Source organism: Coturnix japonica, chromosome 5 (assembly GCF_001577835.2).
Source record: "Coturnix japonica isolate 7356 chromosome 5, Coturnix japonica 2.1, whole genome shotgun sequence".
NCBI lineage: Eukaryota > Metazoa > Chordata > Aves > Galliformes > Phasianidae > Coturnix > Coturnix japonica.
The window spans coordinates 26653867-26725955 of NC_029520.1; the positions used below are offsets into that span (position 1 = coordinate 26653867).

General features: G+C 37.3%; 2 long non-coding RNA genes across 4 annotated transcripts in view; one reads left to right on the forward strand and one right to left on the reverse strand.

The window, feature by feature from the left end:
* Positions 1 to 1704: 1704 nt before the first annotated feature.
* On the forward strand, positions 1705 to 54168 carry LOC107314924. The gene is made up of 3 exons (XR_001555676.2): positions 1705 to 2168; positions 48978 to 49105; positions 53918 to 54168. It is a non-coding gene; the product is annotated as an uncharacterized LOC107314924 (long non-coding RNA).
* Positions 54169 to 71332: 17164 nt separating this feature from the next.
* The window catches only part of LOC107314923, a 13573-nt gene continuing 12816 nt past the window's right edge, over positions 71333 to 72089 (reverse strand). For all 3 annotated transcript variants that reach the window (XR_004307417.1, XR_004307418.1, XR_004307416.1), the window contains one exon: positions 71333 to 71503. This is a non-coding gene — a long non-coding RNA (uncharacterized LOC107314923). The remainder of the gene's footprint in view (positions 71504 to 72089) is intronic.

A 72089-nucleotide genomic window follows, 5' to 3' on the forward strand; every position in this document is an offset into this window, starting at 1 on the left:
CAGAGGCTTCAGAGTTACTCACCATAAACTTGCTTCATAATTTGTTTACTGAATTTGCTTCCGCATTTGTCTCTCCTTGAATCACACAGATTAAGTTCCAGGGAATCCTGATAGGAAAGTATTTTACAGTATGTACGTGGAAGATACTTATATTTAAAATGTATTTGTTTTCAAAAGAAGTTCCCTTGTACCATTAAAACACTTCAAAACAGAAGCTTGGGCAAATGATGAACAATGGAGGAAGTGATTTGTGCTGATGACTTTAGGTAAAAGGAAATTTCAGTAAGCTGACATAGTGGGAGTTTGATAAATATACAGGTTATATATACAGATACATCCACAGATGTATGTCAGTGAAGGGAAAATGATGAGATGCTGAAAACTGTTGTGTTTTTAATTTTCTTCCATTCCACCCCAGTGGTTTTGCTTTCTAAAAGTCATGTTTGCACATCTCTCTGGAGGAGAGATTTTAGGCTTAAAGGACACCTCTCTAGCCATGTCTGAGGGAAGAGAAACCAGAATACAATTTCAAAAACATACTGAATAGATTAGCCATATGGTTTCAGTACGTTTCATTTGTTTTCACAGACAGAAAACAAAAATGTTCTTTTATAGGCCAGCATTCAGCTCCAGGGTTTAGAGACCTTAAGTGTCGAAATATCAAGACATGGAGTATGTGAGCTGGGCAGAATCATCATAGCATGCTAGTTCACTGTAACACACCTTGCATTTTTATCTGTTATTCACTTCCGTTCTCTGGTCTTCTTTATGTGGAATAGTTGTTTTCCAAGATAAGGCGCTCTGTCTCTGATTCACAGCATTTCAACATAGTTTTCAATGAATGTCAGAAATACCTGATTTCTAAAATTCACTTTGTTTACTAAATGCAACTTCTTGAAAGGTAAATCTTTCCAGGACCATGAGACCTTCCATGAGTTCAGGGTTTCTGAAAGAAGCACATACTAATCAGGGTGGTACTAGAAGTGTAGCCTGACTTCAGGCTGTGGTTTTCATTTGTGTTCCTGGGCTTTAAGGACATTTTTTTTCTTTAAATGCTAAAAAGGGGGGAAAAAGGGCCTTGCTACATTTCTTCTGTTAGCTAGTAGTGATGTTGCATCCAAGCATTGTAAGACCATTGCATGCATCAGAAGCTTTCTAGGGACCACGATCAAACTTGCTGAAAATTGCAGGCAGAAATCACAGGGTGAAATATTTTACATTATTTTCATTTCAATTGTGTAGCAGCCCTTTAAGAGGTAGGGCAGTTTTCAACTATTTCCTAAGGGACACAGGCTTTCTTATGGTTATTATGAAAACAGCTATTAAAGTTAATATCTAGCAGTCTCAATACAGGCCAATGAAAAAAATGATGATAGAAATATAACTGTAATCCCATCCCTAGATTGTACCTCTTTGAAATCTTAGATTTTTTTTTCAAATTATTTAATATCATGATGGAAATAATTAGTAGATTTGCCTTAATAGTTGTCATTTTATACTGTCTGTGAACAACTTTTTTTTTTTCCTTTTCTTTTTTTTTTTTTTCTTTTTTTTTTTTTTTTATTTTAACAAAGAATATTACCAAATATGTTTCTGGAATGAAACCTGATTTCGGCTTTCTTTCTTATAAAACACTGTGTTTGATATTCAAAATTCAGACCGTCTTAATTGCAAATGCACGATATTTCATATATTTACATTCTCACAGGTGGTAGTAAAATAATGCCCATACCCCCCTTCTAAGCTTCTGAACAGGGCTTGAAAACCAGAAGCAATCACTTCGGACAATTTCAACCCTGCAAAACTAAGACTTACAGAATCTCTTATTTTCCCTCTGAAATTGAGCACTTTATATGTTTTGCTTTGTAAATTCTGACTGGTTTCAGAACTGGTTCAGATAGCTTTAATTTCTGTTTAAATAATGCATAAACTTGTTATTTAAAAGTTGTGAATGGTTTAGTTCGTAAATTTCTTCTAAACAAATATCTGAAATGATCATTCAATCACTGTATACTGCTAGATGTCTCACAATTCAGCACTCCAATAACACTTGATTTATACAGAGCTCTTCTGTGTTCTATAGGTAACAGTGCATGAGGAGATGCATTAAGGGAAATGGAAGGCTCCTCTTCCTCATCTCTAACATCTTTGGCTGCAGACACCACAAGGTAAGATGCTTTAAAATGGTGTTACACAGTGTGGCAGTTGTGTATTTTTGTGTAAGGTTGTTTATTTTTGAAGCCTAAAGGAAAGGAGGTAAAGGTTTCCTGTATTCCATAAATATGGCTAGGTCACTGGATTGTATAACATTGTGGTTGTCAGAGGAAATTCCATGGAACTTTATGTGATTATTAGACTCTGTCTCTCACCTTGTTTTCATCATCTCATGAAAGGCTCTTAGGAGAAAAGTGAAAGGTTAAAAAGAAGTTAGAGCTTAGTCCTGGGGATGTGCTGAATGCTTCACATTTTCCCCCCTTCCTCCAAAGAAGTCAGTGGAAAGTAAAGTTAAGCTTTTCACCACAGCAGGTGCTTTGCACCTTCAAAGATCACTAGTGTCTGCACAAGGAACGTTTCACTCCACTGCTGGTGATCTTCTTGAAATGGTGAAAAGACATTATGAAATATAGTCTAGATCATTGGAGGCATACTAAAAATCAGATGAAAGATTTCCACTGAAAAATGGTGCTGAGAGTGATGGTTTTGTCAATAACAAGTGTTCCCTCTTCTAAAGAACTATAAATCAAAATGCCATCAGAACACATCAGAATATGTATTGTATGTCAGGATATACAAGAAGGGCTACATTTAGATAGAAGCATCCATGAATAATAAAAATAATCGCAAACAAATAAGAATCTGGTGTTAGTCTTTGAAAATGAGTATTATCTCCCTACACACCACCCAAAATCTAATTTAGGAAAAGCTAGTCTGTATTCATAGATACATTCCAGGTGAAACAGGAATAGTCACAATGTTCTTTGTGCCTCTTTCTACCTGTGGTTGGTGCTGCAGTTTTTAATTTGTTAGTTTTATGTTGGGGCAAATGTCGTGATACTCTCTATAGATGTAACATTGTTACTTTAGGGGAAATTTCCATCCTACTGAACTCAGATTAAGTTCTGCCATAAAAATTTAGTCTACGTTTAATTCTAAATGTTCTAAACTTTTTAATATTGCCTTATATTATTGATATAAGAGCGAATGAAAAACCACAAGTCTTTGTAGTGCACTTAGTCTATTTCCAGTACTGCCATAAAATGACTTGGATGAGTATTAAATGAAATATTTTTTTATAGGTGCTCTATATTCTGATGATTTAAAGTCAGTCTGTTCTATTATTTCAAAGTATCTATTATTTATTTATTTTGGGTCTTTAGAGTCATGTTTGAAAATCAAAATAGTAAACAATTTGTTACACAAGACAGGAATTATAAGTGGTGTTTTCCCTTTGGAAAAAATAAAAAAAAAACAACATAACTGATAGAATTGTGTACATATGACGAACTTTATCTGTCCACTGCTGAGATCATACATCCATTCCTCCTGATGCAATCCTTGCAGTCCATTTAGACTCAGAATGTTTCAATAACACTGACCTGACAATATGATTTTCATTGGTTGCTGAAGAATGAAATGGTTTCTGCCTCCCTTGGCCCCTTAAAACTGCCAAAGTAGCATTGCAGATGGATATTCTCTCCTCTCTGATGGAGAACTTAAACTGATACATTATTTCTAACAAATGCAGTAGTGTTAAGTCAGTACAATGGGAACACTGAAATGGCACTATATCTATTGAAATGGATGAGGATACAGAATGTCTCAGCTTCGAGAATAAATTTGAAATTCGATGAAGTACACATAATTGTTTTTTTACCACTAAAGAGTGTAGTCCAAGTGTTGCTTTTAAAGAACCCTGATTTAGTATATGATATGAGAAAACATCAAGATCTATTAGACATTCATTTAGTCCATAAATTTTATATTATTATTGTGTCTCAAGGGAGGAAAAATAGAAATTGCTCAAACTCTCTGAAGACCAGAAAACAGAACAGGTCAACTGAACTCATTATAAGTGTGTTAGCGGGAATATTTAAAATGGAAGTCCAACACAAAACAAAACAACAACAACAACAAAAAAACACCTGTAGAAAATTATATAATCAATATTTTATACTGGATTTTATAAAACTTAGGATCCTTAATTCAGGATTTTTGAGAAATTTAGATTGTTTAAGCATGGAAAGTATCTCTTACTTATCTGTAAAGTTTTGAAACATTAGCCAAGAACACTGTAATAATTTACATTACACAAACAAAATGTAAGACTGTGAAAGCAGACCAACATTGTCTTTCCTTAAAAGGCAAAAATAGTCTTTACTGAAAATACACTTAAATTATACACTATAGGACCTTGTAGCTGAGATTTCACTTCAAAACATGTCTGTACAGAGTACATTATACTTAGTGAAGTGACTTGAAATAAGTATGCTATGGTTACCATTAAATGTTGCCCTTTGCCAACAATGACCACATGAAGCATCTGAGATCACAACTGTTTTCCCTGCAATTACAACAGGACATGCATTTGTGGTAATTTTAAGGTTACCAATGAGAATGTTCCTTGTGTGTGATTTCCATGGTACTTGGACACTTAAATTGTAAACAGCAAAACAGGAATTGTGCTTAAGATGTGAGTGAAATATGTATAGATATAACCAGAAATCCACTTTGTGCACTTAAAAAATCATTAATGAAAAAATAGGGAGATGAAGAAATGTTTACTTTCAGCTATTGTTTAACTCTGTCTAAATTCAAATGGATATATACTAGCAATGGAAATGCAAGAGGCAAATTATGGGAAACACTAGCAGAGAAGCTGCATGTTATGTAGTACCCTTAGGTCTCCTGTGATAAAAGAAAGAATTCCTGCTTTGGTAAAAGTGTGTCAAGACCAGTAGAGGAATACTCAGTATCTGTAGAGTGTTCCCACCTTTATTTCACCAAGAGGGAAGTGACTCTGTTCCCTCGTATTAAACTGATTTTTGTGTGCTGTCAGTAAAGAGTTGTGCTTTTAGTAGCTGTGTTTGTATGAGGAACAGCTCTTCTCCCTGCATGAATTTCTTTGACTGAAAATATTGCTTTAGGCAAAGAGCCACTCTTTCCAGGTTACACTCTCATAAGGAAATGAAAAACAGCTCATGTTGTAATAAGAACAGGTTTCTGATGTTTTCGTCTTTTGGTGTCCCAGAAATACCAAGAAATCAGTCTCTTCAAGGGTAGGTACAGATTTCAAAAACAGGGAAAAAATGTAGTCCAAGGGGGAGTAAAGCTTCATTTAATCTCAGCCAGTTTAACAGTTTCTCAGTCTTTCTTCTTATCTCCCATGATTTACCAGTGGTTTTAGATGATCATCTAAGATTTATTTCCCACCAGCACAAAGTTAACAGATGTGCCATGGCAAATTGTCTGTCCCAGTCATGCCAATTAGAGATGCAATGCAATTTTGTTGACTTGACCTTAAATATCACACGCACAAAATAAAAAGCAAAAAAACCTAACCTATATAAGAACATGAGAAATCACCACATTATGTAAAAAAGGCACAAAGCAAACTGGGGGCTAAATGTATTGAACTTGTGCAGAACAAAAAACTGTGTGACTACCTTATTGCACACCCAGCACTCCCAGTCTAAACATCTTCAACACTATATAAGTCAGTGTTATGATTCCAAATCTTTTTTCTTTTTTTTTTTTTTTTTTTTTAAATAGAAAATTCCTACGACAAAAATAGTTGTTTGGGTAAGTGACTACACAGATCCTCTGTACTTAGTTGGATGCTGTACTGACACTGCTTCTGATGAGACACGAATATACACAGTGGTATAATTAAATATACACAGTAGTGCTTGTTGCACTAGATGTTACTGTTCTATCCACGTATGCTCAATGAGCCAGCACACCTCTGCTGAGACAGAACAAAGCTGGGAGCTGAAGCTGTACAGCAAAGTAGAGTGTCCAGCTCTGCTCTGTGGTTAGGAATGCTGTGTTATACTGAGCCTCCTCATCAGACATTTTTAAGATCTCACTTAAGGATTTTAAAAATACGTGTCACTCTAGGAAGGTTTTATGACTGAAACGACTTTGAAAGAAGTCTGACAATTTTACTAGCTTGCGTTCTGAAATGTTGGCTCTTTCTGAAATTTGGTCATTTCTGGTCGGAGTGTTAGAGCAGATGAACAAATTGTATAGAGGAAAGAGTACGCTCAGCTATGACTCACTTTTGCAGATTTCTTCATTTTATATCCTGGAGGTGTTCACTAGTATCTCATACTCTAGCTGGCCACAGAATTTTATACAAACATAAATGAAAATAGCCTGGAAGCCATATGGGTTAATGATTCATATTAGTTGGCAGATCTCCACTGAATGCAAGACCTCCAGAGAGCTCTTGTTCAAACTAAGAACAGAACTGTAACTCCTGTAAAATATCAGATTTATTGCCACCAATAGATTTATTATTCTTGTATGCTGAAGCTTTCTATTTATCTCCCAGCAGGATAAAATACATAAGAATGAAATAACCACTCCCTTAGCTCTAGTGCCAAGAACTATAATGTGTATGTCCAACCACATGGCACCTTGCCTTCCTACAGCTTCGTTGAATTATTTTACACTGTACGTTGCCTTTACTGAAGATCAGCCACGTGGGTGTCATTAATTTCACATAGCTTTAGATGCAGGAGTACCAGCTGTGTACAGTTCTAATCAGGATTTGTACTGCTCTTAGGAAATTAAACACTGAGGGAAAATCATTGGTTTTAGAGTCCAACTTTTATATTAAGAATGATCTCTGAAAAAAACACTGTATGATGTGGATGTACATTTGGATAGTTTACATGCAGTGTTTTCTCAGTATGTTTGTCAGAATCATCATCCCAACCTGGACTGATCCATTGCTTTATTTCAACTGAAAATATGTTTCTTGTAATAAAAAATGAGTGCACTGTACGTGCTTCTTAGTCAAACAGATTAGAGATGTGAGGAGAATATAAAAGCAAGCTGATTTAAAATAAAGTTTGGACAGACCTGTTAAGTACAAACCATGCCATGGCATCAGTGCAATGATGGATAAATGCTAATGATTAAAGAAATACCGTATGCTCTGTATAAGTATACTCATTATCTCTGTTATTTAAGAAATATATTTCAAGAATTCCTTTAAAAATGTCTTGAATGTAAAAGGTCAAACTTTGGTACTTAGCCCAGCAAAGTAGGCTGTAAAGCTCAAAGTACTTCTGGCCCTTAGTTAGGAGTGTCTGCAAACAGGATGAGCTCCGTCTATGAGCAGCGAATGCTATGAAGGGAGCCTCTCACGTTTGCCAGGAGCTTCTGTGTGGTTCTTGCTGTAAACAGAAACAATTCTTTTTGCAACGCAGTTATCCTAAAACCGAACATTGGGCATCATTTTTGATGTCTGCTGTCCAGCAAAGTTGCTTCTAGAATTGCACCAGAGCACACCAGCCATCTAAGACTGTGTTTTGTATTCTTTGCATTTTGTGGACATCTAATACAGTTTCTTTGCTATCCAGTCATCTTCCATAAATGTCAGTGATGTTTTTATGGCCTTTAGAAAAGTGGTAGTTTGAAAAGAATGCAAATGTACCTTCCAAACATAAAATGTCATAATCAAAAACTTGAGTACATTGGTTTATTGCGTGTTTTGTTTTGCTTTTTTTTTCTTTAAGACCTATTTAAACCATTACTACTGATGTTTGGTCAGAAAAAAAAATAGCTAACTGCAAGGCTACCTTTTTATTTTCAAGGAAGTCTGGTTTTATATAAAGATGATAAACACACATCTGGACCTTCACTTATGAGTAATTTAATGTAACCAGAGTGACTGCTGCCCTGAAAGGCACTCTGAGAAAGATATTGTGTCAAAACCTGTGGTTTGTCTTATGAAGAATACGTTACTTTACCATCTAAATCCAAAGCCACGTTTTGAGTCTTTTTCTATTCATGTGTTCAGTCTGACATTATACATATGTTACTTTACACATCTTAAATCAGAATTGTATGGTTGATGTGAAGCTAAAATTATGGTCCACTGTTCGTGGACTCCACAATATATTCCATACTACCTTACAAATGGAGTTATGTTCTACCTGTTCAAGGAAAATTTCTGGCTTAAGCTATGTCCTTATCTGTTCACTATTATCAGCCACTGAAAGATGCTTCTTCTCAGTATTGCCTGTTAAGTGCTGAATCTGTCTCATATAGCTCTTATGGGCATGCAGTGTTTCCTTTTGAATCCCCTGGGATCTTCATGGTGAGCTAGTGGTAATGTTGTTATCTGGTGTTGACTTCCATGGTCAAAGAATGTCAGTCCGACTGGGTTTGTTCTTGCACTTTTCTTGCTCTCACTAATGCCTGTCTGTGCAGCCCAGAGCAAATTAGGACAGAGATGCACAGTAAAGTACCAGAGCAACATGGTCAATGATTCCACAACTGGCAGTTTGCTGAATGTAATGCTGAAAGGGGGTTTAATTCATTCAACCTATCAGATTAAGAAGTGTTTATACATAGTGCGTATGAAATAGAAATATTTTCAGCGTGTTTCATCTGTGAGTAGTGTTTTTTACTAAGCCCTAGATAGCATGTATCAATAGAATGTAAATAGAGCAAATTGCTTCCAGTTTTCTAATGACTACTCAATTTTTATCTGAACATAAAGTCATAACCAGCTCTTGGCATGAAATTCTCCCAAATTTGGTAGTTTTAATGCCTGACTTTTTGTGAGACTTGTTCTTTTATACCTACACTTTAAACATTAATTAGCTCGACTAGCCTGACCTGTGTCTTGAGAGCTGCTTAACGGGCAGTGCCAGAAAATGCAAACTACAGTGCTCATTTGTTAATGTTCAGAAATGTAAACCTTCAATTAGAGACTAATAAGCTGTTACCTTATATAGGACATCTTTAAATACTTGGTCTTTACAACATAGTACTTGTACATATTTATGTAACTGCAGGTTTACTAGATATATGCATCTTATAGCAGGTACTCTTGTAGGTTAATATGGTAGAAGTATAAAGGAACTGAATAGTGTGTCTTTATTTCAAATGACAACTTGAATTTCAGTTTTCAGGATTATGGACTTAATTCTTAAAAATACTGAGAATCATTCTGAACACACATCTTTCTAATAGATGTGGCGAATGAACACCAATAAGCAAGAAAACAATTTATAGAAGCCAAAATTAGTCCTTTTACTTATGCTCAAGTGAAAAACATAACTGTAACAGAAAGGCTTTGGTGCTGATTTTAGCTTAGGATTTTCATTTTTCACTTCACATTGGCATTCCTGTGAGTACAGTGAGCCACAAAAGACCTAAAATGGGTTGTAGGGGGCTCCACAGAATTTCTGGGTTTTCACAGATACTAGATCTTTGCTTTGTAGCTTGATTTAAATGGAGAAAAACGTGATCTCCTTGGAGTTGGGGAGATGTGCTTTTGATGATGAAACTCCTTTGTTTAATTCAGCCACAAAGAGAATCAAATGAATTTTGCTCAGATGTAAAAATTGTTTAATAATGTGTGCTGTAAAGTAACAGAAAATGCTCATAATATGTATTTTTCTTTCTTGTTCTCACTAATTGCATTTTTGAAGATTTAGTTATGGACTTCACTAATGCAACTCCTGCAACCACATGCACCTGTGGGTATTTTGAGAGCATGAATTTTTTTATTTTCTTTGACAATAACAATTCAAGAATGGTTGGAAAGGTTAGGTTCCTGCAAAAGATTTCATCTTAAAAACAGCCTTGAAGGAAGAAAAAATTATATCACCTCTCAGCAACAATTCCTGTTTTAAAATACAAGCCATTTCTAGTCAATGAATGCAGAAGAAAATTATAACTTTTAACTATTTTAACTAGTCATTCTTTCCTGCCTTCTTTCCTTCCTTTCTCATATTTTGGAAACCAACTAGCATTCTTCCTAAAAAAAAAATTACCTTAAATCTGTTCTTGGCTTGCCATTGTGTGTGCCGAGGTTTTGATACTGAGAGGAAGTTAATGGCCAAATTATAAACCCTTGAGAATTAGAATTCAGAAGACAAACATTAACAGACCCTTAACTGCAGTAGTGCAAACCAAGATGCTATAAATTATGGGGTGGTAGTGTTAAAAGCATTGGCTTTCTGGTATCTGGCACCAAAAACCTGTTCATTGGGGTATGTATCAGGCTGCAGAAAGGATGCCACTTGGCCAGCATTCAGCTGGCATAGTTGTTTGTTTAAATAAAGTTCAGGCCAGTCAATGGCTCAGGCCTGCAACCAAGTATTTTGTTGTTGTGCCATAAGAAATATTTACCCTTCTCTGTTTTCTTTCTCCTTCCTACAGTCAATTATTCTCCTACCTAGGATTTCTATGTGAGACAATACTTGCCAAATTTTGAAGCTGCGTGTACAAACAATTCTGGCACATTATTTTAATGAGCTAATTTCTGTCTTTATAAATGTACATGCAGTCAGGATAGCTTCATCTATTTTCTCATAGATCATAGGCACATACTTGAGGTATGCCTTCCTTTGCAGGAGCACATGCTGTGTTTCTAGCTGGGCTTGAAAACAAGCTTTGAATGTAGACTTTTCAAAAACTTTGCTTTTGCAGCTTTCATTAAGCTGAAACAGTCAGTAGAAAGAATTTTTTATCCCCTCTCTATACTAAGAGCTACAGTGTAACGTAATTCTGTGCCTTGTACAACTGACCTAGTGCAGAAATTTATCATCACTGTTCCCACATTCTGTTTCTGGCTATGAGTAGCAAAGCTTTTGAATAGTCAGCTAAGACAAGCACTCCACTTTTAGAATATGCCTTCTAAAAGAGCAAACTAGTGACCCTCCCTTCTAAGTTTAGCTCTGCTCCGCCAAACTCATGCAAACTCTCAGATACCCTACTTGTACACAGGAGGAAAAATGACTTGCTTCTTTGCATGGGACTATGAAGGCTGAGCTGTCCTTAAAGGATGGGAATTGTGGGGGAAAAAAAAATAATGTCTTCTCCCAGTATAAAGTGTTTGGACAACATCTGCTTTTAATTAATTTCTAGGTAATGGGCAGATGAAACAGGATTGCTAAATGTGTAAGATGATTGCATACTGAATTGAAATGCATGGTCTTGATGCTCTTTTGTTTGCAAGTATGCTGGGCAAAATGGGACAATGGAAGAGCATCTTTTTTTTAAAAAAGAGATTTCTATTAATTGTCTCACTGTATTAGTAAGATACTTGGTTAGCTTCCTTAAAGCTGGACTAGCTCTCAGGTAGGACTGAAGACTACATTTCACAAGATTAGGCTTCAATATGCATTCATCCTGGGCTTCAAGCAGTTGCACATTTGCTCTGGGGAAGGATAAAAATGCCTATTATACAAATAGCACAATAAATATTTAGACAAAGCTAATTAATATTCTTAATGATTATACAGAAAATAAAAATTAAAAATCAAAGAATAACCTTTCGATTAATTTGAAGGGAAACTGCATGTTTTAGTAGATCTAACAAGCCTGGATGCTCAAAAGCATTAATCCTTTCATCGTGCCACATTTAATCCTAGGTTGCAGCTTTCATAAGACAAGTTACTTGTTCCCAAATAATGTTGAGAGAGAATTTGAGTCCACTGTGTGGAAAAATCTTGTTTACTTGTAAAACCACATTGATTTGATGTTCAGTGTAATCAGATGTATTGTCAAATAGCAGAGCTTTATGTAAATGATGCATCAAAACTGGTGGAAAGGTCAGTTACAACAAGTTTCACAGGAGAGCAACACTGAAGAGTTGAGGACAGTAATTCCTTGAACTGTCTGAAAGTTATCTTCTGGAGCACTTGAGGACTTCATCTATAAAAACAGCAGACTGGTGAAAAGCCCCATTCCCAGAATAGCTTGTGTCCTTAATTTGAGGGCTAGGAAAGGCTGGCCACAAAGAATTAAGTGTGATAAGCAGTTGTCCTCCTTACATTCCCATGGGAAACTGTAGAAGTAGTTGGTCAGATCTAATTCCTCATTCTGCCACATAACAGATTGCTTCCTATTGTTTTTACAAAGTTAGTGGGGTGCAGAATTAAATTCTTTGTCTTTCATTAGGAGAAACTTAAAGCTAAATATTTGTATCAGAATAATGTGGGAACATGTAGAATAGCCTCAGTGAAATATTTTTAAATAGGGAAAGTGGCAAAATCTAATAGTGACTATTGTACACAGTTATTTTCATATCTACATTGATAGGGCAGGTAACCAGTGCTACTTGATGAAGTACAGCAAAACAAATTCAGACTGTTTACAAGGAAAACATTACTTAATTGCAAGTATTTATTAGATTATTGAATAGCTTCCCAAGGGGAAAACAGGAAGCTTATTGTCTGAGTCATTGTAAGAGAGCTTTCATAAAGCACTGGAAAATGTAGTGAAGAAACAAGGGTATAGCTTGAGTACCAGGATAAAAAGGATATCAGCCTTCAGTACCAGCTGATTTCTGCTTTTAACCTTTGATTTTGTTGGAAGTCAGCTGGAGGGGATAAAAATATAGATGCACAAGAACTAGAACACAAGTAAAAAGTCCTGATAAGAAAATACCAGATGTATCTATAAAGTGTATGCGAACAGTGCCTTGGTTCCTTCTTACCAGTAATTACAAACACGGTGATTAAAAAATGAAAATGCAGAGAACTAAAACATTAAAAAAAACCTCAAGAAGAGTTCATGAAGTCATGTTAGCTTTGTTATTTTTACTGTCTACATCATTTTTATCTATCCGCCTCCTACTGGTTATGTCAGCAGCAGAAATAACCAAACTTGAACTAAGTAACTGTCATTGATTAAAACACAGAATTTCAGAAATCTCTGAAGGAATTGTCCAAAGAATATCCAGACCAGATTTCAGAAAACTCAGTTTGCCTAATACTTCATAATCACAACAGGACTACAAATCATTCCACAAACTTCAACACTGAGCTAAAATTACAACTTCTTCCAAAGGGTTACAGTCGAAGTTAATATATTAATTGAAGGAAAGACAACAGCAAAATACCAATAGAGAAGAGACAGAAGAAATTCATCAGGAAAATGTTTATCTCTTTCCTTATGATATGCTGAGTACTTAATATGATTTCTTTTTGATTCTTCAAGCATTACATATGCATAACTATAGAGGGTTTTGGGGATGAGTTTTTTGGTTGTTGTTGGTTTTGTTTGTTTTGTTTTGTTTTTCATTGGTGCTTGGCTAAAACTGTAGAAAAACCCAGATAAAAATCTGGAAATGTTTTTCTTTTATTTTAAAGACACAGAATATATTTTTCTCCCTACATCTTTAAACAAGATATTTTGAAAACAATCAATTATTTTTCAGTTTCTTTGATCTTTCCCGCTTTAACACTTGAACCTCAGAACTACCTAAAAGTTAATAATGGTGATAATATCTTCAATAGATTAGAGGTACGTTTAAAGTTACCAAAGTTTTTCTTTATTTTTCCATTTGTTGGTTCACTTTGTCAAGGTACCTAAAATTAAAATAAGCTAATTTGATTATTACGCTTTGCTATAAGGAAGGCACATCTGTCTTTGAACAAGAAAAGCATTTTAGAGTAATAAAGTCAATATATGAAAGGAGTTTCTGTTCAGGGAGATCAAGAAAAATGTAATATGAATTCTGCTGCAGTGCACGTCTTAAGTTTATGCTTGGAAGCAGTGAGCACCATCTCAGAATGGAAGTGTTAACATGTACTTCACATTGTTGATAATTTGTGAGGAACACAGACTAAAATTTCAGGAAATCTCAAGTAAAGAGATTTCCTTTCTGATCTGTAATATTTCTGCCAATTTCTTCATACACGAGAAAAAAGCTATTCAAAATAAACATGAGTGTGAACAATGTGCAAAAAGTAATTATATCTTTGAACAGAAGGCAGGAACATACACAGCTATAGTGATCACACTTAAAAAGCTAAACATAACATGACTGGAATAAGATTGAAAACAAATGTTTTCAGCAACCTTTCCTAGGCAGGGCTGTCTTTTCTCCAGATTTCTTTAATTTCCCTTTTGCAGAGCTGCTTTTTACTGTCCAACAACTTATCTAATAATGAGAAAACAAATACCGTCCCTTAAAAAATAATGACCACATGCTTCCCTCGTGGCTTTATATATAAATTCAGAACAAACAAACAAAACCCTGTCTTTTTCATGCATGGAAGTAAATCATTGCTTTCCTGTACACTATTAATCTAGGAAATTGTGGCCATCAGCTCTGTTTTACTGTATGCAGAGTTCTGGAGTACTCCAGCTAGTCTTGCAGTAGCAGCTGATGATCTAGTAATTAGCTTGATTTTAAATCTGTGATGCTAGAATTAAAATTAAAGACTTCTCCTATTATCAAAAACTTTTTGATAATAGGGCACTTTAATATACAACCTGCTACTACTGTTACATTTTACTGCTGAAGTATGTGGCTGGTAACAGTATTGCACAAGGTTTGTTTTAGGGGTGAGATCTTCCTTCTAGGGGATTATAGAAGCCCAAGGAAACGTACATCAAAAATTTACACTCTATATGAAGCCTGGAAATTCACTAGGGAATAAAACCAGACTTTCATCAGCATCAGAACACTTTGTTTTGTGTGCTTCATCATCTCTTCAAAAGGAACATTTCAAGAAAAGCCCTGTTAATACTTATGTTTCAATTTTAAAAGGAGCGTAAATAGAGGAGAGAGAAACAATTATATAGATTTTCTGAATCCTGGAAGGGGAAGAAAAAAGTAAGTGTATTTGGATTAGATGAAGGTAAAATAAACGCTGTGGTTGTTTGTAATTATGATAATGTTTATTTTAAGAGAGCTAACGATGTTTCAAGTACTTCATAGATTTATAAAGGATGGCATTCCTCTCTTCTGAATAGGTTACAATTTTAGCATGAATTAAAGTCAGCTAGATTGACTGCTCTGTTGCATTAGACATTACTCAGAAAGCAAAGATTTATCTACTTATTTTTTTATTTACTTATTTTAATGTTGAGGTGTGAGCACCAGGCTAGCTTTAAGTGTCCCTTAAAGGTAGCCTGTTAAGTACTTTGCTGAATAATAGTGTCCACGTGCTGAAGCAGACCTTCATATTCAGCCTTTGTTTGGCTTGACTACTCATGTTTATTGAAGAAGAAATGAAAAGTTTGAATTTTTCTTCAGGACCGGATTTTGAACTGATAATTAAAATACTTGAATGGCTTTATGTATTTTCCTAAAACTTAGATTTTAAAGCAACCTATTTAAATTTTCAAATACACTTTATTTAGATATTGATAATAAATTCTCCCAAAAGCTTAGTCTGTATATAGAAATAATATTTCAAATATTATATAGTATATACCTACAGCCAACAGCTGAATCCCTTAGAGCAATCATTTGGTCCACCAGAAATGCTTTGCTGTAAACAGGGCTACTTTGTATCTGTGGGAAGGAAGCAGGCATACTGAAAAATACACAAACACTGAACAGCATCTTCTCTGTATACTTCTGCCAAAACAAGGTAAAAACTCAACAACGTGTACAACAAAGAGGCTGCTATAAACAGTGTAGGATTTAGAAAGATGTGAAAAAAGCCCCATGACATAGTTGTGCTAAAATAACATTGATTTTCTAAAACAGAATGGAGTGTTTTTTGGTGCAGCCATCCAGGCTTGCTGCCAGGTTTCCATAATGTCCTGGGATAAAATGACAATCATTTAAGAGCTGGAGTCCTCAATATCATAACTAATAAGGAGTGACAGGATGCAGGGGGAGAGTAGTTCCACGAAATTCACCTGTGTAGGAAAATGGGGAAGCTTCTGTGCACTCCAGCTCATAGAGTCTAACTAAATTGGCTCTTTATTTGGTTTTGACATGGTGCCTACTAGCATAGCTTGAAGAAATGTTTTTGCTATCACAAGCGTAAAAGCATCCAACCAAAAATATAACGGATGTCTGCAATTTATACATAATCCACACATTTGTATATGTTTGTGGATATATCTTATTTTTGTGACTAAGTCACAGGCATGAATGCACATGTGTGTGCAGAAATATATGTGATTTTGATTTTCCGTTTATGAAAAAGTCACTGTAAGAGAGTTTTATTAACAGATACTGAAATGTGGACCTCTCAGATACTTCATACAAGTGTTTCAGTTCATTTGTACTCAGTGAGACATTCAGAATACAGGAATCTATCACAATGACATAGTGAGCTTTAAGGTTAATATTCTCTTTCTTTATTTAAAAATCTCGTTCTGCCTATGGATTTGCTTATGTTTAGCATCACACCTTAGGACCTACTTTCTAACACCAACACAATGCTTGCTTTTCTCCTGTCATTATCTATAACCAGAAATTAGTTCTATCATGAAAGCAGAAGTAGAAATAGTGGAACTCTTTGTAAGACTTTCTGAATAATTTACTCTGTGATTTGTAGGAATGGTATGAGTAACAGTCAAGAGGCAGAGCCAGCAGAGACAATAGTGGCCTTTATTTCATATTAGAATCATAAGCAATAAGTAATCTTACTTTGTAAATCGTAAGTAATCTTGATAATCTGATCACAGAATTGTTAAGGTTGGAAAAGACCTCTATGATCAACTAGTCCAGTTACTCATCACCATTTTGATAAGTAGACTACATCCCTCAGTGCCCCATCTAAATCTATTTGCAAGAGCTTTAGAGCTGAGAAATGAGAAATCCTTTTATGGCAAATAGAATGAGTAAGTAGCAGAAAACTATGATAAAGCTGAAATCGTGAAGCACATTACCAGAGTGGGTCATTGACAATGTTGCAGAGGAGGCATCCACAAAAACATGCATGCCGAAGGAAAAAATGTTAGCAACTAAAGTGAGAACCAAGCCACTGTCTTTCATAGCTGAAAAAAGTGGGTGTGCCATCAGATCTTTCTAGGTTGATGGGGAAGGAACAAGTTACATCGCTGACTTTGCCCAGTCAGAGGAGATAGAAAACTGACAATCTGTCTCTTGTGGCTTTCAAGGTATCCGAGGAATGTTTTGTAACAGCACAGTATTTAATCCTTGTTTGCCTTTACGAATTTCAGTTCTGCTCATTGCATTTAGCCTACCTAAATGGCTTACATATTTTCAATTGGAAAAAATTATTACTCACTTCCTTCTCTTAATTAAACTAAAGAATTTTCCTATTATGGAAGTCTACTTGGGTTTTTTTTTGTTTTTTTTTTTTTTTTCACGAAGAGTGACGGTGTTTCACATGAAAGTGAGTTACTTCAAAATACTTTAGAATCTTCCTGGATTTTAGCTCCACACAGTCACAGTAAGAATTTAAAAGAAAAAATCCAATATAAAGCACTAATGCTGACTGCAGTTTCAGAGCTTGTAACAGTCACAAATTGACCTGCACTTATTATCTAGCAATTTCTGAAGAACTCATTGCATATTTTATTCTAATATTTGGTTGTTGTTTTTTTTTTTTGTCTTAAGTTCTTTGCTGCTACAGCCTTTGGATCATATACAAAAACCCCAGAATTCTGTTGTAGTCTTCTTTCCTTCCTCTGGTCATTCAGTTTCAGAGCCACGTTTCCATTACTGCCACACCTCAGATATTAATAATAAACTTATCAGTACAACTTTGATAGAATGGCATTTTTAAATTGATGTAATCTGGAAAACGTGTGCACTGATAAAGTATATTGGTAGCACAGACAAAGGCCTTATTTGAATCCCAAGTTGGGCTTATTCAACTAGTGATGAGCAGATGGCTTGGAAAGAATCCAGGACCACCTAAACTGACTGTCTCAGCCTGCTACACTAACATCAGGTATTTTAAAGTCAGTTTTGCCACTAGTTATATTAAAACCCAAATACTTTCATATCACTATGCCAACTTAACCAAAACAGCTTGCTTGATTTTTGTAATGCTACATATATTCTAAAAAATGTATTCTAAAAGTTTTATTGAAAGTGGGCATTGAAACAACTAGAAACCTCTTTACATGGTAACATGTTCAGATCACCATTGGTTACTGTCAAGATAGTTTTTTGCATTCACTAGGTAGAGTTATGCTGCTCTCACTAATTTGGAGTACCTGATTAAAGCACTAGGCTATTATTACATTTGTGCAGTAGTTCTTTAGGTGTGAACTTTACATCTAATTATTGAATGCTGAAATGCATTTATGTTCAACAGCTTTGGATTTCCATCCTTTTTTTTCTTTTCTTTTTTTTTTTTTTTTTTTTTTTTTTGCGGAGAAATATAAACTAACTGAGCCAAACACTTCCTACTACAACATAGCCTGCCCAATTTGTTGTTTGTCAGTCTTGCATTGTCTTTGTCTCATTGTTCCATTTCTTCTACGCTGACTCCATTCTTGTTTCTCATAGTTATTCTTTCCAGTTTCATCCTTCTCATCATTATACATCTTTTTCATTTTGATTCTTCTCTTCCTTGTCATATCTCCCCCATTCTGAACATGAGAAAGGACTTCTTTACTTTGGGGATGACAGAGCACTGGAACAAGCTGCTCAGAGAGGTTGTGGACTGTCCTTTAAAAATCTGTCCAGACAGTTTACTGTGCAACCTACTCTAGGGAATCTGCTTCAGTAGGGGGATTAGGGATCTCCAGAGGACCCTTCCAACCCTTTTGATTCGATGATTTTATGATTCCCTGGTAGACTTGGAAAGCAGAAGAGGCCATCTTCTTTTTCTCTTTGTTTGTCAAGGCTCTGGAGGCACTGAAGGACTTACTTGTCCCTAGGGTTCCCTGACCCTTAACAGTATCAGCCCCAGGACCGTCAGGTTTGCCTAGTGAGGCTGCAGCAAGTCTGGGCTCCAACTCACCACAGCCATAATATACCTGACCACAAGCCCTGCAGAACTGAGCCCACCTGCGGGCCCACAACCTAGCCTCAGCCTGTCCCTGTACCCAGGGAGATGCCTGATGACTCTGGCTTCTCTGTTCCTGGTAAAAGTGATGGAACAGGCCCCTGACTTTACTGGTCCCCTGCTCCAGAGAGCTGCCAGTGTATTTTAGGTAGATATTTGGGAAATATTTACTATTTAGTGAATATTTATTGCAGTTTTCATTTCTGTTTCCTATTTAAAGTTCTGGTGGGTCTTGCAGTTAGGAGAGGGACATCATGCACCAAAGCCTGGGGGCACTTCAGCATCTTAAAGAACAAAGACGTTTATCATTGTGGATGGAAAAAGCTGCTTCTTTCCTGTCCCTCCCTGCTCATTTGCTCTTAGAAATTGCTCAGCTGTTTTGACTGAAAATTCCCCAAATAGTTCAAATAGCAGGTATCTGTATGGAAGGTTTCTAACTAAAAGTAGGAAATAAATCTGAACTGAAAGTTAAAATTTGGCAAAGTTGTAACAAATTACAAACAACTGGAAAGAGTCAAAGCAGCTTTAAGAATATAGGTGGTGCTCCTTGCCACACCTATAATTCATGCAGCTTATTTTTCTTAAGCTAAATTCATCCACTGACAAATTTACGAGCTGCTGAGTTTTGTGTTGTGTCTGGGATTCAGAGTTCTTTGAGTTAACACAGGAGAGGCTCTTTTACACTGAGCATGAGACATATTTGAAATGCTGGCTAGAACGCATTTTCAAAAAAATGGTTTAAAACAATACAGCCCCCTAAACACTGGCGGAAGGTACTCAGGCTCAACTCACTCCCTGTTGTAGGAAGCAAATCAAACATTTTGCTCGTATCATCTTATAGCATGCTTATGATGCCCAGGAGTAAAGAAAATTAGATATTTTTTCTCTGCTTGGAGAAAAACCAAGAACAGGGTGTTGTGTTGAGGTTTGAAACTTTAGATTTTCTGAGAATTATTTATGTTCCAATGATTTGCCCCAGCCACCAGCAGGATGGAAATTAATGCTATGCAGCTTCCTTCGTTTCACCCTCTAATCCTTGGGTAGTATGAATCTGTATTTCCCTTTCTTTCTCAGCCCATGGATCCTTTTCATCTGAATTGCCTATTGTATCATTTCCTTTTCTGAGAACTAGCTTAATTTGAATTTTGGTGGATTGATCTTCCATGTCTCCTGTGAATGTATCTGTAGTGTCTTTGTGGAACGTGTTAGGGAAAAACCCTTTGTCTTGGGCCAATTAGCCCAAATAAATTGTGTCCATGCTTGCTGAAGTGAAGCACGTGTAGACAGACTGGCTGCTGTTATGTTGCATTACTCTTTTGACAGAATGACATATAGCTGTTTAAAACTGACACAGATTCTGCAAGTTCTATCCCACTGGCCTCCAGCTCCTTCAACTCCTTCAAAACCTTGAATATGGCCTGAACAGCTGTTTTCCTGCAGGATCAGGTGTGCATGAGTGGGTAGGTTTTGAAATCTGGTACTTGCCCACAAAGGCAAGAGAATATTCTATGTTAACACAAACCCCTAAAATGTCCATGCTTTTTCTAGGCATTGATGGTGGTCCAGCACTCTAATTTCTTTGAGAAATCTTGTCTGCAAAGCAATTCACACAAATTCTGCAGTTTTTCAGTTGACTAAATTTACTGTTGTCAAAAACACTTTTACTTAGTGGTGTTCAGAATCTGGCCCATTAATCTGGCCACTCTTAACAGTGAAAGGAAAAGTTAAGAAACTGCTGAAGTCTAATGAAAGCAGCGTGAGGGAGCATTATGATCTTCCATAAACACTGAGCAACTGAAGAGGCAATGGAAGGGATTAGTCTGTGTAGCAAAGCAGTTTTGCTTGAGGTATGCCAGATGTCTGAACTGCAGCAGAGGACAAAGAGCAACATTCAGGACTCCTTACTCAGTTACTGAGAATGTCCTTCAGTCTTTGCTTCCTCCCATGCTGGTTTGTACACTGAAGAGTAGATCTGATGCCTTAGGTATGTTCAGAGCCTTCTTCAAGACAATGTCAAATCAAAATGAATTGTTATTGCTACTGTTATCTGAAATTAGAACCCGTCCTCTAAGAAATAATGCACTTGCTTTTTTCTTACGAGGATAAAAGTGTACTAATTTGGTACAGTGATTTGGATACAAAAAAATTTTACATCTGCCATGATCTTGACTTTGGTAGTTTCAGTTTTTTCTCCATGCTCACCAAATGTAACAAATTATATTTTGTCAGCTTTGGTTAGCAATTTGTTACACGGGAATAATACTGCACAAGAGATTCAAGAAAGATCTTCAGAAAACATGATTGAATTGTGTATCTGATATAAATTAGTAAACTGAGAATGCTGGCTGGTGATAACAGCCTGCATTTTCAAATGAATGAAATTTAGCTGAGAATCGCTGATGTGGACTAGTTCCTTTTTTTTTTTTTTTAAAAAAATTCAATAACAGACGTAAGCTCACTGCTGTTTCTTCACAGTAGAAGGTACCTCACCTCACAAAACAAATTCCAAAAAAGGAAATCCAGAAATGAAAAGCATCCTTGGCTTTTTACTCGTTGTTCAAACTGTGCTTTAAAAATAGGCTGTTGAACACTGTTGGGGAAAAAAGTAGATAATTTGTTTTTGTTTGTTACCTAAATCAAAGTGAAGCAGGTGCAGCTCTTAACTGTCTATAAAAGGCCAAAGCTAATTCTGCCTTCATCTGGGAGAATTCATGATGAACAGAGTGACATGCAGAGAATTTCTGTTTGTGTCTGAGAAATGCATAACTGGAAATAATGTGAGCAGTTCCTTGACAGTTCATTTTATACTCAAAAAATATGATAATAATTTCTACAGTCTCTTCAACCTGGCTTTTGTAAAAGCTTCCTGAATGCTTTAAACAGAAACATCTTTAGGAACCAAGTATTTGTTCAGTTGTACTGCTTATGCAAATTGATTTACTATCGTCATCTTACTCATGAATTTCACGTTACCAATTTTTACTTATATTTTTAGTCCAATAATTTCTGAAACATTTTCTTGGACAAAAATAAATAAATAAAATTTTTAAAAGTTTGTAAGTGGGTATTAATTTTTGTTCCCAGCCTGAAAATTGCTTCCGTTTGAGTATTTATTCTCTGGTATTTTTATCCCTGGTGATTTCATAGTGAATAAACTTAAAAGCAACTTGAGATAGCTTACTGTATTTTCATTAATACGAAACATGCGGTTATTCACATACGTGAATTCTGCAGGAATCCAATCTCTTCTAACTGGAAGCTTGTATGATTATGCCTTTGGAAGAATGGAAAGAGAGCAAGTATTCTGACTTCGCTGGAAGTAAGTCTGTCAACACTGAGACAAATTAGAAACCTGTACTGCAGTGCCTGGTATAAATTTCTTGCTGAATTAACCTGAAAATCACTTTCCAGCAGTGATACAACTACTCTAGCTTATGTTCAATGTCAATATCCAACAACAACAACAAAAAGATGTAAATCCGATTGTTCAAATAAATCATACTCAGAGAGATGATACTCCCTGAGCAAATTCCATACACAGTTTTTACATTCGTCCTTAAAATGATTAAATTTTGCTACAATGTGGGATGACATTTCTTTGCCGTATTTTAAAGTGGTTTTAAATGTGGTTTTAGAAGTCCTAGCTTGGTTTAATTTCTCAGGTTTTGGTTGACAAATGCACATGAAGCATCTACAGAATTTTCCCTTCCTGAGAAATGAATTCCTACTCTTTCTTCTTACTGCCCTTTCATAGGAGCCTTGCTATTATCGTTCCTGTCATATTGCAGATATTTTCTCCAGTTGATTACTGAGGATATTTCCAGATAGCTCACCAAGGACTTGCTAATTAGAGATATGTCTTAAAAAACTTCTTCTGTTTCCTGTTAAATGAAAGGCTATTTCTAGAAACACAAGAGCAATAGGTGACTTTTTAGTACTGTGAGGCAGACTGAGGTTATGGATGCTATTTCCCATTAAACAACAGAGATATTTCTGGGAGATGACATGTATCTGGTAAACCCTCTGAGAAGAGTTTGTAAACTGGTTCTGCATTCCAAACTTACATTCAGAGGTGCCTGTCAGGGTCCTGAATCTGAATGCTGTTCAAATTCTGTAGGCTTTCACAGTGCTCTGACTCAGTAAAGTAGATTCCAAGTAAAGGAGTCTGAGTATTTTCTCTTTATATCTAGAGCTTCCTACGGTTAACATCTGTGTAAATCTGTAACCGACCTGATTATAATATGATTTACATTTGCATTTGGACAGAATCACCTTTTGCTGTTTGTTGCTGATAATGCCGGATGCCCATTTTCTTTTGTCTTTTTCTTTTTTGTCTGAAGGCAATTTATGCTCTAATTTTATGCCTAATCATTTCACGCTTGTGTACTTGGTTTTGTTTTGGCTTTTAGTAGGGAAAGCTAGCTTGCTTTTCTAGCATCATCAGAAGTTTGTCTCTAATATAGTGCACTGAAGAGAAGCATTACTACTTAGAAATAGGCTTGTTGGAAAAATTCAGGATAGTTCAAGCTTGTGTTGAACTGTATCAATCTTATATTTCATGGGAGCTGTCCTAGAGTTACTTTCAATCACACCATTATTAAACATTGCCAAAACCTCATTCTAACTGAAGTGTGAAATAAAAAACTTTGTGAAACAAGGACTGTGTGTAGTCCCATATCAGTAATGATACTTATCTGATTTACTCCAAATTTACTCCAAATTTATTTACATGCTTTATTCCACCATGATTCATACAGGTCTAAAGTGTGTTTTTCATTAAACCATTGTAGTTGGGCTGGTAGAAATTTGTATAGTGGATAGTATTTCCTTCCTAGGTTCCATATCAGCTGGCTTTCTAGTAAAGCCAGAATGCAATTATGAAAAATTGTAAAGATAATGCTGGGAAACTCACTTAGGAGAGTATCTCTAGCAACTTACTACAAATCACTTGTTATAGTAACTTTTTCATTAGTAACATACTAATAATATATCAAACTTTCCTCTCATGTTTTAAGATAGCTTATTTTTGGTGTAACTCCTGATTTACAATAAGCTGAATCAAAATCAGATCTAGAATCACATCAATGTCCCCCCTACCCCAGGGGCATTAGTAAGAAATGAAGATCTCCCTCCCTTTAATAAAGAAGGTAAGAGCAATACTGTTTGCAATTCAGAAATATTGATAGATGCTTCAGAAGTTTGTGAGATAAGGCTGTTATCGTCTCTTTTTCCCAAGTGCAAGTAAAATGAGCTGTTTCCTGAACTGTAGCTCATTCAGCTGTGCTTTTTGGATGGAGTTGTTTGAGAGGCCTATTGAAATAATTTACACAGCTCCTTGTGCTGTTTTTACTTCCAGCTTGAAGGCAATAATTTTGTGGTACTCCAGAACTGGGCTTATGGTATAGGTCAGTCAGGTTTAAAATAATTGTCGATTGCCTGAATGAATTAAAAAGACCTGGCCAAACTTGCTGCTGAACCAAAGCAACCTGAGGCTGCTTGCTGATAAAGCACACACACACTTAACTGAAGGGAAAATTTGGTTTATGATTAATAAAAGCTCTGAATGAACTAATATGTATTCTGAACTAAATGGAAATGAAAGACAGCTTTACCCAAAAGTATGTTTCTTCCAGACAAACTCAGGTACAACCTTGCTCATCAAATAAATGAAGAAAAAGCCAGAAGTTCTTTCTGGTTTTCTAGGGTTAGCCTAGATCAGACTCAGAGGGCTGAGTCAGGTAGTGGCTGGGATGCATGCACTGTGTGGGAGGTCAGCATTAAAACTCTGAGAAGATCTGTCACGCACAGGTCTACATCCACTGTTTAATGCACTAAGATATAAAATGGTCCCCAGACAGAGTCAGGCAGAAAACCAGTAGTCATTACCACTTTCCGTGCAGTCAGGAACAGTGGAAGGCTTTGTATATTGCAGGGAATGATCTGGCAGGCGTTGCAGATATGACTCCATCTGTAATGCATCTAGATCTGTTGAGCTCAGCCAAGCTGAACTTTGTCTCTCCCAGTCTCCAGTAGCATTTCAGTAAATAGTATTTTTCAGTATATACTGAGACTTTGCCAACTATTCTGATGCAGATTGACTCATATCCCATGTAAAAGGCACAGTGGTTGGACTCACTCTGGATTTCTACAGCATGGAACAGTGCCACTCGTTACTGGGACTTGACTGTAACTGTCTGGCTCTACAGGAGAATGTGAAACAATCTCATACAGATTATCAAAAGATACATTTTAGGACTCGTGTCTTTAAAGTAGAAGGCTTGTAGAAACAGAATTATATGATGGAGAGAGTCTGGTCTGGCCTCAAAGGAAGGGAAAAAAAAAATGGGGGGAAATTTTTTTTGGAAAATTGCAAGTATCTGAAACTTCTGATAATTTCCATTCCAAGGATGTCTATTTGCACACAGTAAATCTAATGTATCCCTGTGGCTTGATTGATCTTGGTAAAGCAATAACAAATGATAAAGCATGCAATGTTCTAATGTTTGATTAATCGTATCTGTTACATCCAAAGTGTAGGCTGGACATTTGAGCAGTCTGTTTTTTTTTAAGAGGCCATATCAGTCTATATGTTAGCCAGCATATGTAAATAACATGGTGTTTGGGTGCTACTTCAGTACAACCAGTAAAGAAAACAGAAGGTCTGTCTGTGCTCATGATGAAGTGCTGCATTTCATTTATTCTGTTTGACCTGTAATAAGTTAAAACATAGTTCAAATATCTGAAAAAGGGAATTTTCTTCCAGATGTTGCACTATTTTTTTATCACCCAGCTGGATGTAGTGTTTTTGGTTTTTTTTTTTCCCTTCTCTTTCAGTAATATCCAATTACTTATCTGTCTTAGGATCAGCTGAACAAAACTTCTTGTTCTTGATTTCCCAGACACTAGGTAATCCCAGGCATTCCTTAGACTTGCTTGGAAGTGAACATCAACAAACAACAACAACAAAAAAAGATGGTATTGCCAGGAAATAAATGCTTGATGTACTAAATTTGATGCACTAAATCACCATTAGCTATGCATTTTCACAAGTGGTGAGCATGCCATGCTCGTAAAGATCTGTATCAGTGGAGGTGGCCCACTGTTGCCACTGCTGGAACGCAACCCCATCACTTCACTGTGTTCACATCCACTGTTTGGTCTCCAAACAGTTGAACATTTGGTTCAGCAAATATCCGTACATGTTGCTGAGAGCCATTTTTTTCTGCATGGAGGAATTCAGTTTCACAGCTTTGCTTCATATGTGCTTCCATGTCAGATGCCATTTTGTCAGACTGCCCCTCTGCTGCCATCTGTTGTACAGCAACAAAATGCAATGGAATATTGGCAGGAAGGTTCAACTTCTATTGCCATACCACCAACATCCACCTCTGATGTCATGGACCAACATAATAAAACAAGAGGCATTGCTTTCAAAGCAGCACTAGCAAATGCAAACCCTCAAGTTTCTGGCATTTTTTTTCTAGTGAATAGCGTAGTTAGGCACAATCAGAAAGCTGTGCTTCTGTCCTGTCAAGGATTTTGCTTTTCTTTGTTGCTTTCCACAGCTGAATGTTATAAAGTCTCTGAAGTCTTAAAGGTTATGGTTAAGGCTTTGTTATTTGCACTCACATATTTATAGAACAAGTATTGCAACATACCACAACAGAAGAACAAATGCTATGCCTTTTGTGCTGATGACACAAATACCTCAACATGGTGTAGCACCTGGTTTTGAAAACAGTCCCTTGAAGACATTAAGAAAAAATTGATGTTAGATCTACCACAGAAGTTGCTTGATCTTTGGCCTTTTTGTGGTATGTGACAATTATAGAACATGTTCCCAAGTAAGCTCCATGATGGAATCAGCTTCCAAGTTATCTGCTGTGTTTCTGACCTTCAAGCATAGTTCTGCACATGCTTCAGATAAAGACAGTCCCACTTAAGACGATGAAAATACTTGGAGTTAACTATCACTTGAAAGCTGCATAGTGTCATGAAAATCTATTAAGCTTTATTCTATAACATAAGTAGGTGATATGAGCTGACAGATTGCACTGTAGTCTTATCTGAATAATCCATGTAGCTGAGGAAAAAGAAAACAAGACCTATTAAGTCATTGCAATATGAAAACTGTTGGATGCAGCTTTGCCTGACACAGCTGGGAAATGTTCAAGAAGACTATTAGAGCTGCCAAAGGCTGAGTATTCCATTAGTGATAAATCAAGAATGAGTTCTTGTTTTTCAGTTCTTTGTTAAGTCTATTAGACTATAATCTGCTTCCAAATGATTGATCATACAAGGAAAATATTGTGAAGGCATTTAAGTAAGAATAGAAATAAGACGCTTGCTTTCTTCTTTTCAGGAGGGACAAGGAACTTTGCTGTCTGTAAGCACCTCACACAGTCACTTAACTGTTGTTACAATAGCTATCATATCATAACACCTAACAAGACAATAGTAAACATAAGCCACGTATATAAATCTAATCCTAATTAAGCAGCATAATTCTGGAGGTTCCTGTTGTGACTGCTATATACAAAATAAGACAAACTATTTCTTCTATTGCATATCTTGCTAGTTTATTTAAACTTGCTGAAAATAAAGGGCAGAGAATGTGCAAGTCTCATCATCTCTCTGTCTTGTTTCTTAATTGTAAGAGGCAAAGAAATGAAGAACCGAACTGCCCTTATTCAGTTAGCTATTCTTTCTCTTTGCATGCCCATACTTGGGAGAAAGACTTGGAGTAGTTTTGAGCTTCTTTAGGCAAAAGGTTAGTATTTGACACTCCTTGTTGTCCAAAAATAAAAAGGAAAAATAAAAGAAAGATTTATTATGTTTTGAATCTGCTACTGGGTGTATTATTGCTGGATTTTTCTTTCTTTCCAATCAAAGTCCAGGGGATTTTTATTTTTGTGTGGCTCACCACAAAATGTAATATTTTTTATTTTCTTTACAGAACAGGAACACAAAAGTGATTCAATTTTAGAAACTTTTTGGTCAAAAATAGGTATGTCCCAACCCTTTCTCTCTTCACGGTATGTGAAGTCTGGTCAAAGTATAATATTTTTGCCTACTGTTAGTTAGATTAAATTTCCCAGGGCAGACAGAGTGTTGGAAGCCAGAAAACGAGTATCCTCCAGCTGCTTCATAAACAATATCACACCTAGCTGGAGAAGACAGAGCTTTACAGGAATCTTGTTTTTAATGGTGTGTCCTTATTTCCCCTGCTTTATTTCTTTCACTGCTATTAATTCTAAAAAAATTATATGGGCTTTTAGAGTTACCATGTTATGATGCAGATATGGTCAGACTATGCGTAAAAAACTGGTGCAGAAAACATCAGGAGGAGTGATGTCAATTTAAAACAAGGAAAAGGAAAAAAAAAAAAAAAAAGGAATGTTAACCTTGGTAAAAAAACATCAGCTATCCCTAAAAAGCCTTTCCCTGGATTTAGAAAGAAAGAAAGAAAAAAATGTAGGTTTCCTGTCTTTTATTCCTCTTTTTTTAAAATTAGAAAACTGCAGTTTCTGATTTTCAGACCTGTTCTGTGAAGGCTCTGTATAGGACAGCACTCAGTTTGAAAAGGGGAGTACACTAAGTACTCAGGTATCCAAAAGCTGTGGTTAATTCAATGATGGGAAAACAACCTGTCACCTGGAGTAGGCATTTCTTTGTGCGCAGTGACATGATAGATGTGGTAAGAAATGGTATCCTCACATCTCTCTGACATTGACTTGAGCCTGAAAGAAAATAGCCAGCCTGGTACTGTGCAACTGCTAATGCCACTATGTTAATAACTGACATTTGTAGTCCTTGGTTTTCAAGGAAGGGAGGGGAGGGGATTTTTTTTACACAATAGTTGCTATATTGAATGTTTAATATAGTCATATGATCAAATACATGAAGATATCATGAAATGAAGGATGTGATTCATTTCTGAAACAACCATTTTATGAATTTACTGAATGTGAACTATTAATGCCCTTGGTATATGTATTGATGAACCCATAGAGACTGCTGTGAAATGTAAGATTCCACTAACAAAAGAAACAAAAATACTACCCTGACTAGTCCTCATTTGAACAGCACCATTTATTTTGGAAACAAGCACACAAACATTTGCAGATCCTAAACCTGCTCGAGCATTAAGTAATCTCCTAAGTACTTATCCTCATTGCTTTAAGATATTAATCTAAATTTTATAGCACTCTTACAAGTCACTACATCTTTATTATCTACCCTGAAGGACCTCAAAATACAGAAAATCACATTCTCTGACTGTGTGCTTCTTTGATTGGATATCACATCATTGGTCCCAGTTTCCACCTCTGTTCTTCTTTAATTTCTTTATTCTTCCTTAATCCTTCAGTTTTTTTGTAACACTGTTTTGGAGAGGGCTTGATTTTGGTGGCAGAAATATCAGCTATTTATCTAGATTCATTCATGTATATATTCCAGAAATCCATATAGCCTTCTTTAAGGTTTTCTTGAATTGAAAATTTTAAATAGGTAAAAGTATATTGGATCATTCTCCACTTCCTCCTCAGGCAGCCAGCTTATGAAACTATACTAAGTCCAGCAGCAGGAGACCTTAACACTAATTAAGTCAAATTGTGAGACCCTACCTATTTCCATTAGAGCTAAGGAAAGAATTCAGGATCTGCAAGGCAGTCAGTCTTCATAGCTATTCTCAGTTCTTTTCTGTGATTAAGAGATTACAATGTAAAGGCTATAACCAGGGAGCTTGCCTCCTTACTCTGAATAAAACAGTGACATGGAGGGAGAAGTCCCAGGCTTAAGGGACCAATTCAGTTCACATAAACAGAGAAGCAAATATGGATTTCTGCATTCCAGATGAGCAGGCTAATCTCAGAGATATCTGTCTGGTTGATGACGGTGAACAAAACTCCACATAAATGATAGTTAAGCAGGTTTCCAGTATCTCAGACTGGGATCCAGCACATGCTTTTTCAGGTGGTTGACAATATAGCATTTGCTGATTTTGCTAGTGTTGAGGTTTTATGTATTATGTATATTTATGTATTGGTCTCACTTTGCCAACTATTAATGAACATCAGCAGGAATGTAGTTTCATAAATACTAGGTTGTTGGGTTTTTTTTGTTTTTTTTTTTGTGGGTTTTTTTTTTTTTTTTGGATGCAGATGAGGCCTGGCAGAAAAGTAGAATCTGTGGTGCTCGTCATGGCACCTTTTTCAACAAAAGCAAAGGGGTTGATTCAGAGCTTGACTTCACTAGTGTTGCTGTAATGAAAACATATCCCTTACAAGTGTGACCACTTTACAGCAGGAGAACAGATCTCTGAAATTCAAGTGATGCTAGTACTCTAATTAGGACAGAACTTCTGCTATTTTCTGGAAAGGAAAATATTAGGTAGCCTCATTTTGCATAACTCAAAAAAAAAAAAAAAAAAAAAAAAAAAAAAAGAAATAACAACAACAACAAAAAGCCAGGGCACATTCTCCCAAGCCTAATGCCACACTGTTGGGACTCAGCCCATATCTTCTGCTTGTGTTTCTCTTAACCATGCCCTGTTCTTTTCTTCAATGCTTTGCACAAGCATGTTTTTGTGGGTTTTAAAAAAAAAACAGCCTAGCTTCTCTTAGCTGCTGCAGCTGTGCAGCATCACCTTAACTGCAACAGAGTCTTCTGAATCCATGGGAGAAGGTAATTTGCTTCTTGACCAACTGAGAATATGCTGAACTGGCATCAATTTAAGATGTATTCTGCAGCTTCCTCTTGTCCTTCAAATTGCCATCAACCGGACAAGCCCTTTTCGCTAGAAAGCTGTGACACAAATACCATTGTTTAGTGCAGCTCAGGGAGAGCACAGCTGTTCTGCATTTGACTGAAAACTTTTTCCAGCAAGTCACAGAAAGTTTTGTGCTGAACTAAATTCCAGTCTTAATAAACAAGTTAAATAAAACCTCCACGAAGTGCCTTCCTATCTTCATGCATACTCACTTGTATCCAAATATTTTCCCTAGTCACGCTCTGCTCAATGCAAAACAATAACGTAATTATGTTCTTCTTTAGCAGGGCAGCTTGTACTTGAAATTATTCAGATGTCTCTGAAAGTAATGTTAGTTATTATCTTTGAGTTAGTGACACCTGAAAAAAAGGAAAAGAAAAAAAAAAGAAAAAAAAAAAGAATGACAAGGCTATTTGGGTAGTTATTGTTTATGTTGTACATGATAAATTTGTTGCTGGGAAACATTAATATGGATCATCTGTTTTGCTTGTTTGTGTAGTCTTATTGCACAGTAAATGTGAAAATCTTTACCCATCAGTGGAAAAGAAGAACTGCATGTTTATCCTTCAGTGTCACATGGAGGAATCATGTGAAGAGCATTAAAACACTTTATCTGCTCTTATTTGTATTTCAAAGCACCATGATAGGAAGTGTTCCAAAATTCTGGGCAATAAGCTTTTATTTTTGAACATTACATAAATATAATTGCACAACAAAGCTTCTGGTTTCAAACTTCATTTATTTAAGCTCACACAGAATTTTTTGTAAACCAAGTTGCCATTAAGTATCTCTGTGTCAGAAATGATAGCCTCAATAATCCTTGCTTCCTTGAATTAGATATTTGCTTGAAAAGGAACCATTTATTTTCTAGACTTGGTACACATTGTGATGTCCACACAGTAGGAAATTCCAGCATTTGATTCCTTGATTTCACTCCATATTGAACTGAGTAAGTAACCAAATTGCAATTCATTTTTCTGCTTATGATGAGACACTCCAACATGGGTATGCAGAAATAACCACATCTTGTCATTTGTTTAAAAATAAAAATGAATGAAACAACATACTTCAACACTGAAGAATGAAACCATTTTTATTTGGTTGGTTGAAATGATGAGAAAAAGATCTCTCTTATTTTCACATTGAAACGTTGTGTTTTCCTAGAATTGTAAAGTATCTCCTGGGTACACAGATTACCTCCCAAGAATGGATCTTTTTCTTATATGGAGCTTCACATGCATTACTCTGTTCAACCAAATGATTGTACTGTCCAAATGATTGTACTGTGCAAGGACTTGGCTGGAGCGATGTTTCGTACTGTGAACTAGTGGTGTGAACTTGTGGTGCTCAGATATATGATTTAGCAGAGGGTTGTTAAAGTTAGGGTACCATGGTTAGGCTGTGGTTGGACTTGATCTTTGAGGTTTTTTCCAACCTGGGTAATTCTATGATTCTATGATGATACTAGGTATCCAAGCCTGAACTCTCTTTAAACAATGTATCATATGGTGAAGTTAGGCCTTAAGATTCTTAACCTTGATGTTTTTGTTGCTGTTTCTTGTAGTACTTTCTTGTTTTTAAATTCAAAAATGGTCACAAGGGGGTTTGCTTCTTCCTGCCTGCCTGCATGTCTGCCTGCTCCTTTTGTTATTTCTGTATATAACTGAAACTGAAGTATTGTTGGTGAATGTAACTGTTTGGCTTCCTTTGTTACCCACCAGATGTTTCGGCTGTTAAAATTCTCACTGAGACTTGCGTTCTGTCATAATACATCATGACAATTGTTTTAACATTCACTGCAAAAATGGCATTGTCTGCCATGACCTACCAAGATATCTGGTTCCTCCTGTACCACAGCATGCTTCAGTCTCTCAGTGCACTTCAGTGTACTACTGCTTTCAGTGCTGTATCCTTTTAACCTGGGATATGGCAAAAGAAACAGGATGGAGTCTTCCCACAATGTTGTGTCTCCTTTTTGCCTCTGGAGCCCTATGTCTACATTGTCTATAGATTTGTGCCTAGATATCACAACATCCAGTAGTTAATTAACAGATGCAGTCATGATGATCGTGCATAACATGATGCTCACTTTTAGAAAAATATTACCTGTTGCCAAGACTTACAGCCACAGTATTACTGTGCAGTGCTGCAGTAACCATTAGACTTATTAGATTCTGCCATACACATTTGTAATACAGTAACACACCAGCATACTTGGAATTCAGAAACCACACAGATGCAGAACATTTTACAGAGCATATACGAGGCAGTTTAGAATTACTGCAGAAAAGTTCCAGCATGTGGAGAAAGACAGATTGTCTAATTCTGAAGAGCACTTATGAATAAAGTCATACAGAACTTGGGTACATGCACTGAAGAAAATTTTAGCAGTGGTCTCCCAAGGACTAGTTACAACTGAAATGTGATTAACTCAGACAGACACAGGCTCCTATGTGTACTCGAGGTCTAGGCAATTTGTCCATCAATTCAAGAATTAGTTCTATGATAAAATTAAGTTTTTAAAAACTGTGTGCTGTGTTCCATGTTGAAGAAACATTATTGTTTTACTACAGAAAGTTTAAAAGGAAGCCTTACACAGAGCATGCTGCTAGAGGCATGGTGGTCCAAAGGTTAAACAATTTTTGACAGTGCTTCCTCAGCAATTAGTATTATATTAGATTATTCATTTACCTTTCTTTCTTTGATTAAAAAGATCTACTGAATATTTTTATTACCAGTATCATATATTCTGCTTAGTCAGTAAATCTGATGTCTCAACTACATCCTGCTGAAGGAGTATAGAAATGAGCAATTGTAGAAACCACCTGATAAGAAAGCTCTAAAACACAAACAAAACATTATCCAAATACTGAAGCAAAAGAAGAAGTTAAAGAGAGAGCACAATTCAGCTGTCACTAGAGGAGGAAAAGCTCTTTGGGATTGCTGTTATAGCAATCAGATGGCAAGTTTAGCTGGGCTGTGTTTTTCTTATTATTAAATCACAAACCTAAAAATATCAGGTCAGTGTCACAAATAGAGTTGAGCAGGCTATTTTTAAGGAAAATTTATTTAACAAAACCTTTGTACAGTGTGAATGACCCTCTAAGTCCAATGGCTGCTCTATTGACTTTGGCAGGATCCCAGAAAGGGAAGGACTAAGAAGGTGATAGAAAATGTCTGGAGCTCTCAGAAGTACTCTTTTAGATCTAGTGATCAGTAGCAGAGGAAGAGCTGAACAAGGCTATTTTTGAGCTTAGTCAGGCAACATGAGATTGAGAACAAAGAAAAACTGTGATGGAAACAGCAGTGCAAAGGACTTCTGAGGAGGGGAAATGTGTAACAGGAGGCATTAGAGAGAAAACTTGCTACAAAATGGGGTAAATAGCAGAGTAGGTGAAATCTGAGGAACTGAAAGAGGATAGTCAAGTTGTTTAGTGGGTGATGTGAAATAGGCGATGGGCACAGAAGCCTCTTGGGGAAGGCTCCACAGATAATCAGTGTGGCTTTGTACTCCTATACCTGGTGCACATGCTGCAAGGATTGTGTTTGTCCAGGCCTTTCATCTCTTTCCTTGCCAGAGGACTTGTACATTGTACCAAGCCTCCATTCAGAGGTGTCTCAGTTTGTAGCAGATAAATTGGACAAGGATCCTGTCTACAGGCCGCCTTTGAGATTTTCTGCTGTGCACATGCAGGCAATGACCAAAGTCAGAGCAGGGTATGGCCTAACATCCAGGCATGCAAGTGGGTCTGAGCTTTGCGTTCTCATCCCAGCAAATCTACAGCTGCACTGAAGGGCTGTAGGCAGCTGGATGATCTGGAGGCTACCCCAGCTGGAGAGCTTAGAAACATTTGCCCCCTTGCTATCCTTAGCCTTGCAACAGGGTTTGCATAAGCTGAGCTCAGGCTGATTCTAGTTTTATCCATTGCATAATGTTCAAAATGTTTTTGAATGACCAGGAGTCATTTGCTGATGCTCCTCTGTCCACTGAAAGACTGCTCTTTGGAACTGTGTTGTAACTGTACTTATCCAGGCATAGTGTCTGCACCTTGTCTGTGAGAATGGCTGATCAGTAGTGCTTGGTAGATATTGAATGCTTGTGGAAAGCACATGCTTTTCATTAACAGTCTTCTGGATAGAGCTTTTGGTGCAAGCATGTTTGTGACAGGTAAATGAATTCTGTCAGCATTTTTATTAGAGCCACTGCAGAAATGTGTAGCCTTACATTCAAGTACTTTCATGTTCTACACTGTTTGTTAAGTATAATAGTGGAGGTACTGTAAATGGCTGAATATTGGTTGCTCAAGACTTAAGGTATTTGCTAGGCAGACAACTGATAAGCAGATGCTACTTGTAATTAATACAGAAGAGAAATCCTTGCTTCTCATCTGCTTGCTTACATTTTTTAATGCTCACTGGGACCATCTGATTATCTCATCTGCTTATGTTCATGATATAAACCAAGGCATTTCGTACTGCTGTTTTCACAGGGGAGGTATCTTAAATGCTTCAAGCAAATATACGCAGAAAATCAGTAATTTTTCTAAGCTTCTTGGTAACTGTGGATAGGTGGTCACTTTCTCTTCCTGAAGCACACATTGATGGTTTGTGTCATGTTTTATGCTATGCCTTGAGTAGAGATAGACAGGTTTTAAATAAAAATAAAAAAGCAAATCAAAGGAAAACCGAAGCCAGTGGAAAGTGTGTGTATTTAAGTTCTATAGTGTTTATTTCTCTAGAAAAATGTATTTCTCTTACCCAAAGGAGTTTGGGAGGGATATAAAAGATCATCATGGAATTTGAAAGGCTGCCCCAGAGTAGATGTTAATTCTCAAGAATAGTAGAGTTGTCATAGTGCTGTAACATTCTTCCATAATTTGAATGTGATGATGTTTTAGACCACAGACTTAATAGTCTGAGAGCCGGGGCCTCTGTTTTAACCTCCTCCAGAGCAATTTGTTTGCAGGGCAGAAGTGGTATCCAGAGTTGTAGTGTGAATTCACATTCTTTAACTACATCAGTGCAAAATGTAGAATCTGTGCTAACCCTAGCAAAGAAGAACAGCCACTAAGAACTATGCAAGTTCAGAGAAAAGCAGATAAGGAGTATTTACTAGTCCTGCTCTTCTGAAAGGATGATAGCTTCTGTTAGCAGAGCAGAAAAGGCATCAAGGGGAGCAGTTAGATTTCTCAGACATAGTATGATATTCAGCTTCACTCTAAGGTGCTGTTGTAGAATCTGAAAACTTCTATGCATACTTAAATTCTCAACAGCCTTTTGAATTTGTTTCTTTTTATAAAGGAATGCAGACTTTGATTCCTAAGATTTCCATACAAATCCCTCAAAATCTGAAATAGAGAGGATTCTGAATCCTATTCTCTTTGAGAACTTCTGTATAAATCTGAACAATGTTGCATTCTATAATCTGCATTGTAAGGCTGGCTCCTTGATAAGCACATCATGGATACCCCCCAAAAATAGTGGTGAAAACATTTATAAATTAGAATATGGAGATTTCTGTTGCAGCATCAGAATTGCTCTCCTGTTTACAACCCTTCAGCATTTTCATCTTGGGCACATATGCCAGTTACATAGCCAGGGTACTGCTGAGCCAAAGCCAAACATCACAAGCCTACTGTTGGTCTCTTCCCCTCCTTGAAAGGGCTAACCTTCTTATCATAGCCTCGACCACGGGTTGATCTTATACCACTCTTTTAAATCACTATCTCATGACTCTGCAGTTGACTGACATGGACCTAGATGTAGTCTGAGAAATCCCAGTGGTTTGTTACCACCTCTGCCATCTTCCAGTCCTCATTTTCAGTCTAAAAGAGAAGTATCTCCCCTTGCCATAAACCAGTGCCAGCCTTCGGTACCTCAGAACTTCTTCCTTATTGGTTTCGCAGTATATGAATACAAAGCATACTGAACATGTATTTTCTATGTAAGGACATTATTTCAGATGACTCTTTGGCAAAAGAAATTTTTCAGAATTTGGAAAAAACAGACTAGCTTGTAAACGCTGCCAAAAACACCAAATCTTTTTTGAGGGCAGACGCTTTGGATGCTTCAGCTGGCAGAAAACCACTGAGGGATATTTTTCAAAATATAAAGTACTGTCCTTTTGAAACTGCCCAGTTATTTGGAAGAATGTAAAGTATATTCACAGGATACTGGAATCCAGCCACCTGACACTGCTTGAATAGGAAAAGTTCTTGCAAATCAAAATTGGACTTTGGATTTTAATAGTATTAATAAAAAGGACTGAAGGAAACTCTTGCATTTGAGTAGGAGTTTATTTTTGGTTTACTCAGTAGCTGAAAATAGAATTTCCTATACATAGGAACCACATTTTGCCTCTGGTGTGGGTGTTTCTGTCTGTCTGGACTTGGAAGAGGCTACTGGTGACAGATGTACTATCAGTTTTGCACTCCGGGCAATCCATACTTGCATCGTTTTGGAAATTTAATGATGAGCTGAATGTTGAATTCACAGTCTGAAAAATAAGCCCAGATAAACTGAAACATCTATTTGTCCTCTGTAGGCATTCTCTGAATTGCATTTGGAATGTGCCATCCTTGCTGACTGTCAGCTCTGGGGGCTTACAAAAATGTTAGTGAGTGAATTATGTAAAAGTCTGTCCTTTCTCACCTTTTTTTGTGTGTTTTTATTCATGCTTTTCTTTTCATTGCACTCTCTATGACAAAAGTTTAAACAGACTTGGGGAGAGTGGTAGCAATGTAGGCCGCTGGACTACTGGACCTAAACAGTAAGGATCATGTTCAGTGTTGTCTGCCTGGTTCTGTCAAGCTGCCCTATAAATTATCATTACACAACTCTGCAACATGAGCTATAAAAATAAGTATTGAGAAATGAATAGGTCAGAGAATGAGAGTGAGTTCATTCTGTAGTGATTTCAAAACCACAATTGTTCCCCTTTCCTCCTCTCCCCCCAGGAGCAGAAATTAAATTACATCATTTTACCTAGCTTTATATGTCAGATTTTCCGTAATTTATTCATAGACTCAAGAGTTCAAGCAGTTAAAGAGTAACTTGTTCCTCTTTTACCTTCCTTTATTCTATATTTTTCTACTTTATTGAAATGCAGGTATTCATGGTATATTGGATTCTTGATGTTTTTTCATTAGAATGAAAGAACTTAGGGTTTTTAGACGTATGCCTTTGAAAGAGATTACATCAAGAGCTTTTAGGACTGCAATCTGACCTCACAGGAGATAGAATACATACATTAACATCAGTACTGCCATGTTGGTATAAACAGCTTGTCACAGTCTGGGACTCACTACTGAGAAAATGGTTTTGGTTTTGGAACTCAAGCAGTTGACAGCCAGAAGTGCTAATTAATAACACTACCAATAATAATAAAGTGTGTAAAGCTATGGTGCATAAGATAAAACCAAGAAATTATTACTGGCTTCATAAATGGAAGAAAAGGATGCTTTTAAATTTTGAGATCCATAAGTCTGTGAATTTTTCTTCAAGAAAGAACTATGTGAATCAAACCTCCCCAAACATTCAGAGCCCTGAAAATCTGTTGTATGCAGACTCATGTAAGCTTTGAAAATGAACACTATAGTAACACAAAACATACTTCTTTCTGTTCAGATGTAGCTAACATTTGCATTGGGAGGCTGACAGTGTGATTGTAGAGGCCCTTACAATAAGCTAGACAGCCAGCCTTTACCCCATGCCATGTAGCTCCAGTACAGACAAGTACAGCTTGGGTAGTGGGTTACTGGTAGTTTAACCATAGTAGAAAATGCTGCCTATCTATTTTGATATTGAATTATTCTTCTATATCTTGTCCTGCTGTGTACTCAGTGTTTTTTTCAAATACTGCTTACCCCCTGGAAATATGAATATCATTACCAAAGAGAGGTCTGTTATACTCCATCTGTAGGCAACTCCTAGGACAGCCTAGTTAAAAGTAACAATCTAGTCTTTAAATGCTTGTTTCTGTTCTTGGAGGGAGTTTTGTAAAACCAGCTGCATATCAGAAATCTGCTCCAGAACATAGTTAATTACTGCTATACATTGTTATGCTAGCTGAGCTGGAGCTATGTTTCCTTTAGCTTACTCTTCATTAGCACCATGATTCCTGCCTGTTCTGTTCTAGCCATTTTGGCTTGGATGGCTCTGTCAGGGTCAGATGTTTCAGACCAGGTCCACTCCAATCAGTCGTGGACAAGTAGGTCAGATCCAGAGTGGGGTCATATTTCTTTTTCCAGTGGCCCTGTGTAATAAGCTGGTGCTTCCCATGCTTGTGTCAGCCTCAGACCCAGAGAGGCCGCCAGAGCAGTCAGGGCAGTCAAGCTGGGATCAAGGGGAGTTCAGACCTGCAGAGGACAAGACAGTGTCCTGGGCTGGCCACAGGAGAAGAGCAGAGTTCAGCTCAGCAAGCCATGCACTAAGGCCAGCTAACTCAGTGGTGCTTCCTGTGGGCATTTTCTCCAATGGAAAGTGAAAAATGAGCTCCTTCAGAGTGTGATTACAGGAAAAACTGTCTAATCCTTTTATTCTGGCTCATACTTATGAATGACCTATCAGTCTCCCCTATTTTGGGAGCCTGGCAATATATGTATCCCCCAAAAATCTCTTTGCTGAATGACTAATGGAGATGGGTTCCTAACTGGCACTCTTAATCATCTTGCTATCGCCAAGCATCTAACTATTTAGCTGTTGAAACATCTGAGCTGGATGTATCTTTAGCCAGATTCTGATAAAATCAGGAATCAAACCAAGGAATCCTGGTTCACAGATATTTTTCCTGTAACAATCAGAAAACACACTGTGCTTTTCTACCTCTAGGTATTTTCCATGATTTCAGTTTCCTTCCGAAACTCAGACCTAAAGCTGCCTGTAAAACTTGACTTTCAGACAGACATAGGAAAATCTGATATGAATAAAGAACCACATATTTTATCAAATGATTTTTTTTTTAAATAGATTTTCATAAGGTATACATTTTAATGAGTCAAGATAATAAGGGGTACCTTGTTTGATTTGCTGTTTTTTGTGCCTTTAATCTGTTCACTTGCTGCAGTTCTCTGGGAATTTTATTACCAAATTAGATGCATATCATTATAAGGCATCTTAGACGTGCATATAGTTACATGGTCAATATAGTTTTTTGCTTTCTTGCTGTTTAAGATTCAACCACACACACACACACACAACCCATGTGCCACATGTGAAGGTTTAGATTCAGTATAAGATTTTTCTCCATAAAACATTTTCAGATAACTGCAGTCATATCAGGCACTGCAGGTGTGCTATATTGGGATTTGTACTAGGAACTGTTTATGACTTTTATGTGCTATAGTTAGTGCCCTCTGATTTCTCCTGTCAGTTTTCATCATTTCTTTCTTCGTTTTCAGGCTTTCTCAGGGTGACTAGTGTTGATTACTGCACACAGATCCTCCCCAGCCTTCACTACCCGGAAGAATGGTAGTTTGTTCTGGACATGTTAGCCCCCCAGAGATGAAACAGAGGAGTAATACTTCAGGATTCTTATACTTTTAATTCAGTTCATTTTCCCAAGCTTTGTCTTCATTTGTCAAGGCTCATGACTGCAGCCTAGAGAGCTTCTGGATTACTGCCTATCATTGACTCTTGGCAGTAGTTGTTGTAAACGTATCAGCTTTATCTTTCACTGCCTGACTTGGGCCCTCATCTTTTTCCAGGGGAGTGCAGTGATTCCTAACCTCAATAATAAGCCAGATAAATTGTTTCAGGTGCCATGAATAGCTGCTAGCAGCCCATTTTCTCCTTCTGGAATATGGCTGTCATCACTCCTGGTCAGCAATGATGCAGTTTTCTCTAGCTATTCAGGCTTCCTGTCATTGAAGGGTTTATGCAAGACCTCTTTAAATCTGGATGTTCCTTCATTTAACCACTACCTTTCTATTATGAATAGCATTACTCAACATGGAATTGATTTTGTGTGTGTATGTGTTTATGTATGTAATGTCTTAGGAATATTACTAGTAATTAGCTACAATAAGGCCAATATAAGAGAGGATCCTTGTAAACCTCTTTTCCTGGTGCTGCTTTTCCAGCCTGAGAAACAGACTAAAAAAAGCACCTGTTGCACAGATGCTTTTGTATGTTGGTACACTGAACAATGGAGCAGTTTGTTCCTTCTTCATTCCTTAGGTATGTATATTGCAAGCTTCTATCTGATTTAATCTCCCTATTAAACTTGTGGTTTACTGGTTAGTTTTTTAGAACTGTCTTCTATTTTCCCATGAATTCCAAAGAGTAATTCCATGCAAATTCATGTGTTTGGCACACCAGAGAAATAGATGGCTAGATCTGGAAATTCTCACTGCACACTCTTGCTATCCTTCAACGTCTGGGACTCTTTCTTCAGGACAAAATGGAAATAAAGAGCAGAGATCTAAAAGGAGGAAAGCATAATAGTACGTATTCTGGCAGAGTGACAGATACTACCTGTAACCTAAAAAAGCATCAAAATTCTTGCATTGTATTTTGGAAGCCAGGATTAATTTCTCAGTACATTTTCCAATGACACTGTTTAATACCTGCTTTGGTAAACAGGACTTTTGACTAGACATTCTTTGAATAATTAGAAAGAAATTGATCAACTATCTGTAAGAAATCCAAGATATTTACCAGCCTACAGAGTTATTTCTGGGGGAAGTTAACTTATTTAGTAAATACTTTTGCAAGTATAAAACAACTTTTTAGGACACATCTTCACCTAGAATGCTGCTTGCAGCCATCATCTAGTTTGTATTTGAATGCTGTAGAACATGTATCAGAGTTTTAGTCACCATCCTTCTTGTATAATCAGAGATCTTGTATGTGAAAAGATTATTGTCACAACTGTGCCCCAACTACATTTAAAAAAGCTCCCAGGGAGCTGATTTTTTGCTGTGTTCCATAAATAAGATATTTTAGATATATATCTATTCTAAAACCTCACAAATTTTCTGAGAAAACGTCTCAGAATATCTGTAAGATATAGATTAAAAGACTAGTAAAAATAACAGTAGCTGGACCTATGGAGAACAGAATTTGCAGCTTTACAGGAGCTTTAGACTGTTTGTCTCTGAGGACTTGAGTATGCAAGGTGTGTATCTGAGTACATGCTCAACAATGTGAGTATATTCTCTTTTAATGAAGGTAAACACTTCTGTATTCTAGATTCAACTGCTGGTGATGTTTTTACTCGTGATAACATGTGATGTTATTACTTAACATCAGCTTCATGATCCATAGCTGCACACAGTGAACAAGTATTCTGATAATCCACTGTTAATAACTGAAGAGGAGATACCCTGAGAGACAGAAAAGGGAAAACTTTTAGACAAGAGACCTGACTTGGATATAAGGAAGTAATGTCATCTCTGTAAAGCTAGCTGGTTGTTTTTGAGATGGTGAAGGAACACAATCACCCCTGGAACAGGGCAGTGTTCTTGCAAGGTCAGACAAAGCTCTTCTTCCCTAGGGAGTTTTTTTTCTCCTATCTGGCTAACATACCTTTTTCAACAGTGAAGTCATGTAACTGTTCTAAGTATTCCTATATGTTTCAGAAGAATTTAATTTGTAGAATTATTAAATGATGCATAATACATTTTCTTGGGCAATTCAGTTAGTGTCTAGGAAGAAGAGCTAACCCAAAACCTCAGAAAAAAAAGAATAAAAAAAGCATTATTGAAGTCCCCTCTTACTAGTTGGCTCAATTTCCTATTGCCATGGATGTGTTTACGCTAAGTACAAGTTTGTCACCAGGCTGTCAGTATCTACTCATATTTCATCCCATGTGCGAGGCCAGCTGCTTCTGTCTACCTTCATTGTTGAGAATCTTTTGATAAAACATTCCTGCATACCAAGACAGGGTGCACTTCCTACTCATACCACACGTTTCATTACTGTGAAGCAAAGAGAAACCAGCCAGTTACATAGAGAGCTTCCTGTAATTATTCTAGTAATGTGTTTGCAAAAAGCAAGCCAAAATCAAGCCCTCTAAAACCATCCTAATACAGATCCAGAACACTGCTAAACAAGTATATGGTTATTAATACTCTAAATGAGAATGTTAAAATGAGCAATTTACATTTTCTGTTAGTATATGTACTACATTTCCTGCAGTCTATGAACACAATTAAAAAATTTAAAAAATTAAAAATTAAAAAAATTTAAATTAAAAAATTATTTTATATTACTGTATCTCTACTGAACTGGAGACTGCGCATTTTTAGTAAGTATGAGCCCTCAAGCCTCAGGGCTCTCTGCAGAACTGGTGCATGCCAGGAGCTGTGTATCACAACAGCTCTTGGAGGAACAACCAACAAGGACTGCAAAGTGCACAGTCTCTGCAGAGAGAGGGCAAGAATCTGAACTGCTCTGGCACTCTGAATGCTCTGTTTCAGCAAAGTACTGGACTAATACATGACTTCAGTTATGTGAATGCTTTGCCAAAATCAGCAAGATCGTGAATGTGCCAGAAATTAAAGGCATACTTAAGTGCTTTGACAAACTGATGTTTTGTTGAGTTAGGCTATTCTGGTGGAGATGTTGAATGTGTGACAGTTCTCCCCAGCATCTTAAGCTCTTTACCATAAACTGTGAGGTTTAGATGCTGAAAATCATCTGAATATGAACCATCTCTGAATAAAATTTTATCTCAGAAAACTTTAGCTAAGAACTAAGACAAATGGGTGACTACTTTCATGGAAGTAAATGCTTTATTTAACACAGGCTTCAGATGCAAGGTGAATCATTATAGCATTTGTAAAGAGCAGGCCCTTTTATTTTGTGTTTGTAATGATGTCTTTCACACTTCTCATGCTGAAGACTGAGAAAAGCTGGTAGCTGAAAAAAGCCATACAAGCTTGAATGATTATCTTGTTAGTTGATGGAAATTCATCAACATTTAACAATGTATTATCATCCTGTTCTTCCAAGACGCACATTTCTATAATGAAAAGCACCTTTACTATGTTTTAAATGCACCAATTTGGTACAACCTTTCTTTTGGAGCGAATAGATGTTATAGGCAATGTCCTTGTAAGTCAGCTTGTACACTCTTCATTTTGCTGTGGTGATCCTTCTCATATATTTTCTTTTTTTAAGGCTCACAAGTCAGCTTCCATCACTCTAACCACTGGATTCATCAGCTCAAATGTGAGGAAGACATGGGCAAAACATGAGAAATATTTCTTCAGTTTATTATTGATGTATTTTCTGTAATTAATACAGATTATTACTTAAACAACTTTGAGAAAAGGAAGTGAGGACAACTTCTTGGCTATAAATATCAGAGCTCTGCCAATGTACTTAAGGAGGTCAAATGACCTGACAACTTGCCTTCACCCTCAGCTGGTAAAATAATAATGAGGCTTAAGAATTCCCGTATAGTCTTCCAATTTAACCATGCTAAGGGATTTCTTAAAAAGAAATGTGGTATGGGGGGAAGACAAAGTACAAACCTAAAAAGACAACAATAAATATATTTTTTTGTCTCTTCGAAAAAGAACAGCTGTAATATATTACAGCATATTGTCCTCAACTCTGTTTCTTCTTGGCATAGATAAGTTTCCACCCAGCTAATTAGAAAGATTTTCCATCTTAAGCTTTTTCTTGATACAGTTTTTATATGATCATGTCATTTAGTCAGTTTCTAACAGACGTGGGAATGCTGGAAAGCAATGCTGTATTATATAAGTAATTGTGTTGTTGTTTTGGTTGGTTTTTGTTTTGTTTTGTTTTAAATACAAAAAAGAAAAAAAAAGAAAGATAATAATAATTAAAAAAAAGCTTTCCATTTAGTTTTAGAAAAACCCCACATAAATATCTTGGTAGTGTTTTGCAAACCTTCACAATAGGCCTGATCTGTTGCAGTCAGTGCAAGTCTTTCCACTGACATCAATGGGCAGTGGATCAGGGCTCATTTATGTACTATTTCAAGTTGTGTTTTCCTGTTGAGATTTAGTGAAGTTGACAGAGATTGCTCTTGCATTTTTAGAATTCTATACAGGTGGTAACTTTTGTGTTCACAAAGTATCTTCTAGACCAGCAAGTTTTACCAGCAGTTTTCAAGTTTTCAGGTCCAGTTGAAGGACCTGTATTTGTACAGTGAGGACATGGATGGGTTATCTGTGCTGGAGCAGTTTTGGGCAAGGATCACCAAAGCTCAGGGACTTCTGATGGAAGAGCTACCATGCAACTTCTGTGTGCTGCTCTGAGTCCTTACACATCTCCCACCTCACCTCTATAGAGCTTTCAGTAACACTCAAAGGCACTGCTTCATTTGATCACTTTCCCCCTCCTCCCTCCCAGCCAAACTGGTCCCCTGTAACAAAAAGTGAGAAAAAGTGTTCTTTTGTTATAGATTTTTAGTTTATGAGAAAGCACTAAATCTTCTAATGCCTCACTGTAAATGGGTGTTCTGCCCTTTGTAAAATCAAAATGGCCTGCAGCTTGCCAAAGCTACTCATCCTAATCATCTGTTCTGGAGTAATTGTGGATTTAATGAGGAGAACCCTAGTGGCTGACAACAGCTTGAATGGGGTTTCTCCTGTGGAGGCTGAACTAGAAAAGGGATGGTAGGGAAAAGAAAGCTGCATGGGGAGCTCCAGAAAAGTACAAAACAGTCCTTTGTCTTGGGTCGTTGGACTGGCACTGGAGTGGGTTTGTCTGCTTATCTCTCTACAACTTTAAACCACCTCAGTAATTCAGTGATCAGAAGAAAATCATCAGAGATGTCAGAAGGAGGAGCAGGGCCAGCCTTGCTGCTTCTCTTTGAATAGCAGGGATAGGACAGCAATGTGCAAAGGTCAGTATGGGTGATCTGGTCTTCCTGTAAACAACAGCAACCTTTTTCACAGACAAACGTTGCTGTACATCACATTTGGTTCTCTATATAAAGAACAAAATACCACTCTCATCAGTTCCCCATCAGAGTACAGTAATGAAATGCCCAGCTGCAGATACAGCAAAATCCATTCCAGTTCTGCTAAGTTATTGTCTGTCTCATCTTTAGCAGATGGCTGGACGATGATGTCTGCAGTAATAAAAATATTAAAAACAAAAACTGCCAGCTGAATTGGAAAACTGAGTAATTTCTATTTTTATAATGTGGTACCCGAAGCCATTATTGCTGAAGCCAGTAATGGCCATACTCAGTAACAGCCATGTGAGAAGCTCTACTGCAGTGCTCCATTCCCAGTCTTCTGCAAAGAGGGAGCACTCATAGTGTAAGCAAAGCGGGCAGGAAAAATCTGGCCAAAGCCTGTACTGCCTTCATATGTCACTTGGGAGAGCAGTGGTAGCTCTAACACCCTGGTAGCAGCAAGAGGCATTCTTCCTCACTGAGGCAGAATCTCTAAGGCTTGCTGCAGTGCTGTTTGCACAAGGGAAGCATGTTTTATAGCCAAGCATTGCCTGGCATCACCACTTTCACAGCCAGTGAGATTGCTCTGGGACTAATTCCTACCATGGCCATGTCTTTGGAGCCTTCAGACACACTCGGGGTTTTTCCCTGGCTCCTTGATATATGCTTTGCTTTTCACTGTGGTACATGGAGACATAATGTCAAAAAGAAAAAGCACAGTTGTTTTACAGTTAAATTGTAAAGCAAAATTGCTCATAGACCTTCTATAGGTCCTATGTTCTGGATTTATATAATAAAAGTTGAATAAGTATGATTGAAAGTTTTGAACAGATGATGCTGTATAAGTACCCACTGGATAATTATCTTATTTTTCTTTACCGTGAATAGATTTGTAAATGACAGAAGATCATTTGGAACTAATTCATTCACTCATATGAGAGATACTGGGGAGCAAATCACTCCCTCCTGGAAAGTGACATTATGTTACTTTGTTGTTGAAGTGCATTGTTTGGATCATACTGGCAACTTCTGTGAAATTTTAAGCTATTCAAAACACAGATTAAGACTTTTGAAAATGATGGGTGATTTCCATAGCTGTGGGCTAATAACACAGTTTTTGAAATTCCTGATTTTCAGGAAATGTGAAGTGTCCTTCTCAAACTCAAACTCTGCCAGAGGTTTCTGATTTGTTCTGATGCATTTACTGAGTAACCTTGTCCCCTTGCCATCTTTTACACAAATGGGAAATTCTACTTGCCCACTTTATGGAGTGTTTTAGAACTGCCAAAGAAAAGCTTGACAGAAGTGAAAGTACTTTCTTTACCATTATCTCCAAGATAAAATAAAGATTAACTGTGTGTGGTTTTGGTCATTATGCATTATTTTTAAATCTGAAGTTGCTTTAGGTATTTCATATGTGCTTGGGCCTCTGTTTTATCTACAAAATAATTAACTGTTGAAATGAAATACTCTCTCTGACTCCAGTAACTTATCAATAAAGGACTCCCTGAAATATCTCTGGTATCTACACATTTAAGAACAATTTATTCCATTAAATTCTCCATTTCCTCTATGTCTCAGTGAAGCTTTTGACCTGTCACCCACTAGGTTCACTCATGGTCTGTAGTTCTTATATTTGAAGAAATAATGGACAGACCACATTTTATTATTCATTATTCAATAAAGCTCCTTCATAGGTTCAGCTGGGTCCTTTCCAGGATAGCTCTAGCTTTTGCAAATTGGCTGCTCCATGTATGAGCTAGTATTACTGCTGCCCTGCTCTGTACCTCTCCCATTTCTACTGTACCTTTTATTAAGATGGAGTACTCAGTTCCCTGTAGGATTCAGGATGCAGTATGGATTTACACTGTGAAAAACTCTGTGCATTATTTAATCTGTATTTCCTACCTAATAATTCCTAGAATTTTATTTGCTTCTGCAACTACTGAGCAGTCAGTTCTTCTATCTTCCAGACTTTTCTGGAGCATCTCATAGACTCTCATTTTATGTATATTTTTCCTCTTCATGTGTAAATAACCGCATACTCTTAGCTAATTTAACTCTGACATTTGCTATTTCCTCTTTTATCTCCAATTTCTTGCACTGGTGAAATCCACAATCCACACAAATAGTAGTGGACATAAAAAAATACATTTCATTTATTCTTTTTTTTTTTTTTTTTAAATTGCTTTTCTTTAGAAGTAAGTCAAACTAATAGATTCCACAAAGTACTTACGCTCAAACTGTGAGGAATTTTTAGAAATCTTTTTAGTATATTTTTGTAGAGTAATTTTAGGAACATTTTTATTCGTCTTATAAAAGTGGCACGAAGCATTGGAAGCAAGTCATCTCCATGCTCCTTAGTAGAATCCCTCAGACAGTTATAGGATAGAGCACGTGCTGATGTATTAAATTAACAGCTCTAAGGCAGGAGCATTTGCTTGTAAGATTTAAAGGGTTGAAAGGGACACCACTGAGAGAGAATCCACCCAGACATAGTTGGGCCTGGCACAGAACCACTCCACATTGGTTGGACCAATGTTAAAATTTCTAGCTTGCAAGTAACTGACTTCTATTAAATATCTCTTATCCATTATTTTACCTTAATTCTAGATTTTTTGAAGTTGAAGCATTAGAGGGCAGTCAGGTAGTCTCTCTATGCAATGCAAACTCAAAGCAGGTTATATTTTGTAAAATGAAGCCGAATCCTTGGTACTAATTTTTCACTTCTAAATTCCTACATATTTTTTCATGATTAATTACAGCAGGTCATTAGCTACAATCATTTCCCAAAATGGGAAAGGACTAAACTGACAACCTCTTGTGACACTGTAGGATGTAGTCTGCATTTTCAACAGTCAGACATGGTGAGTGGTCTCTTTTCTCCTGATACCTTGTAGCAAGGAGATATCCTGGGCTGGTGCATACTTCCTATTCTACCTCTGAGGGGAGCCATTACCCAACAGTTCTGATTAATGCCATGGAAACCATATCTTTTTAATCTTTGAGGCACTGCATAAGCCCGATTCTACTTTTTCTTCTGTAACATGAGTCAGAAGTATGTCTGCAGAAGACCATGGCCCATTTTGATAGAACATGGAATAAGATGAATATCTTTGTAGTACTTCTGTTGTTTTCAGTATGGCACAAGGAAGAAAAACAGTGAATTGGATTGGCACAAGAAATAACATGTTATTTTTTTCTTTTGAATATCTGTTTGTCTGTAATTTGGTGAAGTTTATTCCAGAGACAAGATATTCTCAACTATGCTGAAGGTTGATAATATACAACAGAATAAATATAGATTATTAATGTTGATTTCAACATCTGTTTTAATGGTACATTGTCCATTCATCTGGAAATTAAGAACATGTTCTGAAATCTGAAATTTCCCTTTCAGATGAAATTCTGAGTGATAGACATCATTTCTAAGATCACAATTTCACTTGGAGCAAAGTTGGAGGAGGAGATGGAGGGAGATTAAATAACCCAGCAAAAAGATGGAGAATTGGAATAGAGTCACTACTGGTAAGTTGTGCCTGGATTTGACAAAGAAAGCATACAATGACTTCATGCATTTAGAATTAACCTCTAGCCCTCGTAAATTTGGTTTGCAACTGTTCTTAAGTGCAGAATTGTCCTAATATACTCTTTGGAATATAGTTTAATTTTTGATGAGGCCAGATGGAATAGAATCATGAAATCACGCAGTCACCAAGGTTGGAAGAGACCTCCAGGATCATCCAGTCCAACCATCCACTTACCACCAATATTTCCCCACTAAACCATGTCCTTTAGCACAACATCCAAATGTTTCCTGAGCACCTTCAGGGACAGTGACCCAGCTGCATCCTTGGGCAGACACAGAACTGAGAAAATGTTATTCTTAATTACATTATTCTTAGAAGTCCTTACAAACCTCAACAAAGAGCAGCAAATTATGCAGTTCAGGGTTTTACACAAGTCCTAGGGTCAGAAATTAGTGAAAGTTTTTCCTGTACTTTGCACATATGCTTATGGCATAGATATTTACTTAGAACACACACTAAATATGTTTCATTGCTTATAGTAAAGTCTGGGTTGTACAAGAAATTATATATATATATATATACTTTAAACTGGATAAATTTATAAGCTTGAAATACACCAGTGTTTTTCTTGATGATTTCTACTTCATCTCTGCATTTTTATTTTACAACTCCTAGAGGAATACTGACTGAAAAGTTAACTTTGAACAAAATCTACAAAGGCTCTAAAGTAAGTCAAAGCAAGTGGTCTCACCTTCCTTCTAGCCTGGCCAGGTTCAATGTGTGACAATGCCAAAAAGTTCTTGGAAAGAGACTACATGAACTTTAACTAAAATTAAGAAAAAATTCAGGGCAAGGACAAAAGCATGAATGAAGTAGCTGCTGTAGGTGGTACTACTTTGTTTGGTTGTTTTTTTATCTCAGCAGTGTTCTCAGAGCAGACTACAGGTTTCAAGCTCTTGTCCTCTATTCTGAGACTTAATGATGGTGCAAACTGTAGGGTTTTGCAAGGAACACAGACATGTATAGATTGGAATTTGGACTGAGACCACCTCTGGATCATTTCATGCAGACTTAAAAAGAAAAATAATAATAATAATAAAAAAATAGAATCCCCAAAACCCAATCATATGATAACTTCTGGCTGAACTCCTGCCCAATTTGAACTGGAGTCAAAACTTACTTAAGTTAAGCTAAATCTCCCTCAGCCCCAGCTTTCAAATAAAACAGTTGTTATTTTTGTTTTGTTTTTTTCCAATTAAGTGAACAAAGCTCCTTGGGTTGTCTTTAAACATCATTCTACTGATTCACTCCAAAATAATAGTAGGTGACTTAGACAAATGATCTGAGCGACTGATTCCATGGATGGAGAGAGTGAGTAAGAAGTGTTCTCTGTCCCTTGGCTGTCATTCACTGATTTATCATTTCTTCACTTACATCCCACTAAATGTGTTGATTATTCCTTTGGACTCTCTACTTAACAAACTGCATTAAACTCAACCTGGAAAACGAGTGAGCAGTGTGGCTTATTTACTTTTATTTTGGCATAATTAGACACTTTTTTTCCTAATCAGCTGATTTGGAGAGAAGTTTGCCTTGTTGAAAGTGAAGTTTCACTCAAATTGAATTGAACTGCCTGCTGCTTACAGCTATACAGCTCTTTGCTGACAGCTCATGCATTTAGAATTTGGGCAAGATTTGCACGGCCCTGAACCAAAATAACATATTACAGTAGTTTTTTGAGTGCTTGAAAGGCATGACGATGACCTAAGACGAGCATTTAGTCCAAACCTAAAGATCTGTTCCAATATATTCCAGTCAATCCTTACCTTGGGATTTCAGATTAATGGCATGAGTTCAAAATGTGCTTTTATTTATGAACACTGGGTGGGAGATATGAAGAGAGCAGGATAACCTTCTAGTCTATAGGGATAAATATGCTTTGAGGTTCTGGGAGAACCCTGATGGCTTTTTCAAATGGCTGTTTCTATACCCACAAGTCTATATGTTTCTTCAGAGGTGCCATGCCATGAGACGTGAAAGCTAAATATCTTGCTAAATATCAAGAGATACTAAAATTTAACCTGTAATAAACTAGATACATGACAGACATGACAGCTTTACATTCCAGCCAAAGCATATTGGCATTTACCAGATTTGGAGATGAACACAATGCACTTCAGAATGTGAGTTAATTTTTTCTTTTGGAATGCTAAAGATTTTACTGTAATTGCCAGTCACATGCTTGCAAATTGCATAACAAAGCTTTGCTTATTCCACTTTTTTTTTTTTTAATTTTTTTTTTTTTTTAAGCATGGAAATTGAGGCTGAGATGCTCTTTCAAGTTTTCAGTTCTTAAATGTTGGTTTGGACCATTCCAGGGAGCAACAGATGGTGTGGATTTATTTGGTTCCTACTGAAAGGTGCTGCTGGCAGCTTCTGGAAGCAGACAAATGAAGCTTGAAATGGAGGAATAGCTTAAGCCTAAATTTGTAACCATTACTTTTTTGTTTCTTCTCCTGGCTTACTAAAAGACTTTACAAAAGCGACACATACACATGAAGCATATATTTATACCAGTTTAGCTTATAAATTGCTACCATCCCAATCCATGAAGCAGAAAGGCAGAAACATTTTAAAATGTCTCTGAACAAAGCATGATTGCATTTTTAAAAGGATGGGGGCAAAATCTACAGCCACCTGCATGGACATTTCTTGAGCAAGACAAATAGCTTTCTGTCAGATTGGAAATATGTAAGCTATCTTGTGTATCATTGTGCTCCATCTACTGGCACACTATTTGTTACCTTTGTACAGGTATACAAAAGCCTCTCTAGTAAACAGTCCCACTAAGATTGTTATGAATTCCCAGGTATTGTTTCCTTCACCCTCTTACTCTTTCTGTTACTTTTTCTTCATTCTCTTCTACTTGATCATTAAAAACAAAAGAAATAAAAATACTGAACAAAATGAGAGGAGGAAGGTGAGAAAGGGCAAATGCAAGAATGACGAGCCTCAAACATGAAAAATATGTGCTTTCAGTACCTTTAAGATTTTTTCAATTTCTCATTGAGATGTCAAAAAAATGCAGAGTAAACATGAAGTTTTTTGAATTTTTCTTGAAACATACCTGCCGTTTTTCAGCCAGCACTGCTGCCAAATCTCTGACTGTAGTACAAACAGCTTTTCAGCTACTCCTACAATGGCGCATTCAGAAAAAGATGCATGTGCTAATGGCACCTGCACAGCCACTCATTTATGGCAGTAAAGGAGCAAGTGGACATGCCAATCAGATAATAAATGCAGTCTGGATAGCTATACACCTAACTCCCTGCCTGTGTGTGGTACTGTAGCTAACTGGAGGTAGTGGGGTGACATGGAGGCAGATATATTCTCCAAGGTGCGTCCATTTCATACATAGTAGGAAAATGCTTTTGCAATAGCAATATTTAATTTAAATTATCAGTATGGTATAAAAGAAGATGTTATCTTTCTGAAGTGCCGCTTTCAAAAAATAAAGAATATTTAGGACCAGTTGTATTTCTTAGCATCAAGTGTAGCTCATTCTTTTTCTTAAACAAATTTCTGAAAATCTCTTTATATACACAGTCATTTACTTACATCAAAAAATATTGAGAATATGTATGCATACATATATATAGTTCATCCATATGTGTGTAAATATGTGCACGTGAATGTATGGTATTTCCTTAAAGCAAGCAGATGACCACAAAGAAAGCGTTCATCTCTGATACTGAAAATATTAAGGCTTAGGGGATATTGGCCAGACACATTTAGATATGTGAAATAATTCTTGCCACCAGGTTTTCTAACAAAGTCCAGAACTTTATTTTAGTTCCCCAAAAGATTTCAAATTGCTTTTAATCCAGCTGAACTTTTGAGGGATTAGTTATTATGTTCTCATTACTCCTTTCACTGACAAATGATTTTCAGGAGCAATTGAGTAAGTTCACCAGAGTATTCTATTTCTGAAATGAAAATCTATTAAAAAAGAAAGCAAAATCTACTAATACCACACACACACAAACACACACAAAACAGCCCCACCAATCTTCTACCTCTCTATAAATTTGATTTCAAATAATCTTATTGACTTTACAAGTTTTACCTAGTATTCATCATTTAACATGGCGTAGGGCTTCCAGCTATTAGAGTTTACCACTTTTTTTTTTTTTTTCTTTCACTCTTCTGATAAAAGATGTGGATTAACCCAAAATATATTTGAGGATTTGAGGTGTTTCTGATTGATTTGGTGTTATCCTTAAGGAATCTACTTCATTATTTTTGTTTTGCATGATGAAAATGTAAGTAAATGAGTACGTGTTGGGGGAAAAAAATGTGCATGTATTTTCATTCAGACTACAGAGAAATCTAACTTACTCTTAAAAGTTTCTAAATTCTCTGCAATTGTGTTGATAAAAGGTTATACCCTTCTATCAATTCACTGTACACAAAGGAAAAGTGTCATTGCAGTTCATTGTGTAGGAAATGCAAGAGTATCAACTGACAGTGCATATGGCTTTTGCTGGGTGACTAAACTGCTGTATTCTCAATTTTGTGTCATTGAAAGAGGTGATATAGGAATATTCAGCCAGAGGTACAGTGCCCCTTCATTCAGTTTGTGCTCATTTTCAGGTGGGTGGTCTAGGAAAATGTTTCTTATAGTCCCTTTTGGATTAACATCCAGAAATTTTAGGTACCAGCACCAAATTATTAGTTATAGCCTTACAGTATATTTCTAACTCATTCAGCATTATAGAAAATAAAACAGCCTTGATTTTTTTGTTCGTAGGGCAATGTTGTCATCTAATGGAAAATGGAACATCCAGCTAAAGTTAAAATGAAGATACTTGAACTGAAGATTCTTCTACAAGACTGAACACTCAAAATAGGTATGTTGGTTTTGTCATTACTGCAGTCCCCCTGGTAGTTTGTTCCAGTAATGCTCCTGGAATGAGCAGGAGAGAACAGAGGAACACCCTAGTTTGATCCACTCTGAAGACCCAAAAATCATCTCTGCAGTTTTCTCAGGGGTGTCTGCGCTGCTTTCTGCCCAGCGTGCCTTTGAACAGCATCTAATCCACAGTGCTCTGTGGTCTCTCTTCTCTCCTTCTGTCTCTTTTTCACTCAGAAAGAGATTTCTAATAACAAATCAAGAGCAGACACACATCTCTTGTAGGAATCAGAAAAATAAAAGAGGGTGTGATAGATGAGGCAAACAAGTAGTGCCACAGCCCAGGCCAACATCTGTATTTCTGTGGGCTGTGCAGAGACTGGAGGTGGCTGTGTAGAATAACTGCTGACAAAAGAGCACTGGGTACATGTGCATACTAGATGCAGCCAGCAATGCATCGGGTGGAAGTTCCTGCTGGATTAGGTTTCATTTCATATATGTGACTGTTTGCTTGGCAGATGTCACCTACATGGAAGCCTTGAACTCGGTACTTTGTTGGCAGTGGAGGAGCAGTGTCCCTAAATAAGAGTGAGAATTCAGACATTAGAGGGAAGCAAAGAAGGATTATAGTGCTTTTCTATCACCAAAGAGCAGGCCTGATGCATCTCTGGTACTTTCTGCTCTCACTGTGGGTTACAGGAGGATCTGCTTCTTTCTGAGCTCTCCCCAGGCACAGGGCTGTATGGGAGCTCATGTCCTGGCAGGAAGGACACATGCTATGCTCACTGAGGTTGCATGTGTTATGGCATTTTTGAACAGCATGTGAGAATATGAAAACTGTTGGGCACAGCGGTGCAAGAACTGTCTCTTGTCTTGTGGGATATACACTGGCAGACCTGGGAAATTCCTGGGGATCATCCACACTGGTGAGCATACAGAAAAAGAGGTTTCCTGCCTGGGATTTCAGTTAGGGCATGGTGCAGTGTGCAGAAAGAACTGGACACTGTGTGCATTGTCAGAGAATTTGGCCTCAGGGGAGCTAACAGGGATGCTGTGACAGGACACTGTGCACACAATGACTTATATTTCCAATCAGGATTAATAATTGTTCAGGCCATCAAACATAAATAGCTGGTGTTTAGACAAATGAATTTTATATCAAGCTTTCGGTCATATGTGTTCACGCACTGCCACATCAATTGAAAGCAGGATGAGAGCCATCAAAGAAGCACTGCTTTATGGGCAGTCTGACCTGATGGGTCCTGGGAAAAGTGTAGGTTTCAGTGCTGAGTACACAGATCAGCCAGGCTAAGCCTGTATGGGAAAGGAATGGTCAGGATATGTTGCTCATCATAATGGCATGAGAGAAGTCAGTTTAAAGTTTGCGTATGAACACACTCAAAGATATGTATACTCTTCTGTGTTTTGTGTTGGCCTATTTACAGCCATGTTTATTAGCTGTATGAGTAACACCGTACCTCAAAGTGGTTGGTCTAGATGCTATTACCAAAGCAGTAACAGCCAAATGCAGACTTTGTTTCTGTGAGGGAGATGGATGCCATGGGGACAGAAATCACAGACCTGAAAGCCAACAAGTAAGGAAATGGAGAGTTCACTGGCTCCAACAACCCTCCTCTCTGGCAAGCTGAGCTCTCAGTCCAGAGGTCTGACATTTATTTTCCTTAGCCTGCTCTGAGTCACACAGATTCTTTCTCTCTGTGATTAGGTGGGAAGCACACTGCCTGGCCTGGTATGACACTTGTACAGGTGGCACCTCTTACTTCATGTTGTTGATATTCACATTGGCTTCAGAAGAACATCTGACAAAAGCCACCAAATACTTACCTCAGTATAGAGAATCAGAGGCAAAATGTAGTTATGAGATATGCTAAAACATATATAGTAAAATATAGATGTGCCTGTATGGAAACTAAATATTAAGATCATTCATGCAATTGATCTTAACTCAGAGCAAAAGTTCAAGAAAATTTGAATTAACCTCTCAACCTGATACTTGAGGACATTTTGCTCCTTTTACAACTTTAGACACTGACCAGATGGGATTTCAAAGGTGCCCTTGCAAAGAAAGAATCTCTTTCAGAGAGATGTTACAACAGTGTAACTCACATGTACAACACCAACAAGTAGACATATCTTTGTGACCATCAAAGTTGCAGGTAAGGGACAAATGCAATGAGAAAATTTGGCCAAAAGATGTATATAATACCACTGGTTTTTAGAATCCCATGGGATTAAATCTTAAGCATTTCAGTACTACTTTTCAAAAATGAAAATTAGCATTTTTGATACAGTTCTGAGCAAATCACAAATAGTTGTGATGAGATTTTCTAAGTCCTGGTTTTTAGAGTAACAAAACCACAATCAGTATGAGAAAGAAAATGCCCCCACCGGACTCTCTCATTTGGTAAAAAGTGTGCGAGAGCACAGAGAGGCTGCCAACACTGCAAAAGCTAAACAGGTCACAACTGTAGGCAAAATACTTGTGCATCTGCAGCCCAGGACAGGCACTGTCATCCGACTTGGAGGAAAAGCGAGAGGAACACATTGCTGACTCACAGGGACAGGTGGAGGAACAAAGCAGTGGCTTTGGCTTAATCACAGAATTGACTGTAAAGGAAAATTTTTATTGCCATGGGATTAGTTCCACCTTGTTCTTGACTAAAAACATTAATATTTCTCTTTGATGTTCCATTGACTTATCGGCATGCAAACATTTTTCTGGCACTGACACAGTTAGGAGGACCATCTTAGTAGGCCTGACCCAAATGTCACTGCAGTCAACCGGATAGGAAAAAAAGTTAGTCACTGGAGTGCTCTCCTACTGAAATACACAGCATTTGTTACCGATCTGTGTTATGACTCAGACTAATGGCTAAGAAAAGGCTCAATTTCCTACTGCTCCTTGATTTATTTATTTTTTGAAAACATTAAAATCTAGTCTTTCTTCAACACTTTGAGTTAGAAAGCTTTTGTTTCCTTCAAGCTGGAACTTTTTAAAATTTTGAAATCTTAGCAAATTTAGGCATAAAATGATGAAAGACAGATCAGCATTGTCAAAAGATATTACAAAATTATAGAAACGAAATGTTCCAGCTGACCTCAGCTCACATTTTTCAGATTTTCAATTTGTGGAAATTATTAACATTTTTGTCTTTCATCCTGAGCTGAGAGGGAAAAAAAATGCCAGCAGCTCAGAACTATCTGCTTTAGCAGCAGCAGAATGGAGTTTCCCATTCTCCCTCAGTCCTATTTAGTTGCTCTGTTTTGAAGTTATTTGCTAAGGGCCACTTATTCCTGTAATTTATAAAGGCATTCTAATAGGAGAGATGTAATGAGGCAATGGAAGTGGTGAAGTACTTCCTGACAATGAAGACCAAAGCAGCTCATAATTTGTGCCCCCCTCCCTGCTTCGCTTCTGCTCTGTTTACTCCCCAGACTGGCACTATTCCCTGTATTTTTATTGGGCAGACAAGCAGAGCACCTTGCTGATACACAAGCTTCTGTCACCCTCGGAGTCCTTAATTAAGGTCCAGTTAAACTTCCTGCAGACTAAGTTTCAAAACATAAGGATATTTTTAAATGCAATTAAAAATCTTAATAGATTTTGCAAAAAACTAATCCAGAATAAAGAAGATTCTTCTTTGAGAACTTGCAAATAATGGAGAAAATTCTGACCACAACGGCTCTGAAGCTCTCCCCAGAGTCAAAATGGAATTTTTATTGCTGCGCTGCCTTTTTAGTCTTGCCACTTTTTAGCACTTTTAGTTCTAGAAGCAAAGTCTAAATATATGAGCAAAAGTTTCTGATGCAGTTAGAAGCAGCTTATTCAGCCCATGGTGTTTATGAACTGCAGGCCAGTCCTGTTCTTTCAAACCTTTGCAATGCTAAGGTTTCCAGGAAGTTGTTCAGTGCTATGCCATATGTTATGAAGAAGCTTTACATGTCCCAGTGAGGCCAGTTACCATTCCTTGCTAGTAGAATTTATCCATCTTCCTGTTTAAAGGCCTCTGTCACAGTATCAAGTATAATGCTTGCTCCAAAAGTAAGCTGTGACCAGCTAAAGACAGTTCTCAGCTGAGAAGTCACAAATTTATCTTGTCAACAAAAGAATCCCATTAAGATGAGATTAAGTCAGTTACAGTTTACACTCAATAGTGTATAAATGCATCAGCCAGGAACTACATCTTCGGACATCTAAAATGAGGTTCAGTCAGCACATCACTAAAATACAGTAGTTATTCCCCACTTCCAGAGAAGCAAAGTTTTCTGTTTAGGATTACCTCAGTAATCACAATCACTGTTATAGCACAAACACTAGTGCCATAATCCTCAGCATGAGTATGGGTACTAATAAGGTAAGTCATAGCTGAGCTGGGAACAGATGCCTGGTCCCCCATGTAAGGGAAATGGTTGATCGCAGCCTGAACCTCTGATTAACCATCTGAGGCAAGTGATGAGTCAGCTGCAGGAGCACAGGTGAAGGTAATTAAACTGTGCTCCCAGAAGGGGTGGAGCTTGACTCCACCTCTCCCAGATCCCATTGAAGGGCTGACCACAACTAAGTCACAACTAACCTTTCTGGAGATTGCTTCTTTATGGAGTTCTTGTGGTGAGCCTTGACACTGGCAAGCGCTTATCTTGAGGGCCTCAGAATTGGTGAGTCCGTTTTCCTTAGTTACCCTCTGGCTATTTATTTCCAACCATATTTGTACTATTCCAACTGTATGTTATACTTGTATTATTTCCACCATACAACCTGTAACCTTATTTCAACACCATATAACCTCAGTAGCCACCTAACCCAGGTGCATTTCAACTGTTACTCCTTAATTCTACTTCACTGAATACATCCAACTGTGCTAAGAGATTTGTAAGACTTGCAAGGCTCAGAAAATTGTTGTGAGGTTGAGGTAAGTATCCTTAAATGTTTACGTGCTGAAAAAGATGTAAAACATAGCTGTATGTTTTTGACCACAGACATAGAGCTGTTTGAAGGGGAAAAAAATCAGGTTTTTGGCTGGTTATCGCCACTGAATCTGAAAACACTGGCTAGAAATAGAAGTAGCAACTTACTGCCACTCTCTCCTTCTTCTTCATGAATCTAAATACTATATCTGGCAAGAGAGGAATTACAGACTATAGAACTAAAGAGGACAAGTTCTCTACATAGAATATTTCAGCTCTGAATTAAAGTCAAGAACAGCCATTCTATTCTTATTCTTCAAATAATCACCTGAACTTATCTTTATGCTAAAAAATGCCCTTTCGGGTTATCAAAATCTAAACACAGTCCAATTTTTATTTCTCATTTGTTTTCAGTCTGAAACTATTCACCTAGTCATTAAATCTTCATAAATATTTTTTTCATTACATTTGACTGCTAGCTGTTAAATTTATTCTCTTGAATTCCTATTGTATGCTTGAGAGTTACTTATTCACAAACATCCCACAGGCTAATTTCATGTACCTTTCTCATCAAGTATTAATATCTGTAGGGCTCCTTCTGTCATCATGACCTCTGTGAAACAAACCCATTCCCACTTTACTGTAGCAATCACCATCTTGCCTAGCACATCATTGCTACTAAGGGGTTAAATCTGGTGTCTTGGCAGTAAGTTAAAGCATGGTTTGGCAAGTACATCCAGGCTTTGATGCTGTGAGTTGTCCTTTCCAAGCAAGAGTTTCTGGGTGGTATTTTAAAGTTATGCTGTCTGTTGCTGTTTTCCTGGATATGATAACACTGCAATGTGTCTGTTTTGAAGAGGCCTTGCTTTATGAATGCTGCACATTTACTGATCTCTTCTTATGAACTTTTTTCACACCCCAATGTGGAAATGACAACAAATGAGCTCATACCGCAAAGACACAAGTGTCTCAAGGTGCCTCAGAGCACAGCCAGGCCAGGGAGCATGAGTTGAACCTGCAATAGGGAACAGCTGAACCTAATAGCTGACCCCTGGCCTTTGGCTCCTTTACTGTTGAGGCCCAGAAAAGAACGTTTCCACCCACTCAGCTGAAGAGTTAGGTGTGAAACTTTATATTTTGCTGTTTTTTAAGGAAAACTCATTTCTGCCAATGGAAGCAGGAAGGTGGTGTTCCCTCAGCATACGGCATCCACAGCCACATAGCTGACTGCTCCCAAAGGCCACAGGGCAGGGTTTCAGTTCAGCTCAGCATGTTCTGGGCATCTAGCTGTGGGAGGAGGATAGAGAAGGAAGGTGAGACACCCTGAAATGTTCCCTTCCTCCAGGCACTTCAGGGCCTCTGTGGGGATTTGGACTCCCTCTCTCCAGTGCCACTTGGTGCTCAATGGCACGATACAGCTCCTGCTGTGGTCAGTGAGTAGGAAGCTGAAGTAAAATAGAAAAGATGCCCTGATTCCATCTGTTGATATATACTGAAGTGGAGGGATGACTGAAATAGAACCTGCTCCAGCACTCAGACTTGCGCTTAAGGAAACCCCTTTTCTCATACAGCTTTCATTTTCAGCATGACAGATTTGGTCAGCTAGTCCTCAATGGAAAGATTACTTTGCACAGTGCCTGTAGTTATTAATCTCAAACCAAAGAAAGAGAGATCAATTGTTCATGTGGAGTCTTTGAGGAGTCAAAATAACAGCACTTCAAAAAAACTCAAGCTCATTCTTCAGTCACTTCCAACTTAAATCTTCAGGTTTAACTTTAAAATCACCTCACTGGATATTTTCAACAATCAAGAGCAAGGCATAAATTTTTATAAAATACAAAGAAAAAAGTAATATGAAAGCAAAGAAACATCAGTCTTCTGGTCAGTTCAAATATGCTGTTTTTATGCTGTGAGAATGTGGAAGGTGAGATGCAGCCTCACTTTAGTAACATGCTGATAATGTATGTTTATGTTTTTAACAAGCACAAGGCGCAAACATTATTTTCAAAGACTAAATGTTTTCTCCCTTTCTGTACTAAGTTTGTGCTTATACCTTTTATAATGATGACTTATGAGTTTAATTTTCACATACCATTTTTAAATGTCCTTTCAGTTACAGTTGTTGAAGTGGGGAAGAAATAAAGGTTTCATGCAAAATTTAACACCATTCCATCAAGGTTTATATAAGAGATCGAATCAGGCCAGGATCCATCAAATGGAATCTTCAAGATACTGTAGGGTAGTTCATTTCCCCATTTTTGCTGCCACCACTGATGAGCAACTCAGTTTTGCTTTACAAAGTTCATTCCTTACTCTGCCAAAAGAGTCTTGGCAAGTATTTTTTACATGAAACAGTCTGTAATTAAATGCTTGTAGATGGCTGAACACTGTGAATTATGAATGCTCTGGGACATATAAACATTCTACAAGAATTTCATCTATAATATGAGTGATCAAAATGAGTGAATTCTAAGCACAACTTAATAAAATCTGTAAGACAGCACAGCAACACTTCTCTCCCATTAAAACTGCACTATGAGTGTACTACTACCGTACCTTTACAAAGCTGTGGACATCACCAAAGAAAGGAAGATTTCTCATATTTTACCCCAGAGAAAAGAGCCAGCGCACCCCAAAGCACAGCTCAGATGAAAGAACATACATGAAACCTATAGAAATTAACAGTTCTTCTGGAGGCAGGATCTGAATGTTTCTGCTTTCTTCCCCCAAATAATCCATTCCTTCCTTTCTGCAGATCTTGTATCAGGCTTATAGTAAAGTTGATCAGCTATTAACTGATAGCTGTTTTAAATTGTGATTTCTGGCTTGTGCAACACTTTGCAGCAACCAATGGAAGATGCATAGAATTCTTCCACTGTTTGCCTAAAAAGTGGAGGGAAGCATTTGTGGGTTCTGTGCCATGTTAATATGGATGGGTAGCTTCAGTGGAATATTTCCCATTGTGAAGATGTATCTATAGGACTTCTGGATGAGAGTATTCATCTTGACTAATCTTTAGCATGTATATATTGTGCACTGCTCAAGTGCAACTTTTCCATTTGATCCCAGTTTCAAAACGGCTTTCCGTTATCTCAAGCACTAATGGAATATTTAGTGTAGTCTATATGTATAAGTCTATATGGTCTAGTATTAGATATGGAGGTTGGTGGCCTTGCATGTGGCAGGGGGTTAGAGCTCAGTGAACCTTGATGTCCCTTCAAACACAAGCCATTCTATGATAAAAGTAAACATAATGCACCTGAATGGCCACTACCAAGAAAAGCAACGTGACTCCAGCTTAAGGGCATACACCAGCTCATGTGGGAGCATGCTTAAAACAGGTTGGGAAATGTTGAATATTTGGTTTTGATTGAAGAAAAATATTTTGACATTTCGGTACTGATTTTTTTTCTAAACGTGTTGGTCTTTGGATGAAAATAGTTTTAAAAATATCAGCTTCTTTCCTTATGAAGGAAATTTCATCTGTCAACTGGCTGTACCATCCAAAACTAGTCAAAGGCAGGAATAAGTAGAAAACACATGTCCTAAATAGGTAGCTCTCTGTCTATTGCTGAGCCCAAGTTTAGCTCAAATGGAATCATTTGGATTGGGTTCCTTGACTTTTTTTAATGGCCTAATTTTGTAGCAGTAGCCATGACTATCATAACAACCAAAACAAGAAAAACATGGAATTGGACTTAGAATTAGTACATTTTGTCTGCCTGTGAAGAAGAAGTCCAATTCAAACCTCTTGCTCCTAAACACATGCTAATGTTTTAGGTTTGACTGAGGATCCACAGCTGCTAATGTAAATTTATCTCTGCTACCATTAACTACATCAGATACAGTTATGACGAATGATCTGTAGGCTCACATATTTATCTAACAGATTCTATACCAACTTGGAGTTATTCATTTACAAAGAGAGACAAAGAAACTGTTTTTCTGCCAAATTCTTTGTCCTCCATAATTCTGGGAGCATATGGGATTTCTGCCTGATAAGAGTCATTCTGCTCTGATTTCTGAGATTCTGTCAATAGGAGGTGTAGTGGAAATGCTAAGTCATGGCCTGAAACAGTGACTGAGCATCTGGTGGGAAGATAGGGCCAACCCAGGGAGCTCAGCTGCATGCAAAGCACCTGAGTGACTAGGATCCACCCCTTCCAAGACCTCATTTAAGGATTGGCAGTAAAGGCAAAGGTATTGTGCTGAAGATCCCTGCCTACTGGAGGCCTTCTAAAGGTAAGCAATTTTTCTTCTTTTGTTTCTGTGTCCCTGGTTGCTGCATTTGAGCATGTTCTTGTTTGCTGTAGCCTAGGACAGTGCTACTCTGCTACTGTTGCTCTACTTTCCATCATGTTATAGTATTACAGGTGTGATAGCTGGTAGTTGCTCAGTCAGGAAGAGGCCCGCTTATCATTTCAATCCAGTGGCAGTGGGCTCCCTTGAGTGTCTTTTTTCCATACATTCCTTCCTCTATTGTATTCCTAATGCTAGGACCTGTGAAATATCTTGCATGAGTTTTGTTATCAGCATCTCTGCTCAGTAGCTACAGTAGAGGACTTACTTATCTTCCAGCCATACACAGATATTCATATTCCCTGTTTTTTAATATACTGAAAAGTAAAGGTATTTGACTCAACATCCTGGCTGATCTTTACTTGCCTGAACAAAACACTTTTTCTGCCTAATAAGTAAAAACTGAGAGAATATGAAAGGCAACCTACAGAAGAGAGTAGGCGTGACATGACTACATGTGCTTGTGAAAGCAAACTTGCTAATATTTATTATCCCCTTTCTAAAGGGTCAGTCTCTGAACCTGGGTACATCTAGCTTCAACATTTCCCACCACTGCAACAGACCATCTGGTTGGAAAGGGGCTAATCTCATGGTCTTTTCCTAGGTAGTTTGTAGTTACCTTGTTGGTGTTAAATTAATTCCTTCACCTCTCTTTTTCTCTGTTAGGCCTTTCTGTGTTCTTCCACTTACTTAAAAAGCAAAATATCTTTGAATAAAGCTTTCTTGTTTTACAGTAATTTTGGTGTTAGGACTGGGGAAATACTTTAGGCACAATATTATTGCCAACAATCCTTATTTTCTGAAAGAAAATTAGGATGTTTCTTGGCAACGCCATCTGTGAGAAATAGGATCCTCCCAAACATTTGGGAAAAATCCCTATTGCCAGCTCCCACACATCACATTATTTTTCCCTTGGTATTATGTTGTCTCTTAAAACAATATGTGAAGAAGTAGAAACCAACTGAGTCAACTGCAAACTTTACTTATATGCTCATCATTTGGAATGAGAACCATGTCACTGCCATGGTGTCAGGAAGCTGGAGGCACATATGTAGGTCCCTTGTACAGGACCCTACAGCAATCCAAGTATCAAACTTGTATGTAATAGCCTGGTATTGCTGGTTTACTGCTGTATATCTCTGAAAAGCTGTAGGAAGAGGATTTGTTATGTTTGGGAAGTTGCATTTCAGGTAACAAATCTCAGTCAGGACTGAGATTGTTCATGATTCAGATCAACATGTGGGATGAAAATAGCTGTCTTTGCCACCAGCATGTTCAGCCTGTAGTACAATACAAAGCTGAACGAGGAGTTACAAGACCTCGTTTAAAGAAAAAAAAACTGTTATGCAATGTTTCTGGACATACTGTTTGATCCTGTTTTCTTTCACTCTCTGTATGCGTCATTTCTTTGTCTCCAGTGAACGGCAAATTGAGTCATGACTTTGAATCTTGACACAGGTGAACTAAGTGTGAGGGAGTGAGATGATGGGCTCAGACACAGCACGGCCCGTTCCCCCCAGCTCTCTCCCTTCCAGCTCAGAAAAAGCAACAATAAGTGCTTGAGATGGCAGGGAGTAGAAAGATGTAATTTTTGTTGAAATCACATTCAAAGCAGAATTTGAAGCAAAAAAAGGAAACTAAGTATTTGGAAGAAGGGCAAGTTTATTTCAGCGATCCAAATGGGAAATTGGAAGAAATGGAGCTTGAACTTTTGGTTGGGGGTAAATTTTAGTGATGGTTAAGAGAGAACTGTAAGGGACAAATTGGAGATGTGATAGATTAATTACTTGTGGTTGTGACTCTTCAGCAGAGTAAAGGAAAGGATGTTTTTAATTTCAGGTTTATGGAAAAATCTCGTAAAAGAAAGAAAAGACTGGTAAACATGAACGTGACTCAGGGGATTTAAAATGTAATGCAAACCTAAAAATGTGACCAGTGACAACCAGGCACACAAACTATAAATATAAGTAGTCATGAGAAGTTGGCCTCATATAAATGGCCTCAGGAATTTGAGGGGGGAAAGTACATTACATTTGAGGTGTTGAACCCAAGTCCTGAATAAATGTTTGAAACACTCACAGGACTGCATATTTCTATTACTATTTTTACAAATTTCCAGAAGCATCTGTTCTAGAGAGCATGTCTGACCCCCTGCATTACTCAGGTCATCTAGTTTCTCCCAGCCATTTCTTTATCAAGTCCAAAACCCTGCAGCTGAATGAGAGCCTGTCTTTCAAAGGGCAGGACATCTTGCATAGAAGATGCCAGCTAATGGTTCACAGAGCTCTGACCAGTTGCATTTTCTATTAAAATACTCATCCTGTTTCCATGTTGAACCCTGCAGCTTTCAACTTGTAGCTACTGGGCCTTCATGTGTCTTTGATTACCAGATTTAAGTGCTCTAAGTGTCAATTATTAACTTTCTTTTTTTTTTTAATTTTTTTTTTTTTGGATGCATTATTCCCAGCTCTCCACATTCCATCCATGGCGTACAAATGCCAATGCAGGGAGGATTATGAGAGGAGAAACCTCCTTTGTTAACACAGATGTTGGTCACTGTTTGGAACTTTTCAAAATCTGGTTCAACAGGCAAAGTAAGCTGAAGAAGATGATGATTAAAAGTACAAACCTGTAGCAAATGCAAATATTTTCCTCAGTTAAGTAGGACCCTCATGAGAATCATCGATGTTTCTGAAGCGAGACAGATCTTTCCTGTGTATTTATCAACACAGAGCTGAGTAAAGTTATTTAAAATCAATAATCAAGTAGGCAGAAAACTTTATTTCACTGACCAACTGTACACAGCTCCTGGACACTTTCATATCGTGGAAAAAGCCCTCAGCTTATTTTGAAAAGCGAGAGAAGGGAATATTGTCCAGGTCTAAATGCTTTGTTTTCAGACTTATTTAAGAGTTTAGTAGTCATTGCATTCGGTGTGAGTTTGGATTCAAACTTATTTTACATGATATCAGAGTATTCTCATGAAACCAGAAGTTACTCTATCAAATTGTAGTACCGAATAATTGAAGTTTCCTGTCAAGCTAATTTGAAAGTATTGAAATCTTATGTTCTTTGTGCAAGATTCCCATTTTTACCTCTTTGAAACTGAAGGTAAAAAATTCCGTATTATCTATGATTTATGGTAGTATTAAAGTTGCACTAGATTTGAGAGTTTTAAAATGTGCAGTGAAGAATGTATCACACATTGCTATTGCACATTCTCCCTTTGAGCTGCACTATAGTTCTCCTGCTTGTATTGCAAACCCTTTAAAAATAAAGAAAGAAGAAAAAAGTGGGCCTCTTTTTCCAGATTCCTGTTAGGAAGAGAGCTCACAAGACAGGCATATTTTCATCTTGCTATGTAGAAAAGTCTAGTTTTAGTATAAAATAATTACCACAAGCATATTAGTGTGACTGGCTCAGGCACTGCAGCCTGGACAGACATCTGCTAACATGTGCCTGCATTCTTTGACAAATTTTTATACAGCCACAGATGAGTCTTAAAACAAAACCAAAAACCAAACCCATAGAAATAAATTCCTGCAGATGGATAAAAGTTAAAACCAGTACTTTCAGAAGAGACAACATGAGGTGTGTATCAACTCTTTTTTTTAATCTTCAGTACTTATAGTGTTATCTAGATCTAAGAATAAGAGTCTGTGAAATGTTTCACACTCCTGAAGGGGGTTAGCTTTGATGTTTCTTCTTATCACTAAATAGGATTTCTGCTCTGTGGAGCTCTTTATTGGAAGGCGCCTCCTACAGCAGCTTTTCATTATTCACCCCTCAGTACCCCCTGCAAGACCTTCCCATCTCAGCATGTTCCCTATTGTCCATTTTCCACTAGAATGCAAAGGAGGGCAGGGAGAAAGCCATGCACAGCTGAAGGCAACCTGTCCAAGTTCTGCACCAGTAACGTTACACTGATCAGAGAGCATGTTGCTCTCTAGAGGATGGATACAGGAGGACAGGAAAAGCACAGTGATGCTTTCTGGGACTTTTATTGATTATGGCCATACATGTAAATGAAGTATTGTGAAGCATGTTTACAAGGTTTTCTGTTTGCCTGCCAGTCATTCTTTCTGTTAACATCTTTGTTTCTAAGTATGAGAAGTCTTCAGACAGTCTGTCTTTAGATAGCTGTACCTTTATTGCTGTTAAAAACAAAGTAGGACCTATTTCAAGAAACCACTCTGGTGACAAAGTTACAGCTTTTGGAGTGGTTATTTTTGCATACATAGCATCAAGAGCAATCAGTTTTTATGAACTTGCCCAGGTTCCTCCTCTGATTGTATGAGCAAGCTCAGAATGAGAGAATTCAGGTCATACTTACTTTATTGGGCACTTCTACAGAGGGATCCTAGAAAGCAGGAGAATGTTTGGTTTGCTTTCTGCCTGTGATAGTGTATGTTGTAAGCAAAAAAAATTATTAAAGGACATTATTAAAGGACAAGGTCTCCCTTACTAACATTCTCTTCTTTGTCATGCAAATAGCAGATAGATCTTTCACTCCTGTTTCTTCTTTTAAAGGCTTCCTGGTCCAGTGAATCTGAATTTGGTTTATTCCACTACTGCATTTCAGATGTTTACTAAACCCTTATATGCGCTTAGCTAGACTAGGCATCTTTCTGTTGGTGGTTTGAGGAATAACTGCTACCTTTCTATTTCCTCTCCCTTCTTTGGGAGGGGAAATTAAATTTCTGTTTTTGTCCTGACAGGATTCACTGGATGGTCTAAACAAATTCAGACTGGGCAGCTTGATTGGAAGCTGTCAGCTGAAATCCAGGCCGAAAGCTACAGTTCACTGCTCATAGAAGGAGTACTCTCTTCTGGCAGTGTTCTGTCATCATCTTATTGTTGGGATGGGGGTGGAACCCTCATATTCTTGTTGCCTATTTTTTCCTTCTTATTGTCAGGATTGGTGGGAAAGGTGACAGATAATTCTCTTTATTATGATTATTCTAGATCATGCTGACATCTTCTTTTCCAGTCAGACAATGAATAAACCTATTTTGTAGAGTTTCCTTCAGGGGCATTTTCTCACTGTAATTTTTGTTTTCCAAACCAGGGGAATTATGTGAATATTTCAGCTCTTAGTGAAGCCTGGTAAATGTCCACTTTTGCAGTACTTTGTGCCTTACATACAATCATATGAAAAACCTCATTCAGGTCAGAAGTTAACTTGAATGTATTTACCTTATAAACACTGTTGATGAAAGCTTTGTTGAAACTTATGGTCTTTAAAACACCTTGATTTTGATGAAACAGGATGTTTTGATGAAATTTTAATTCATTGACAGTACTTTACTTTCAAATGTTGAGATAGCAAACCAAATTATCTGGCTTCAGAAAACATTTGGCAGAGAGAACAAATGTTTTTAGTGTCACCTGAGATACTTTAATAAAAGGTAGATTAACAAGAATAGAAGCTGATAAACTCAGATTTGGAATTATTCCCAACACTTTCCCATACGGAAGCCTCAGGTTTTTGGAACATAGCTCATAAGCAATCACTGGATGTTCTGTTGGTTTCGTTTAAACCCTGGTTGGATGAGTTCCTCTCCATTTACTAGAAAAAAAAACCAAGCAAGGGATGTGCTGTGATTACCAAGTTAATCTGAGGGCTTTATTTTCATATTGTTTTCACTCTCTTTTTCTTAGATGTATGCATTGTCTCATCTTAAACAAGTGAGTTCTTCAGTGAGAGGGCCTTCCTCTTGTTAATAGTTGGTATATGTTCTTTATATCCACTTGTGACAGACACTGTAGTTTTAAAATAAATATTAATTCTACTTCTGGAGTTCCTGGGTACTCCTGAAGTACCCATTTGGGCCTGTTGTGTTACACATTAAACAAACATACAGTAAAAAAATCTGTTTCAGATTTGGTTGGATGCAAGGGAAGCCAATATATCTGAGGATTCACTGAATTAGAAGAACAGTAAGACAAATTAATCTGTTCTTACACTACTGTGCATTTTATCTATATTTTAGATTTCAGTTCCTAAACAAACACTTCATGCTATAGTAAGAAACTCAATGCTACGAAGCAGATTTCTTCAAACATATTTGAATTGTTTCTCAGTGCTTTCACTGTGAAACTTACATTTAATTCTCATAGCATTTTTAAAGTGTAGGTTATCATCTAGGTCTCTTATAAGTTCCTCATCAAAACCTCACTTTATTAGCCATGTATAGGAATGTGAAGGAAATGCATCACATTAATAATACATTTAAAAGGTAATTTACAAAATCTTTGCATACTGTATAAAACTCCTAACTTTCTGTTAGTTAATATGTAAAGAAGGCTGGATACTCTGAATGTAAGCCATTATTTGGGGAATAGCGCTAGAACATTTCTTGGAGGAAAAAGTAGTATTTGGATCATATCCAATATGAGATGGTCTGTGCTGGAACACTTTGTTGGAAGTGGACAGAGGACACGGCATGACCTCTAACACAAATGCCAGCAATACAGAGTAGGAAAAGAATATAAGCAGCAAGTTAACTCTAATGTGTGAACAAAACAGCTCTAGAAACATGGCTATGATTGGGTAGAAGCAGGTTGAGAGAGACTTTTGTTATTTGATTCCCTCTATGTTTGGATTAGCATAACTGCAAGGTCAGAGTAGCCAGAACTTCTGGGAGGTAATGAAAGAGACTGTTAGCTATTCTGCTTGAAGAAAGCACAGACAACACATAACCGGCTGTCAGATGTGCTGTGTTGGTAATAACTGTGTACATTTTATATTCAGAGAATTGTAGAATGGTTTGGGTTCGGAGGGAGCACCTAGTTCCTGCCCCTGCTATAGGCAGGGACATCTCCCCTTCTAGACCAGTTTGCCCAAAGCCCCATCCAACCTGGCTTTGAATGCTTCCAGGGAAGGGACATTCACTGCTTCACTGGGCAACCTGTTCCAGTGTCTCAGCACCCTTCCAGTAAAGAATTACTTCCTATTATCCTATTATTTATTTCTTTTTTTCCCCTTGAAATATTTCTCCCTCTTGAAGAAAATTCACTGGTGACTGAAAAGTTGAGTTTTGTAAGCTGAAAAAATACATCTTGGACTTCTCAGAAATTTAGTGCAAGCTGTGCATTTCTACAGAGATGGACAGGTAACCCCATGAAATCAGGGCTTATTTTACTTCTCCAATTCCATTTGTTTAGTCAGTTTTGTAAATACATGACATTTGGAAAAGGATTCAAATTTCTACATGACATGAATTATAACTTTACTCACAGAATTTTGTTTGCTGAGAAAAAATAAAGTGCATTGCCAATCTAAAAGGCTTCTGACAAAAGCTTAGAAAAAGATGCTGAAATGTTAGAAGTCTCACCTTAATTAGGTAATTTCTTCCTTAATTTATAATTAAAAAAATAAATAAATAAAAGGGAAAAACCTCCACTCCGCCTCCAGGAGGTAACTACCAAACTTGGTCACTGGATGCACATAATTACATCATTGGGAATCCATAACGTGAGACCTCAGAGTGTTCCAGGGGCAGAAGAGCACTGAGTTCAATCCGGGTGTTGTCCATATATGGCTGCAAAGGACCAGCCGGCGTCTGCGTGGATGCAGCACGGCCGTCAGCACAGAACTGGGACAAAACAGAGCCACGACAGCGTGCTCCTGCCAGCAGCCTTCTTCTGGGAATTTCAGGAATGCCCTCAGCACTTATTCAGCAGGAAGCTATCGGTTAAAGGCACACAGCCACGATTCTGTGTGTTTCTTTACTGAAGAGGCTTGTGTCCCTTTGAAACAGATGTTACTTAGTTACGTGGGTAGACGAGCATGTGTTTGCAGTAATATTAAATCTTTCAAATATGATCTGCTCTTTACTATCTATTTTTACTGCCCCCTATTTACATTCAAATTAGTGTTGCCTTTTACTCCCTGCACAGTGGATATCTACTTCTGAAATAAATCTAATATGCTCGAATGTAATGAAAGTCATGATGAATAACCATTTCTTAGAGTCATGAGGGATGCCAAACTAGAATGATAAAAAGTGCTTCTGAGAAAAATTCACAGTGTATTCAGAATGGGAATTTAATTGGACAGATAATGAAAAAAAATAAATTTCTACCTTTGACTTGAACAAATGTTTATATTTGTGAATGGACAGATTACTTTACCAAGAGAAGATGTAAGACTTCAAGGCCATCTGTGAATGGACTGTCCAGCCTAATGTGCCCGAAGAATTATAAATAAGTTTCGAGTGTCCTTCGTCAGGGCTTGCAGGTGGTGAGTGCTCTAGCCTAAAAGCAAAAGATATTAGTTCTATTAGTTTAAATCGTACTAATGGCGTGTATAAGTACAGCAAAGACACAGTGAGAACTGGGCAAGTTACTGGTCCAAACCAGGTTTTCTGAAGGGTTTTGTTGTTTTCTGAATCAAAATTACCCTCAGATTTTTTTAAAATTAAAAACATGTTCAGAGTTTAAGTGTTCTCACAGAAATCCCACACACCTTTACTTCCTTCATACATAAATAGATATGTGTGCAGAAGCAAGCATTTTCTGTGTGCACTCATTTCTGTGTATGTACAACACAGCACAACATAGCTAAAAATGAGATAAATCACATTTTAAAGGCTGTCCCCCCACCCCTTCCCTGTGGAAACAGTATATAGCATTCTTTGCTTGTACAAACTCATCTCACATCTGACCTAGGGTTAAAACTCCTATGCATACCCAGATACCTAAATAATAGCTTTATTTTAACTGCTCTGGTACCCTGCCAGCTCTTCATACCTCAACTGGGAGCCAGATATTTTACAGATTACTCAAAAGGCGTTTATGTGTGCAAACATAAATAAAAAATCCATTTGAGGATCAAAGATTG